At 44.7% G+C, this 72,089-nt stretch overlaps 2 protein-coding genes across 2 annotated transcripts; one reads left to right on the top strand and one right to left on the bottom strand.

The window, feature by feature from the left end:
• The first annotated feature begins 36,033 nt into the window (after positions 1-36,033).
• On the top strand, positions 36,034-37,008 carry LOC141050068 (olfactory receptor 2A12-like). Its single transcript, XM_073546898.1, has one exon. The coding sequence runs from the start codon at positions 36,061-36,063 to the stop codon at positions 37,006-37,008; it is 948 nt and encodes a 315-aa protein (XP_073402999.1). The 5' UTR covers positions 36,034-36,060.
• Positions 37,009-56,922: 19,914 nt separating this feature from the next.
• LOC141050065 (olfactory receptor 5AP2-like) lies at positions 56,923-61,831 on the bottom strand. Its single transcript, XM_073546897.1, has 2 exons — positions 61,807-61,831; positions 56,923-57,869 (listed from the first exon to the last, which is right to left on the bottom strand). The coding sequence occupies exons 1-2, from the start codon at positions 61,829-61,831 to the stop codon at positions 56,923-56,925; spliced, it is 972 nt and encodes a 323-aa protein (XP_073402998.1).
• Between the last annotated feature and the right edge of the window lie 10,258 nt (positions 61,832-72,089).

Raw genomic sequence — 72,089 nt, 5'->3', positions numbered from 1 at the left:
TATAAAAGCCACCGCAGCCACCATTTCTGGTCACTCTGCTGTGAATTCAGTTAGGGACAGGCTGCTGTAGAAGACTGTGAGGGACAGTTAGAAATAGCGATTCCACCAAACATCTAGTGCTTTACCCAGGCTACATAAACCACCACTGTAGCGTTCTTTGCCCTAGCAGCAGTGTTCACAGCTGTCTGCAAGGGCTGTGTGAGTGCAGCTCACGCTGTGGAGTGGGTCCTGCAGCCACGTCAGGCTGTAGGCCACCCAGTGTGATCACTGCTGCCTCATACATCTTTTATTTTTTGAGCTGCATTTTTTAAATAATTTCAATCTAGTGTGCTTCCATCCGTATCCATATACGTTGGTTGCAAACACTAGTAGTAGACAGCGGAGCCTTTCTGCAGCCTTTCAGTGCTAGTGTCCACTTTGCTGCACTGTTCACGGCTGTCTGAGAGGTCTCTGACTGTGTGTGAGTGCAGCTCACGCTGAGTAGTGTGTCCTGCAGCTACGTCTGGCTGTAGGACGCTCAGCGTGCGTCACTGCCTCACACATTTTTATTTGAGTGCAGCTCATTTTTTCTTCTATTAGTGTGCATCCGTCCGTCTCCATCTACGGTGGTTGCAAACACTATATAGGAGTACACAGCGGAGCCTTTCTGCAGCCTGTCAGTGCCAGTGCCCACTTAGCTGCACTGTTGACGGCTGTCTGAGAGGTCTCTGACTGTGTGTGAGTGCAGCTCACGCTGAGTAGAGTGTCCTGCAGCTACGTCTGGTTGTAGGACGCTCAACGTGCGTCACTGCCTCACACATATTTGTCTTTGAGTGCAGCTCATTTTTTCTTCTCCTATTAGTGTGCATCCATCCGTATCCATCAACATTGGTTGGTTGCAAACACTATATAGGAGTAGATAGAGGAGCCTTTTTTTCTGGCTTGTGCCCTGCCGGCGCAGCCAGATTAGTATTACCCAATTTTTTGGGAGCCTCATCTTTTGCATTGTAGGTTACCTGCCTGCATTGTAATAGCTCCAAAAAGTTGGTGATACTATCAGTTTCAATTCTTTGTTCTCATACTTTGAGTTTGTTTCAAACAAAGAAACCACATAAAAAGTTCACCAAACACTACATTTTGAACTTGTGTAGGCCACATCAGCTCCTATTAAAGTCTAGTCCACACACACACACTTCATAAAATTAGTGTTTCTTGTACCTGTAACCAGCTGTTCAGGAATAAGCACACTAAGGCCCCCCTTTGTACTTTTTTGCCTATCTTAAGCAGTCTTGCAAGATGAAGAAGGCAGGGAGTAAGGCGCGGGGGCGTGGGCGTGGGCGTGGAGTTTCAGCAGGGAGAGGACGTGGGGATTCTGCAGGGAGAGGACGTGGGGATTCTACAGGTAGAGGACGTGGGGATTCTGGGCCTGCTGCGGGCACCAGTGGATCAGCATCCCCCAGTTTTAGCAGGCAACAGTCCTTTATGCGCAGCTTTGTAGGACCTCAACGTACCCCACTGCTGCGGGAGGAACAAATTGAAGCCGTTGTCGGATGGATGGCAGCTAACGCATCGACTTCAATTACTTCCGCATCCTCTCAGGGTCAGAGCACCGAAGAGCAACCATCTGTCTCTTCACCACCTGCCAAAGTGCCCAGGCAGTCAGAGAGACATGGACAGGAGCCATCACAGTCTCTACTTCTGTTCTCGGAATCTGTTGGCTTGGAAAGAGGGGGCCAGCCAAGCAGCATTCCTGAATGTGAAGAAGAGGGAGTATGCAGTGATGCGCAACTTCTTTGTCCCTCTGAATCTGAAGAGGCGAGTGGGCCAGTGCCTATGGTCAGCACACCTCAGTACGCATCAGATGATGACGAGACTCAGTTGCCACTTTCTGGTGCGTACGGTGCTGGCGAGACAACCCCGGAGAAGCAGCTGTTTGAAGAGGGGAGGGAAGATGATGAGGTCCTTGACCCATCATGGCGTGAGCAACAGGAAGGTGGTGGTAGCAGCTCTGAGGAAGAGATTCCCCTACCGGCCAAAACAGGAGGCAGAGGGAGGGGGAAGACTTGGTTGCCTGTACCCTCCACTTCGGCACCCGTTAGGAGCATTCCTCCTTCCAAAGGCAAACCGGGCGCTCACAAGAGTTGCAGTGCGTGGTCCTTTTTTGACACAGTTGCAGATGACATTTGCTTTGTTAAATGCAAGCTGTGTCATCAGAGAGTCAAAAGAGGGAGAAATGTCAGCAACCTCAATACCACAAATATGTGGAAACATGTGCGCACCAAGCACGAGTTGGAGTTGCAGAGACACCCTGAAGACGTAGGCCAACGTACAGCACCACCTACCACCTCTTCAGTTCGTGTTGGGCCCTCTTCCTCCAGCTCACACACTGCTGGTTCGGCTTCCTCACAGGATCGCCAAGGAAGAACCTCTGCCACTGTTGTCCGGAGACCCTGTCAGATTCCACCCATAACAGCACGTTCCCATCCATCACAGCCATCGGTAGCACAGGCATGGGATAAAAGGCGCCCTTACTCGGCAAACCATCCCCGAGCACAGTCTCTGAATGCTGGCATTGCCAAACTTCTGGCAGTTGAAATGCTGTCATTCCGGCTGGTGGACACTGACACCTTCCGGGACTTAATGGCATTGGCAGTCCCCCAATACAACGTGCCCAGCCGCTTTTATTTCAGCAGGCGAGCCATCCCTGCCCTGCAGAAACATGTTGAGGGCAAAATAAAACATGCGCTACTAAACGCCGTTAGTAGCAAGGTCCACCTGACCACCGATGCGTGGACCAGTAACCATGGACAGGGACGATACCTTTCCCTCACTGCCCACTGGGTCAATGTTGTGGAGCCGGGTACGGATCTGGAGAGTGGCGCTGTACGTGTTCTTCCAACGCCACGGATTGCAGGACTCCAGTCTGTACACATAGACTCCTCCTCCTACTCAAGTTCCTCAGAAACAGCAGAGCAGGAGCCTGTTACGACCGATATGAGCACAGCCGTGGCCAAACGTCAACAGGCTGTACTCAAATTAATTTCTTTGGGGAATCGAAGCCACACTGCGCAGGAGCTCTGGAATGCTATCAAGCTGGAGAGCGATGTGTGGTTTGGGCCAGCGAATCTCCAGCCGGGCTTGGTAGTGTGTGACAATGGCCGAAATCTGGTGGCAGCTCTTGGCCTAGGCAACCTCACACACATCCCATGTCTGGCACATGTTCTTAACTTGGTCGTGCAGAGCTTTCTGAGGGACTATCCGGATCTTGATGCACTGTTACACAAGGTCCGCATAGAGTGCGCTCACTTGCGACGTTCCAGCACGGCAAGATCGCGCCTCGCTGCTCTGCAGCGACGATTTGGCCTTCCGGAACATCGCATCATATGTGACCTACCCACCCGGTGGAATTCAACGTTACATATGTTGGAGCGGTTGTGTGAGCAGCAGGCAGCAGTCATGGAGTACCAGCTGCATCAGGCGCAAACAAGTCGCACTGTGCGCCGTTCACACTTCAGCACCATTGAGTGGGCCTCTATGAAGGACATCTGCCTCGTTTTGCGTGCCTTCGATGAATCCACGCGGATGGCGAGTGCAGATGATGCACTAGTCAGCATGACTGTCCCCCTTATCTGCCTGCTTCAACAAACACTGCAAGCACTAAGGGATGAGGTTTCAGAAGAGGTGGAGGATGAGGAGTCCCAAATGCCATCTGCTTCTGGACAGTCTGCGCTACGTGTTTCCTCACAAAGGCCTAGGCAGGGGACACTTTGTGAGGAGGATGAGGAGGAGTCAATGGAGGAGGAAGACATCTCTCCAGAGGAGGGAGGTACACAAACCTCTACTCAGTATGTACAGCGAGGGTGGGGTGATGCAGAGCAGGTCGAGGTCACGCCTCAAACAGGGGACAGCGGTTCTTTGGCAGTTCGGAGTCTGCAGCACATGGTTGATTTCATGCTGCAGTGCCTGAGAAACGACCGCCGCATCGCCCACATTCTCGTCTCGGCTGATTATTGGGTGTACACCCTCCTAGATCCTCGCTACCGGGACAGCGTACAAAGGCTCATACCAACGTTGAACCGGGAGCGTAAAATGCGGGAGTACGAAGAGTCACTGGTGCAGTCCATAATGTTTTCCATTCCACCCGACAGCATTGTTGCTAGTGCTTTACAAAGCAGCTCTGTGCGTCGAGGCAGTGGAGGAAACTCTGCACAAAGAGGGAGCAGAGGCAGTGCCGCAGCACAAGGCAAGACCACTATGGCCCAAATGTGGCAAAGTTTTGTGTGTCCACCACAATTGTCTACACCATCAGCGACGCCTCGAGTCAGCAGGAGGCAACGCTTCCGTCAGATGGTGTCAGACTACATGTCTTGCCCTGTCGCTGTACTCCCAGATGGCTCTTCCCCCTTCAAGTTTTGGGTCTCTAAGCTGGATACATGGCCAGAGCTTAGCCAGTATGCATTGGAGGTGCTGGCTTGCCCTGCTGCCAGTGTATTATCGGAACGTGTCTTTAGTGCCGCAGGTGGTGTACTAACAGACCGTCGCACGCGACTATCTTCCGATAATGTTGACCGGCTGACTTTTCTGAAAATGAACAAGGCCTGGATCTCCAAAGACTTTGCCATTCCTCTTACAGACTAAATTAGTGGTTGGCAACTGTATCCAGGTCTGCTGGTGTGTTCATTTTTCTACCACCTGAACTATAATCCCTGTGCTTCAACACAGCCAGTTGTCGCTCAGATGTGTCGTCTGCACAGAGAAACAAACTAGCTCCTGTGTTACTGGGGTTCAGTAATGCCAGCTGATCCCCTGCTGTGTGGACGGCAGAGTCACCAGCTCCATCAACATTCAAACCACTACTGATTTTTAACCGTGCCCAACTTAGGTCTCTGGCTCCACTGTCTCTACTATTTCCCCTGACCTCCAACCCCGCCATCTACATCTCTGAAGTGGCGTCAGCACAATCTACACTTGTTCCTGTGTTCCTGTGGCTCAGTCCCATCAGTTTATCCCCTGATGTGTGTCCGGCAAGGTCTCCTGCTCTGTCCACATTCCCATAACCAGTAGTGGGAATGAGGACAGAGCTGGCGAACTTGCCGGACAAACATCAGGGGATCAACTGATGGGACTGAGCACCAGTAACACAGGAACAAGTGTAGATTGTGCTGACGCCACTTCAGAGATGTAGCTGGCGGGGTTGGAGGCCAGGGTAAATAGTAGAGACAGTGGAGCCAGAGGCCTAAGTGGAGCATGGTTAGAATCAGTAGTAGTCCACAACCTCCATAAAAACCGATGCCCATTGGCCTCTGCATGCGGCATGCGTAATCCTGGGCTCCAACAGCGTCAGTTGGTGTTCAGAAGTGTCGTCTCCACAGAGCCAAACACATTCGTTCAAGTGTTAGTGGGGTTCAGCACTGTCAGCTGTTCCCCTGCTGTGGAGATGGCAAGTCTCCTGCTGCCTTCACCTGCCAAAATCCAGTAGGCCCCAGCCTGCTCCTCGCCTAATCCTGGGCTCCAACAGCGTCAGTTGGTGTTCAGAAGTGTCGTCTCCACAGAGCCAAACACATTCGTTCAAGTGTTAGTGGGGTTCAGCACTGCCAGCTGTTCCCCTGCTGTGGAGATGGCAGTCTCTCCTGCTGTCTCCGCATTACAAAGACAGTAGGCCTCTGCCTACACCCTCCTATTTCCTGGGCTTCAACACAGCCAGTTGTAGCTCGGAAGTGCCGTCGACACGGAAAGAGACACTTGCTCCCGTGTCTCAGTGGGGTTCAGTAACGTCAGCTGATCCCCTGCTGTGTGGATGGCAGTCTCTCCTGCTGTCACCTCATTCAAAATACAGTAGGCCTCTGCCTACACCCTCCTATTTCCTGGGCTTCAACACAGCCAGTTGTAGTTCGGAAGTGCCGTCCACACGGAAAGAGACACTTGCTCCCGTGTCTCAGTGGGGTTCAGTAACGTCAGCTGATCCCCTGCTTTGTGGATGGCAGTCTCTCCTGCTGTCACCTCATTCAAAATACAGTAGGCCTCTGCCTACACCCTCCTATTTCCTGGGCTTCAACACAGCCAGTTGTAGTTCGGAAGTGCCGTCCACACGGAAAGAGACACTTGCTCCCGTGTCTCAGTGGGGTTCAGTAACTTCAGCTGATCCCCTGCTTTGTGGATGGCAGTCTCTCCTGCTGTCACCTCATTCAAAATACAGTAGGCCTCTGCCTACACCCTCCTATTTCCTGGGCTTCAACACAGCCAGTTGTAGTTCGGAAGTGCCGTCCACACGGAAAGAGACACTTGCTCCCGTGTCTCAGTGGGGTTCAGTAACTTCAGCTGATCCCCTGCTTTGTGGATGGCAGTCTCTCCTGCTGTCACCTCATTCAAAATACAGTAGGCCTCTGCCTACACCCTCCTATTTCCTGGGCTTCAACACAGCCAGTTGTAGTTCGGAAGTGCCGTCCACACGGAAAGAGACACTTGCTCCCGTGTCTCAGTGGGGTTCAGTAACGTCAGCTGATCCCCTGCTGTGTAGTTGGCAAAGTCTCCTGCTGCCTACACAGTCATACCACTACTGATTTTTAACCGTGCTCCAATTAGGCCTGTGGCTCCACTGTCTCTCGTATTTCCCCTGTCCTCCAACCCCGCCAGTTACAGCTCCGAAGTGGCGTCTGCACAATCCACACTTGTTCCTGTGTTACAGGTGTTCAGTCCGGTCAGTTAATCCCCTGATGTGTGTCCGGCAATGTCGCCTGCTCTGTCCACATTCCCATTATGGGAATGTGGACAGAGCAGGCGACATTGCCGGACACACATCAGGGGATTAACTGACCGGACTGAACACCTGTAACACAGGAACAAGTGTGGATTGTGCAGACGCCACTTCGGAGCTGTAACTGGCGGGGTTGGAGGACAGGGGAAATACGAAAATCAGTGAAGCCACAGGCCTAAGTGGAGCTTGGTTCAAATTAGTAGTCTACAACCGATCTTAAAATTTCTTCAATGCAGCCTCAGCCTGCTCCGTGCTTGTCCCTGGGCTTCAACACAGCCAGTTGTTGCTCGGAAGTGCCGTCTTCACAGAGTAAAACACTAGCTCCTGTGTTTGTGGGGTTCAGTAACGTCAGCTGTTCCCCTGCTGTTTTGATGGCAATCTGTCCTGCTGCCTCCCAATTGACAGCACATCAGGCCTCAGCCTGCTAAGTGCTTGTCCTGGGCTCCAACATCGCCAGTTGCTGCTCATAACTGACTTTGGCACGGGTACTCCCTCCTGCCCAGCTTGGTTCCAGCCCTGCCTGCTGTTTCCGGGAAGTGTCAATGTCAGTTTGCCACCCCAAGTTGCCATGTCGTGTTGCGGTTGGGTTAGCCGAGGCTAGGGTGCCAGCAGTTTAGGTGCTTCCTATGTGGACTGCGGGTTCTGGTAAGAAAGGCTTGTTCCATAGTGCCAGTAGGACAAGCACCCCCTGTAGGACTGTGTGATTCGGTAACTGCGGCCAGCTTGCGGCATGCCAACTTTGCTTTTCAGGGGTAACTTCTGATACCCCTCCGTGTTCCAGCACCATCAGCTGGTTCTCGTCAGAGCCTTTGGCCTAGGTGCCTCCATCTCGGTATCCGAGTTCCGGCAACGTCTGCTGGTCCTTGGTAGTGCTTTGTAGCACAGGTACCTCCTGCTTAGTAACCGGGTTCCAGCACCGTCAGCTGGTCCTTGGTTGTGCCATTGGCTCTTATTCCTTCTGCTGCCCCTCCGGGTGCCAGCACTGTCAGCTGGTCCTCGCTATTTCCATTTGCTCTTGCAGCTTATGCTACCCCTCCGGGTTCCAGCACCGTCAGCTGGTTCTCGTCAGAGCCTTTGGCCTAGGTGCCTCCATCTCGGTATCCGAGTTCCGGCAACGTCTGCTGGTCCTTGGTAGTGCTTTGTAGCACAGGTACCTCCTGCTTAGTAACCGGGTTCCAGCACCGTCAGCTGGTCCTTGGTTGTGCCATTGGCTCTTATTCCTTCTGCTCCCCCTCCGGGTGCCAGCACTGTCAGCTGGTCCTCGCTATTTCCATTTGCTCTTGCAGCTTATGCTACCCCTCCGGGTTCCAGCACCGTCAGCTGGTTCTCGTCAGAGCCTTTGGCCTAGGTGCCTCCATCTCGGTATCCGAGTTCCGGCAATGTCTGCTGGTCCTTGGTAGTGCTTTGTAGCACAGGTACCTCCTGCTTAGTAACCGGGTTCCAGCACCGTCAGCTGGTCCTCGGTAGTGCCATTGGCTCTTGTTCCTTCTGCTGCCCCTCCCGGTGCCAGTACCGTCAGCTGGTTCAAGAGGACAAAGAACAGGAAGACAACCACCAAGATGCAGAACAACAAGAGAGAGAAGACCAAGAAGCATAAAAAAAACAAAGCAGAAGAACATTAAGCATAAGACTAATACTCTGAGCAAATGATATTATCTTATTTATAAGCAGAAGAAGACTAAGCAGTGTATGGGGGTGAGTCCGTTCCTCCTCGTGGTGCCCCTGGAAAAGGCCTGCTACTGCAGGCCAAACTGAACGCGGACAAATCCTGTTGTAAATCTTTTGTGACAGGCAGAACGGAAGGTGTAAACTTCTAACTTTTCCAGATAACAACTACAGGAATGCCTGACACAAACAAGAATATGATGAAGAAGAATAGGAAGAAGATGAAGAAGTTGAATATGTAGAATAATAATTGTTGAATAAGAAGAATATGAAGAATGTAAGAAAAGGAAGAAGAAGAAGAAGAATGTAAAAAAAGGAAGTAGAAGAATTTAAAAAAGGAAGAAGAAGAAGAATGTAAAAAAAGGAATAAGAAGAAGAATGTAAAAAAAGGAAGAAGAAGAAGAATGTAAAAAAAGGAAGTAGAAGAATGTATAAAAAGGAGGAAGAAGAAGAAGAAGAATGTAAAAAAAGGAATAAGAATAAGAAGAAGGTAAAAAAAAGGAAGAAGAATAAGAAAGAAGAAGAAAGAAGAAGAAGACATACATGTCTGGCAAAATATAAATGAGGCTAACATAGTCAATATCTTTGTAACTCCTAACATCTTTAAAAAAAAAGTTTAATTCCTGCTATTCCATTTGATTGGGCTAAACCTCTATGGCTTTAATGTCTCCTCCACCTCCCACAATACATTCTACATTATTCTTAGTTGTTTTTCTTCATGTAGAATTAACCTACAAGGAAAGAAAGGTTTTTTTTTAATTCCGATATTTTGGCCCCATTGACTTGCATTGGTTCCCGGTATCGGAATCGGCGATACCGATACTTTTTTTTAAGATCGGCCGATCCATTCCGATCCGATATTTTCAAGTATCGGCTGGTATCGCTCAACTCTACTCTTCAGACATGACCACTAGAATGCCAGGATAAACGTTCTGTGATGCTACAGCCAGTAAATTTTTTTGCACAAACCTCCTTGTAATAGCCAAAAGTATGCAAGCTTGTGACTTTGCTAGTGGAAAAGGTGCAAAGTCTTCAGGAGAGAATAGCTACACTGAAGATCATCAAGGAAAATGAGTATTGACTTGACAGAGCAGAAGAATCTCTTCAGAATATTGCAAGGGAAGAACTTTTCAGTGTTCCTGCAGAGGCTAATGACAGAGAATAAATAACTATTTAGAATGTTCAATGAGAAGCACCTTTCAATGTATTTGCAGAAGAAGAGAATTGGAACCATGTGATCCAAAAAATCAGGAAGATGAAGAGTCAGTCAGCACCCATACCACTGAAGAACCGCTACCAGGCTGCTGGACAGTTATAAAAATGTACACTAAAATGGTGCATTGCCCACAAAGAACACTCAAGTAAGAAATCAGTAGCCTCTTTAAGGGAGAAAAAGAAGCAATGTAGTGAAGAAGAAAAGGAAAGTGGTGGTCATGGAGGATTCCCTACTGAGAGGAACAGAAGCTGCCTCCTTCTGCTGTCCAGACATTACTTCACTAGAAGTGTGCTGTCTTCCAGGTGCCCAAATAAAAGATGTGCCTGATAGGGTGTCAACACTCTTCAGTGCTACAGTCGACCACCCAAACCTACTAATACACGTAGGAACAAATGACACAGTGTAACGCCGGTGTGTTTGTACTTTGCTTTTCCGGCGTTACTCTGCATGTCTGCATTAACTGTTATGATTAGTGTTGAGCATTCCGATACCGCAAGTATCGGGTATCGGCCGATACTTGCTGTATCGGAATTCCGATACCGAATTCCGATATTTTTTCAATATCGGAAGTCGGCATCGGAATCGGAAGTTCAAAGTTGATTGACAGCCGAAATGACGTCATCATGATGCGCGGTGTGTGCGCATCATGATGCGCCGTCATTTCGGGCCTTCCGGGGGTCTCTGCCGGCCTGTGTGGACTGCCCGGGGTCTGTACCGGCCTGCCGGGGGGGCTGTGCCGGCCTGCCGGTGGTCTGTGCACCCTGTGGGGGTCTGTACCGGCCTGCCGGGGGGCTGTGCCGGCCTGCCGGGGGGCTGTGCTGATGTCCGGGGGTCTGTGCAAGCATTGTCAGATGGGACTATAAGTCCCATCTGGCGATGCCTGCTACCATGACAGTGATTGACACATTAGCCAATGATGGGACAGTAGTAGTCCCATCATCCGGCTAATGTGCTAAATGTTAAAAAAAAAAAATACTACATACATACTACATACATACTACATGCATGCTACATACATACTACATGCTACATACATACTACATATATACTACATGCATGCTACATACATACTACATGCTACATACATACTACATACATACTACATGCATGCTACATACATACTGCATGCTACATACATACTACATGCATGCTACATGCATGCTACATACATACTGCATGCTACATACATACTACATACATACTGCATACATAGAATCATAGAATCATAGAATCATAGAATCGTAGAGTTGGAAGGGACCTCCTGGGCCATCTGGTCCAACCCCCTGCTCAAAGCAGGATTCGCTAAATCATCCCAGTCAGATGTCTGTCCAGCCACTGTTTGAAGACTTCCATTGAAGGAGAACTCACCACTTCTCGTGGCAGCCTGTTCCACTCATTGATCACTCTAACTGTCAAAAAGTTTTTTCTAATATCTAATCTGTGTCTCCTCCCATTCAGTTTAATCCCATTGCTTCTAGTCTTTCCTTGTGCAAATGAGAATAAAGTTGATCCTTCTACAATGTGACAGCCCTTTAGATATTTGTAGACAGCTATTAAGTCTCCTCTCAGTCTTCTCTTTTGCAAACTAAACATTCCCAAATCCTGCAACCTTTCCTCATAAGACAGGGTTTGCAGACCGGTCACCATTCTGGTCGCTCTTTTCTGAACTTGCTCCAGTTTGTTGATGTCTTTTTTAAAATGTGGTGCCCAAAACTGGACACAATATTCCAGATGAGGTCTGACCAAAGAGGAGTAGAGGGAAATAATGACTTCACGTGATCTAGACTGTATGCTTCTGTTAATATATCCTAGAATTGCATTTGCCTTTTTTGCTGCTGCATCACACTGTTGACTCATATTCAGTCTGTGATCTATTAGTATACCCAAGTCTTTTTCACATGTGCTGTCACTTAGCCCTATTCCTCCCATTCTATATATGCTTTTTTCATTTTTATTGCCCAGATGTAGTACTTTGCATTTCTCCCTGTTAAAAACCATTCTGTTAGTTGCTGCCCACTTCTCCAGTTTATTTAAATCTTTTTGAATCCTCTCTCTCTCTTCTCTAGTATTAGCTATCCCTCCTAGCTTTGTGTCATCAGCAAATTTAATCAATTTACCCTCAATTCCTTCATCTAAATCATTGATAAAGATGTTGAACAATACAGGGCCCAGGACAGAGCCCTGTGGTACCCCACTTGAGACATTCTTCCAACTGGATGTGCAGCCATTTACGACCACTCTTTGGGTCCGATCACTAAGCCAGTTATGAATCCACCTAACAGTTGCCTTGTCCATTCCATACTTAGTCATTTTTTCAATAAGAATTGTATGAGAGACTTTGTCAAATGCTTTGCTGAAGTCAAGATATACTATATCTACAGCATTTCCTTGATCCACCCAATCAGTGATACCGTCATAGAAGGAAATTAAGTTAGTCTGACATGACTTATTAGTTACAAACCCATGCTGACTCTGTTTAATCACTTCATTCTTATCCAGGTATTGACATACATGTTGTTTAATAATTTGTTCAAAGATCTTTCCTGGTATAGAAGTCAGACTCACCGGCCTATAGTTGCCTGGGTCCACCTTCTTCCCCTTTTTGAAGATAGGAACAACATTTGCTCTTCTCCAGTCTTCTGGCACTTCTCCTGTTCTCCAAGAATTTTCAAAGATTATGGAGAGGGGTTCAAAAATTTCTTCTGCTATCTCCTTCAGTACTCTGGGGTGTAATTCATCTGGACCTGGAGACTTGAATTCATTTAGGTTAGCTAAGTGTTTCCTCACTATCTTTCTGTTTATAGATATCCTGGATTCTTCTATTCCCTTAATAGGACAGTGAATAACAGTTGATGTTACATTTCCTTTCTGAGAGAAAACAGATGCAAAATAGGAATTTAAAAGTTCAGCCTTCTCAACATCCTGTCTTACCATTTCATCATTTTCATCCTGTAAAAATCCTATAGCATCTTTTACTTTTCTTTTACTTTTGACATATCCCCAAAATCCTTTATTATTGCTTTTGACATCTCTTGCAAGCCTCAATTCATTTTCAGCTTTAGATAATCTGATTTGTGCCCTGCAGGTTCTGCAGACAGCATTATATTCTTCTTTAGATATGCCTCCCTCTTTCCATTTTATAAACATTTTTTTCTTCCTTTTTAGCATGTGCTTAAGTTCTGTGTTCATCCATCCTGGTTTCCTTAAATGCTTCCTATTCTTCCCTCTTTTCGGAATTGTTAACAACTGTGCTTTGAGAATTTCATTTTTCAAGATTTCCCATCCCTCCTGGACATTTTTGTCTTTTAGGATATCCAGCCATTGGATCCCTCCAATTCTCTTTCTGAATCCCTTAAATTCTGCCTTTCTGAAATCTAACCTTGACGTCTGAGTCTTCACAGGTCTTCCGCCTCTAGTTATCCAAAATTCTAAAATAGCATGGTCGCTACCTCCTAGGGTCCCAGCCACTTTTACCTCCTCAACAATTTCCTCCCTGTTTATAAGGATTAGATCCAAGGTAGCAGTTCCCCTTGTTTTCTCCCTTACCTTTTGGAAGATAAAGTTGTCAGCAAGAGAGGATAAGAATTTCCTTGACCTGTTAGTTTTGCCTGAGAGAGATTCCCAACAAATGTCTGGATAGTTGAAATCTCCCATGATAACTATGTCATATTTTTTGGAGAACTTGGCCATTTGATGCATAAAGAGTTCATCCATATCTTCAGCTTGCACAGGCGGCCTGTAGTAAATGCCTGCAATGGTGTCCTTTCCATTGTTATGTCCTTGTATTCTTACCCAAACAGTTTCCACAGAACTCCCAGTCTCTGAAGCTTCAATCTCTGTGCAGATATACTTGTTTCTAACATACAATGCGACACCCCCTCCTCGTTTATCAAGTCTGTTTCTTGCAAATAAGTTGTATCCTTCTAGTCTTGTATTCCAAACATACCACATATATACTACATACATACTACATATATACTACATACATACTACATGCATGCTACATACATACAACATACATACTACATACATACTACATGCATGCTACATACATAACACATATATACTACATGCATGCTACATACATACTGCATGCTACATGCATGCTACATACATACTACATACATACTACATGCTACATACATACCACATATGTACTACATACATACTACATACAATACATTCATACAATACATACATAGACATACAGTACATATAACATAGAGTAACATACTTACCAATACTTGTCACATTGTTCCCCGAAGCCATTGTCTTTTACGGAATAAATATTAACATAACAAACCACAAAAATACTCACCCACGATCCGAAGCAGTCCATGAGTGTGTCCCACGACGATCTTGGGTAGAAAACTACAGCATCAGCTGATGCTGCCGTTCTCTACGGGCTGCAGTCATCATCATCAGCCCCAGGTGTTTGACAATCAGGCTCACTACCTTTCTTCACCAGAAGAGGGAGTTCCTCGGGCCTCAGTAGTGAAGGGGAAAATTAAATCACAACTGTACCTCCCCCTTGAGGAAGGGTCACCGAACCCTCAACCACACCACCAGGGCGATCAGGGTGAGCCCGATGAAAGGCACGCACCAATCTTTTGGCATGAATTTCAGAGGCAGAGACCCAGGAATTATCCTCCTGACCATAACCCTTCCACTTAACCAAATACTGGAGTCTCCGTCTAGCCAGACGGGAATCCAGTACTTTCTCTACCTCATATTCCATGTTACCTTCAACCAATACAGGGTCTGGAGGTGCAACCCCCGGAACAATGGGTTCAACAAACCTCTTCAACAAAGATTTATGGAACACATTATGGATTTTAAATGTGACAGGAAGAGCCAAACGAAAAGAGACCGGATTAATAATCTCCAAAATCTTGTAAGGTCCAATAAATCTAGGCTTAAACTTAGGAGAAGCCACCTTCATAGCAATATTTTTTGATGATAACCACACCATATCACCAACCTTAAACTGGGGACCAATGGTCCTATGTCGGTTGCAAAACCGCTGGGCCTTTTCCTGGGAGAGAGACAACTTATCCACCACTTGGTCCCAGATCTGGTGCATTCTCTCCACCACAGTGTCAACACCTGGGCAGGCAGAGGGCTCCACCTGCCCTGAAGAAAATCGAGGATGAAACCCAAAGTTACAAAAAAAAGGTGACATCAAAGTGGCAGAACTAGCTCTATTATTTAAAGCAAATTCGGCCAAGGGCAAAAATGAAACCCAATCATCCTGATCAGCAGAAATAAAACATCTCAAATATGACTCCAAGGTCTGGTTTGTTCTCTCTGTCTGCCCATTGGTCTGAGGGTGAAAAGCAGAGGAGAAGGACAACTGAATTCCCAGCTTGGAACAGAAAGTTCTCCAAAATCTAGACACAAACTGGACTCCTCTGTCAGATACAATGTTCTCAGGAATCCCGTGCAAGCGAACCACCTGTTGCAAAAACAGGGGCACCAACTCAGAGGAAGACGGCAACTTAGGGAGTGGTACAAGATGAACCATCTTAGAGAACCTATCACAAATCACCCAAATAACAGTCATCCTTTGAGAGACAGGCATATCAGAGATGAAATAAATTGAAATATGGGCCCATGGCCTCTTCGGGACAGGCAAAGGCATCAACAACCTACTAGAACGAGAACACGATTTAGACCGGGAGCACGTCCCGCAGGACTGCACAAAATTCCTGACATCACGAGACAAGGAGAGCCACCAAAACGACCGACTCACCAGATCTCTAAAACCAAAAATACCTGGATGACCAGCCAAAGCAGAGCAATGAACTTCAGACATCACTCTCTTCATCCACTGGTCAGGAACACATAACTTTCCACTGGGACAACGCTCAGGTTAATGCTTAATGCGAATAAGATTATACGCCCCCCTGAGGTCAAGCTTGGTAAACCAGCAAGCACCTTTAACTCTGGAGAATAGATCAGAAATAAGGGGTAACGGATACTGATATTTAACAGTAATTTTGTTGAGAGCACGATAATCAATACAAGGTCTTAATGATCCATCCTTTTTGGCCACAAAAAAAACCCGGCACCTAAGGGTGACGAGGATGGTCTAATATGACCCTTCTCCAACGCCTCCTTAATATAGGATCGCATTGCCTTGTGCTCGGGTACAGATAAATTGAAGAGCCGACCCTTGGGAAATTTACACCCCGGGCTCAGTTCAATTGCACAGTCATAACTCCTATGAGGAGGCAGAGACGCAGACTCATTCTCACTATATACATCATAAAAGTCCGCCAAATAATCAGGAACATCATGCGACTGAGGAGAGGTGGAAAACACCGGAGCCTCACTAAAGGCACACCGACAACCCCAACTCACCACAGACACAGATTTCCAATCCAAAACTGGATTATGAATTTGTAACCAGGGAAACCCCAGAACAATAGTATCATGCAGATTATGTAACACCAAAAACCTGCAATTTTCTTGATGGTCTGGGGCGACCCGCATTACCACCTGGGTCCAAAACTGAGGTTTATTTTTAGCCAAAGGAGTAGCATCAATCCCCCTCAAAGGGATAGGCATCTGCAGAGGTGTCATCGGAAATCCACAACGTTTAGCAAAATCCAAGTCCATTAGGTTTAGAGCTGCTCCCGAATCCACAAAAGCCTTGGCGGAAAATGTGGACAGGGAGCAGATCAGAGTAATAGCCAGAAGAAACTTAGGTTGAACACCACCAACAGAAAACGTGTGTGCAAAGCGTTTCTCTCGTTTAGGACAGACAGAAATAATATGTGAGGCATCTCCACAGAAAAAACACAACTTATTATGCCTTCTGAACTCCTGACGCTGCTCTCTGGAAAAAACTCTATCACATTGCATAGGTTCAGACATCTGTTCAACAGGTGGCAACACCTCTCGTGCAGCTCTGCGTTCACGCAAACGCCGAACAACCTGAATGGCTAAAGACATAGAATCGTCAAGACCAGAGGGAACAGGAAATCCCATCATAGTATCTTTTACGGCTTCTGACAACCCCTTCCGAAAGAGAGCAGCCAAGGCATTATCATTCCAGGTAGTAAGTACTGCCCACTTTCGGAATTTTTGACAGTACAATTCTGCAGAATCACAACCCTGGCTCAATGCCAGCAGGGTCTTTTCAGCCTGATCAATGGCATTAGGTTCGTCATACAACAACCCCAAGGCCTGAAAAAATGCGTTCACATTAGTCAGAATAGGATCATCTGGTTTCAAAGAAAACGCCCAATCCTGGGGATCGCCACGCAGCAAAGAGATGACAATTTTAACCTGCTGCGCGGAGCTCCCTGACGAGTTAGGCTTCAAGGCAAAAAATAATTTACAATTATTTTTGAAATTCAAAAATTTAGACCGATCCCCAAAAAATGCATCAGGTGTAGGAATCTTTAGTTCAGCAGCATGTGAATGAGCAAAGTAGGCGGAAATTCCCCGCACTTCCGCAGTGAGCTGCTCCACACGATCAGACAATTGCTTTATCTCCATTGAGAGAAAAAAAAAATTCCCCCTACGGCCTCAGAGATATAGAGGAAAAAATATACACACCCTTTTTTTTTTTTTTTTTTATACAATTCTTTCCTGCAATTGAGTACCCTAGGATCTGCGGTATGGCGGGTGATTCTGTTATGATTGAGTCACCGTAGGAGGCAAAAATAGAAATGCTAGCTAAGTCCAGAAAACCAGAGAAGTTGGCAGCTATCGGATTGCAGACCCCTGAACCTATCAACACAACTAGCAGTAGCCGTGGGGGGCTCCTACGATGCCCTAGGCCCCTCGATCACAGCCGGAGGACTACATAGCCTAAAGACAGAAAGGGAAATCTAAACTGCCCCAGAGCAGACCCCAAAGCAAAAGGCAGCCCCCCACATATAATGACGGTGAAGCAAGAAGAAAGAACAAAACACAGACAGAAAGAAAGACTGAGCAAAGATGGGGCCCAAGCTAGCTTAGATAGGAAAGGACAGGAAGGTTGCTGTCTGCAATCCGTGAAAAAACCCTATGAAAATAAGAGCCAACAAGCTGACAGTAAAAAAGGCCCTGAAGACGCTAGGCTTCAAAAAAGGCTATGTCAGTACTCAGGAATATTCTGAAGACAGAGCAACAGGCAAAAGGAGATTCAGCTCACCCCAGCAGGGAATGGCAGAATCCAGAAAAGCAAGGAAAACAAAACACTAATGCAAAAAGGCAAAGCAGAAATCTTAGCTTTAGATGAGCAGGAATCAGACTGGTTTCCTAGAAGTCCACAGAGAAATCACCCGCAGGCCAGAAGGGCGTCGGCAGCCTTATATCCAGTCATTAACTCCACTCAGCCAGTCATCATCATCAGCCCCAGGTGTTTGACAATCAGGCTCACTACCTTTCTTCACCAGAAGAGGGAGTTCCTCGGGCCTCAGTAGTGAAGGGGAAAATGAACTCACAACAATTAACCCTTTGCTCCTCTCCTCCTAATTAGCAGGGATACTGTTGTCTGTTACCGCTGGTGCGGTCCCTGGCTGCTGCTGTGGAAAGCTATCCATGGGTATAGGCCCTCTGCATTATGTATGGCTTACCACGTGTGTTCAGGCTTGCAGCTCACCAGGTGTCCTCTGCAATGTTGATTTCTGTTTGGCCTTGCTTAGGGTGTGCGCGGCCACACCTCCCCTGCTTTTATGAGGATTGGGTGTGTGCTACAATTGCTGCTCCAGCTTATCGATGTGAGACAGCTGATATATAAAATTTCCCTGCCCTGTGGGGCATTGTCAGAGCTTCACATTGAGTTCCTGAACCTAGCCACGTGAGAATGTGTGTTCAGTTCCTGCTCTGATTGTGATCAGTTCTGGGAGAGCTGTTGCTCTTTGTCCCCGGGTGAACTGTGCTTTGCCGCCAGCCAGGAGGCAGAATATCCTGGCCCTCGTTCCTGTCCGCCCTCCCAGAAGGCAGAATATCCTGGCCCTTGTCCCTGTCCGCCTTCTCAGGAGGCAGAATATCCTGTCCCTTGTCCGCCCTCCCAGGAGGCAGAATATCCTGGTCCCTGTGTTTGTGTGTGGAGTCTTGCCTTGCACCTGTGTCTTGTTTCCTGAATCCTGGATTTGTTCCTGCACCTGACCCTGTCTGAATTGTGTCTTGTTTCTTCGCCTGCTCTGGGGGCAGTAATACCCAGATCACCCTTCCTGGAGGCTGCATATCCAGGCCTGTCTATGTTGTGTCTTGTTCCCTGAATTCTGGACCTGCTCCTTTACCTGACCCTCTCTGAACTGTGTCCTCTGTGGGATGCTCCTGTGGTCCTTCCATGTCTTGAACCCTGTGCCCAGTGACTGTGACTCTTTGCTACTTGACTCGCTGTGATTTAACCTGGGTTCATCTTGGAAGTAGGAGTCCGGTGTGTCCACTGAGTTTCTACTACTCTGTGCTCAGCTGGGGATTCGGTGCAATTCCCTGCCAGTTCCAGTCCAACCCAGCAGGGTTTGCATCAGACCGCTGGGGTTCCTTTCTAGGTCGCGGCCAGATGACCGGAACCTGATGACCGTGGCATCTCGTCTGGAGCCTGATGACCGCGGCCTGATGTCCGGTGTCTGACGACCTATTCCGGATGTGCTGTGCCTGATGTCCTCTGCCAGATGTCCGGATCCTATGTTTCCCTGCCCGATGTCGGAGCCTGCTGATCGCTGCCAGTGGTCTGAAGCCTGATGACTGCTGCCTGATGTCCTGAGCTGATGTCCGCAGCCTGATGTCCGGAGCCTGTCGATCGCTGCTAGATGTCCGGAGTCCGATGCCAGTGTGCTGATGCTCTATCTGAGATCTGAGTCCTGATGTGCTTCCTGTGTCCTGATTTCCAGTCCATGTTCCTGATTTCCTGCTTGGTGTCCCTGATTTCCTGCCTGGTGTTCCTGGTGTCCTGATGTCCGTGTTCCTGATGCCCTGCCTGTGTCCCGATGTTCTGACAATTCCCTGAGGCCGACCCTGTGATGACGTCCTTCTGGGATCGGTGTCTGATGTTCTCCTGCTGAGCCAGTGCTATGCCTGAGGCCTGAGAGAGAGGTTGTCCTGTTATGCTCATTCCAGATGACCCTGGACTGCATCAACCCGTGATGACCCCTGCAATCGACTGAAGTCTGTTTGAGGTCGGTGTCTGATGTTCTCCTGCTGAGCCTGTGCTACGCCTGAGGAAGAGGGCGCCCTAGTATGCCCATGCCAGACAACCCTGGACTGCATCAACCAGTGATGTCCTCCTTCCTTCGTTTGTTATCCTGAGACGTTCACCCTTCCCTGACATGGGGAATCGGGAGCCTGGCATTATGTTCTGTTTATGTACTATGTTTTGACTTAGAGTAAACTTTATGTCTATACGTGAAGTTGTGCGGTGTCATGACATTCTGCCTCCTCGTCCACATGCTCAACTGCCACAGACCCAGGTTGCTACTCTTCCCTAGTCCGGGTAGGTCCGGGCCCCCCCTCGGCGGTCTCCCATTTTCCTTCAGCCGCAGAGGAGCCTGCTCAGCAGACTCGTCGATCCAGGCGCTCTGCTCAGACTGACTTTGGCGCTCGTTTTCCTGACCGCATGGCCAACTTCACGCTGTGGTCGGGTTTCGGTTGGCCCGACTTTGGTATAAGTCAGCGACTTATGAATCTAGCCGACCTGTTTTGCTCCACTCTAGTTTAAAGGGTTAAACGTTGACCAGTGATTTCTCATATTTACAACAAAATTTACAGAACCATTTTTTTAGGGACCACCTCACATTTGAAGTCACTTTGAGGGGTCTATATGGCAGAAAATACCCAAAAGTGACACCATTCTAAAAACTGCACCCCTCAAGCTACTCAAAACTACATTCAAGAAGTTTATTAACCCTTCAGGTGTTTCACAGGAACTAAAGCAACGTGGAAAGAAAAAATGGACATTTTAATTTTTCCAACAAAAATTTTCTTTTAGCATCAATTTTTTCATTTTCACATAGGCAACAGGATGAAATGGATACTAAAATTTGTTGGGCAATTTCTCCTGAGTACACCAATACCTCATATGTGGTCATAAACCACTGTTTGGGCACACGGCAGGGTCCGGAAGGGAAGGAGTGCCACGTGACTTTTTGAATGGAAAATATGCTGGAATATTTAGCAGTTGCCATGTCGCGTTTGGAAAGTCCCTGTGTGCCTAAATATTAGAGCTCCCCCACAAGTGACCCCATTTTGGAAACTAGATCCCCCAAGGAACTTATCTAGATGCATAATGATCACTTTGAACCCCCAGGCGCTTCACAAATTGATCCGTAAAAAAAAATACTTTTTTTTTCAAAAAAAAATTTCTTTTAGCCTCAGTTTTTTCATTTTCACATGGGCAACAGGATAAAATGGATCCTAAAATTTGTTGAGCAATTTCTCCTGAGTACACCGATATCTCATATGTGGTCATAAACCACTGTTTGGGCGCACGGCAAGGTCCAGAAGGGAAGGAGTGCCATTTGACTTTTTGAATGGAAAATTAGCTCCAATAGTTATCGGACACCATGTCGCGTTTGGTGAGCCTCTGTGTGCCTAAACAGTGAAAACCCCCCACAAGTGACACCATTTTGGAAACTGGACCCCTTTTGGAACTTAGCTAGATGTGTAGTGAGCACTTTGAACCCCAAGTGCTTCACAAAAGTTTATAACACGGAGAAGTGAAAATAAAAAATAATTTTTTCCTCAAAAATGATTTTTTAGCACGCTATTTTTTATTTTCACATGGCTAACAGGAGAAATTGGACCACAAAAGTTGTTGTCCAGTTTTTCCTGAGTATGCTGGTACCCCATATGTGGGGGGAACCTGTCACGGGGGCTTAGTTCAACTAAGGCTGAAATACCCGGGGCCCCTGTGGTGTCCCTTTACTAGGAGAAACCCTGTCTGACCCTCAACCCAGGGTTTTTGCTGAAGGTGCAAATGCCTGAGCCTCCGACCTTTCCTTATCTCCTGCTCAGCCCTGCACTTAACCCTCCACCCTCCACCCAGTGAGAAGTCACCACCAAAGCTCCCACACAAATAATGACAGACAGGGAGAACTTAAACTGCACTGCGCCGCACACACACAGGAATAAACAGTAATGTGAACAGGGCACAACTAAACACAAATATGGGAAGGAGAAAGGATAACGACGGATCATACGACACCAGATATGAATCTCTCTCTCTTGAACACCTCCACTCCAGACCGGAACCACTTGGTATGAAACACAAGCTATAATCGGCGACGCCCATAGGCCAGCATGACTATTTAAAGACTGTGGGCGTGACTAACCATCCAACCTGGTCTCCAGCAGGATTAACCCCCGAGAGCCTGAAGATCAGGCCGGCGCCACTGAGGCTATAGTGGCTGGAGGTGGAACTACCTCTGCCTGCCGGATGCTGTGGTGTGAACAGCGTCCGACATGACAGTACCCCGTCTTCTACGAGGGACCCCAGGGCCCTCAAGACTCATAGGACCCGGCTTGTCCGGATGACGACGGTGAAAAGAACTGACCAGCCGATCCGCATGTATGTCTGAGGCTGGAACCCAAGACCTCTCCTCTGGACCATACCCCCGCCAGTACACCAAATACTGAAGAGTACGGCGTACTACTCGAGAGTCCACTACCTTGGCGACCTCGAACTCTAACTCGCCATCCACCATGACTGGAGGTGGCATCGGCGTTGTGTCCACAGAGCCTACCACCTTTTTCAATAAAGCCCTGTGAAACACGTTGTGTATCTTGTACACTGCGGGAAGTTCCAACCGATAAGCCACTGGGTTAATGATGGCAGAAATCCTAAAAGGCCCAATAAACCTTGGACCCAGTTTTAAAGAAGGGATTTTGAGTTTTATGTTCTTCGTAGCTAACCACACCCATTCACCCACACACAGGTCCGGACCTGGCACGCGTCTACTGTCAGCCACCCGTTTGTACCTGGCACTCATGCTCAACAAACGCTGTTTCACCCGCCTCCAGACTGATGACAATTGGGCTCCTAGCTGATCCTCCTCCGGGACACCCCCGGAGTCACCCTGACGTAAGGTACAAAACTGAGGATGTTGACCGTACACACAAAAGAATGGAGACTCTCCTGATGACTCTTGGCGGTGATTATTTAATGCGAATTCGGCCAGAGGAAGGAAAGTAGACCACTCCTCCTGGTTGTCGGACACAAAGCATCGTAAATACTGTTCTAGATTTTGGTTCATGCGCTCAGTTTGTCCATTAGACTGTGGATGAAACGCCGATGAATGTGACAACTTGATCCCCAACCTTGAGCAAAAAGCTTTCCAAAACCTCGCCACAAATTGCGTACCCCTATCAGATACTATGTCAGACGGTACTCCGTGGAGTCTGACCACCTCCTTCACAAATACCTGAGCCAACGTCTTAGCATTGGGCAAAGAGGACAACGCCACAAAATGCGCCATCTTTGAAAAACGGTCAACCACCACCAGGATGACCGTGTTCCCTGCCGAGGCTGGCAAGTCAGTGATAAAATCCATGGAGATTTCTGTCCATGGCCTATTGGGTACCCCCAGAGGCTGTAGCGTGCCAGCAGGACGGGTTCGGGGTGACTTAGCCCTAGCGCACGTGATGCAAGCTGCCACGTACGAGACCACGTCCTGCCGGATTTTGGGCCACCAGAAACGACACGATACCAGCTCTAAGGTGCCCTTCACCCCTGGGTGACCAGCCAGTACCGAATCGTGGTGTTCCTTCAACACCTTAGGCCGAAGATGCAGGGGTACAAATGATTTGTTGGTGGGAAGTCCTGGTGGTACCTCCTCTTGGGCCTCGGCAATCTCCGCCTCTACCTCAGTCGTGAGAGCCGAGACCACTACCCCTTTCTGGAGGATGGGTACCGGCTCTTCCCGAGGTTCTCCCCCCGGAAAACACCTAGACAAAGCATCCGCCTTGGTGTTTTTAGCCCCGGGACGGTACGTCACAAGAAAATTGAAACGAGTAAAAAACAATGCCCAGCGAGCCTGCCTAGGAGACAGACGCTTGGCCGACTCCAGGTAGAGCAGATTCTTATGGTCGGTGATAACTGTGACCTGGTGAGCCGCCCCCTCCAAGAAGTGTCGCCATTCCTCAAAAGCCAGTTTGATGGCCAACAACTCCCTGTTGCCGATATCATAATTCCGTTCGGCCGGCGACAACTTCTTGGAGAAGTAGGCGCATGGATGCATCTCGCTCAAGGACGAGCCTTGAGACAGTACTGCCCCCACTCCCACCTCCGACGCATCAACCTCTACCACAAAAGGTTTAGACACGTCTGGTTGCACCAGAATGGGGGCTGAAGCAAAACTATTCTTCAGACGCTCAAATGCACGTATAGCCACCTCAGGCCAGTTCGCCAGATCGGCACCCTTTTTTGTCATGTCCGTGAGCGGTTTGGCGACAGTCGAAAAGTGTTTTATAAATTTCCTATAATAATTCGCAAACCCAAGGAACCGCTGGAGTGCTTTCAGACTCTCCGGCCTCTCCCATTGCAACACCGCTTGCACCTTAGCGGTGTCCATTTTAAAACCAGCTGCGGACACAATATATCCCAAAAAGGGCAACTCCTGGACAAAAAATAAACATTTTTCCAGCTTAGCATAGAGCTGGTTCTCCCGGAGCAACTGTAACACCTGCCTAACATGCTGCAAATGAGTGTCCCGATCGCTAGAATAAATGAGGATATCATCCAGGTATACAATCACAAATCTCCCCAGGACATGAGCAAAGACATCATTAATAAAATGTTGGAAAACGGCAGGCGCGGTGGTCAACCCAAACGGCATAACCAGACACTCAAAATGACCCTCAGGAGTGTTAAACGCCGTCTTCCACTCATCCCCCTGACGGACCCTTATGAGGTTATACGCCCCCCTGAGGTCCAGCTTGGAAAACCATTTTGCCCCCGCTACCTGGTTGAACAAATCCGGGATCAACGGCATTGGGTAGGGATCACGGATAGTAATCTGGTTTAACTCTCGGAAATCCAGACACGGGCGTAACCCCCCATCTTTCTTCTTAATGAAGAAAAACCCCGCGGCTACAGGCGAGGACGAAGGCCGGATGTGACCTTTGCTCAGACTCTCCGCGATGTAGTCTTTCAGAGCTTGTCTCTCAGGACCAGAAATATTAAACATCCTGGCCTTAGGTAATTTGGCCCCGGGTTTTAACCTAATAGCACAGTCATAGGCTCTATGTGGAGGCAGTTCTGAGCAACCCTTCTCAGAGAAAACATCCGCGAAATCCTGCAAAGCCTCCGGCAGGCTGGGCGTCACGGCGGACACACATGTGGCCAAGCAATTGTCTTGGCAGAAACCACTCCATTGTACTATGTCCTGAGTTTTCCAATCAATTAACGGGTTGTGCCTGGACAGCCATGGAAAACCCAGGACCATTTGAGCTGGGAGATTACGGAGGACCCTACATGTAACCGACTCAGAATGTAGGACCCCAATGTGGAGTTTCACCTCTGCCACAAACTCAGTAATCTCCCCTTGAGGGAGGGGAACAGCATTAATGGTCACCACCTGTATGGGGTGAGGAAGTTTTTCAATCTTAAACCCGGCGGTGTGTGCAAACTCCTCATCTATGAGATTGGTGGCGGAACCGCTATCCACAAACACTGATATAGGTAGCTCTCTGCCGGCGACAATAACCTTGGCAGGGAGCATACATTGAGATACCATCATGGAGGATATGCATACGCTCAGTTGGGTCTCCTCCATACCCTCTGAGCTTAACAGTTTTCCGCCGGTGTGACCCTCTTAGGTAGTACCGGGCAAACGTTAACATAATGACCACCTTTACCACAGTAGAAACATGCTCCGGACTTCCGGACTCCCGGAGCGCGAGGCTGAACCTGTGCCACGCCAGCAATCTGCATAGGTTCAGGGGACTCATCTACTTCAACCACACCTGCACCTCTGTTTTCCCCCAGAGGTAGCGTCTCCTGTGCCCCCTGACGAAAACGGCGATCAATACGTATCACCAAACTCATGGCAGACTCCAATGATGCCGGAGTCTCATACATCAGGAGGGCTTGTTTCACCCTCCCTGATACCCCATGAATAAACTGGCTCCGCAGTGCTGGGTCATTCCACTGTGTGTCTACAGCCCAGCGGCGAAATTCCGAACAATAGTCTTCTGCCAAGCGCTCCCCCTGGCGGAGGGCGCGGATTTTAGATTCCGCTAGAGCCAGTCGGTCAGGGTCATCGTAAATGAGCCCGAGGGCAGAAAAAACATTATCGACCGAATGAAATGTAGCAGAGTCAGGTGGTAAGGAAAATGCCCATGCTTGGGGGTCACCACTCAGTAATGACAACACCAGCCCTACTCGCTGGGCCTCATTACCTGAGGATATTGGCCGCATGCGGAAGTATAATTTGCAGGCCTCCCGAAATACGACAAATTTGCTGCGATCGCCTGAAAATCGTTCTGGCAGCGGAAACTTCGGCTCTGCACCGATACCTGCAGATGCCGTTTGCACCTTTGCTACTACCAGGCCCTGCTGCTGAACTGCCCCATTCAACTCGGAGACCTGTATGGACAGCGCCGCCAACTGGCGGGTTATGGAATCTAATGGATCCATGGACTCCTGAAAAAATGTGGGCCGATTATAATGTCACGGGGGCTTAGTTCAACTAAGGCTGAAATACCCGGGGCCCCTGTGGTGTCCCTTTACTAGGGGAAACCCTGTCTGACCCTCAACCCAGGGTTTTTGCTGAAGGTGCAAATGCCTGAGCCTCCGACCTTTCCTTATCTCCTGCTCAGCCCTGCACTTAACCCTCCACCCAGTGAGAAGTCACCACCAAAGCTCCCACACAAATAATGACAGACAGGGAGAACTTAAACTGCACTGCGCCGCACACACACAGGAATAAACAGTAATGTGAACAGGGCACAACTAAACACAAATATGGGAAGGAGAAAGGATAACGACGGATCATACGACACCAGATATGAATCTCTCTCTCTTGAACACCTCCACTCCAGACCGGAACCACTTGGTATGAAACACAAGCTATAATCGGCAACGCCCATAGGCCAGCATGACTATTTAAAGACCGTGGGCGTGACTAACCATCCAACCTGGTCTCCAGCAGGATTAACCCCCGAGAGCCTGAAGATCAGGCCAGCGCCACTGAGGCTATAGTGGCTGGAGGTGGAACTACCTCTGCCTGCCGGATGCTGTGGTGTGAACAGCATCCGACATGACAGAACCACTGTTTGGGCTGACGGCAGGGCTCAGAAGGGAAGGAGCGCCATTTGACTTTTTGAAATGAAAATTACCTTTAATCGTTAACGGACACCATGTTGTGTTTGGAGAGCCCCTGTGTGCCTAAACACTGGAGCTCCCCCACAAATGACCCCATTTTGGAAACTAGACCCCCTAAGGAACTTATCTAGATGAATAGTGGGCACTTTGAACCCCCAAGTGCTTCACAAAGGTTTATAACGCAGAGCCGTGAAAATGAAAAATATTTCTTTTTCCTCAAAAAATTTTTAGTGCACATTTTTTTATTTTCACAAGGGTACCAGGAGAAATTGGACCGCAAAAGTTCTTGTCCAGTTAGTCCTGAGTACGCTGGTACATGTGTGGGGAGAACCACTGCTTGGGCACACGTCGGGGCACGGAAGGGAAGTAGTGACAATTTAATTTGCTGACTTTGATGGAATGGTCTGCGTGTATCATGTTACATTTGCTGAGCCCCTGATGTACCTAAACTGTGGAACCCCCCACAAGTGACCCCATTTTGGAAACTAGACCCCCCATGAAATTTATCTAGATGTGTGGTGAGCATCTTGAACCCCCAAGTGCTTCACAGAAGTTTATAACGCAGAGCCGTGAAAATAAAATCATTTTTTCCCCCCCAAAAAATGAATTTTTAGCCAGCAATTTTTTTTTCACAAGGGTAACAGGATAAATTGGACCCCAAATGTTGTTGTCCAGTTTGTCCTGAGTACGCTGGTACCCAATATGTGGGGGGAACCACTATTTGGGCACACGTCGGGGCTCGGAAGGGAAGTAGTGATATTATGAAATGCTGACTTTGATGGAATGGTCTGCGGGCGTCATGTTACATTTGCAGAGCCCCTGATATACCTGAACTGTGAAACCCCCCCACAAGTGACCCCATTTTGGAAACTAGACCACCCAAGGAACTAATCTAGATGTGTGGTGAGCACTTTGAACTCCCAAGTGCTTCACAGAAGTTTATAACGCAGAGACGTGAAAATAAAAAAATAATTTTCTTTCAACAAAGATAATTTTTTATCCCCCAATTTTTTATTTTCCCAAGGGTAACAGGAGAAATTAGACACCCAAAGTTGTTGTTCAATTTGTCCTGAGTACGCTGATACCCCATATGTTGGGGTAAACCACTGTCTGGGCACGTCGGGGCTTGGAAGGGAGCACCGTTTGACTCTTTGAAAGCAAAATTGGCTGGAATCAATTGTTGCACCATGTCGCGTTTGGAGACCCCCTGATGTGCCTAAACAGTGGAAACGCCTCAATTCTAACTCCAACTCTAACCCCAACACACCCCTAACCACAGACCAAACCCCAACACATCCCTAACCCTAATCCCAACCCTAACCATAACCCTTACCCCAACACACCCCTAACCATAATCTCAACCCTAACCACAAGCCTAACCCTAATCCCAACCTTAACCCCAACACATCCCTAACTCTAATCTTAACCCTAATTCCAACCCTAAACGTAATTCTAACCCTAACCCTAATTCCAACCCTAACCCTAATTCCACTCTAACCCTAATTCCAACCCTATCCCTAATACCACCATAACTCTAATACCAACCCTAATCCTAACCCTATTTCCAACCCTAACCCTTTTTCCAACCCTAACTGTTGTGAGCTCATCTATTCATTCACCTTTTGTGTCCGAGGATCTCCCTCTTCTGGTGAAGGAAGGTAGTGAGGCTGATTTGGATGAAAGAAACCAATCACCTGATCAGGTGGACTGTGAATGGGTATCAGGAATTTCAGACTGGATATAAGGCATCCGACGCCCTTCTGAGTTGCTGGTGATTTCTCTGCTGGATTCTTGGAGATCAGTCTGATTTCTGCTCCCAAAGATAAGTTTTGCTCTGCTATTGAACTTATTAGTTTTGGTTTTGTTTACCTTGTTTTTTGAGTTCAGCCATCCCCAGCTTTTCTGTCCTGTCCTTTTTAGTTAACTTGGGCCCCATCGTTTGCTCAACCTATCTTTCTATCTGTTTTAGTGTTTTCATCTTGTTTCACAGTCATTATATGTTGGGGGCTGCCTTTGCTTTGGGGTCTGCTCTGGGGCTGTCAGTTTTTCCCTTTTCTCTCTTTAGGCTTATTTAGCGCTCCGGCTGTGACGAGGTGTCTATGATCACCGTAGGAACACTCCAGGGCTACTATTAGTTGTGTGTTAAGACTAGGGGTCTGCAATCCGCTAGTTTCCAACCTATCTGGTTTTCTGGGCTGATCTTGTGTTTTGTTTTTTTTTTCCTCCTCGGTGACTCAATCATAACAGAATCACCAGCCATACCGCAGATTCTAGGGTACTCAAAAGCAGGAAGGAATTGTTAAAAAAAAAAAAAGTGTCAGAATTTTTTTTTTAAAAATGTATATTCTTTCCTCTTTTTCTCTGAGGCCGTAGGAGGAATTTTTTTTTACTGATGGAGTTTAAGCAATTGTCTGATCGTGTGGAGCAGCGTGCTGCTGAAGTGCCACGAATTTCCGCCTATCTTGCTCATTCACACGCTGCTGAACCAAAAATCCCCACTCCTGATGTATTTTTTGGGGATCCGTCTAAATTTTTGAATTTTAAGAATAATTGTAAATTATTTCTTGCCTTGAAGCCTAAGTCATCGGGGAGCTCTGCGCAGCAGGATAAAATTATGATCTCCTTGCTGCGCGGCGATCCACAAGATTGGGCATTTGCTTTAGTGCCAGATGATCCTATTCTAACTAATGTGGATGCATTTTTTCAGGCCTTGGGGTTGTTGTAAGATGAACCTAATGTGATTGATCAAGCTGAAAAGACCCTTTTGGCATTGAGCCAGGGTCAAGATTCTGCAGAACTGTACTGTCAAAAATTCCGAAAGTGGGCGGTCCTCACCACTTGGAATAATGGTGCCTTGGCAGCTCTCTTTCGGAAGGGTTTGTCAGAAATCACAAAGGAAACTATGGTGGGATTTCCTGTTCCCTCTAGTCTTGACGATTCTATGTCATTAGCCATTCAGGTTGATCGGCGTTTACGTGAACGTAAAATTACACGGGAAATGCCGCCACCTGTTGAACAAATATCTAAACCTATGCAATGTGATAGAGTTTTGTCTAGGGCACAACGTCAGGAGTTCAGAAGGAGTAATAAGCTGTGTTTTTTCTGTGGAGATGCCTCTCATATTATTTCTGTCTGCCCTAAACGAGAGAAACGTTTGGAACACACATTTGCTGTAGGTGGGGAACAACCTAAGTTTCTTCTGGCAATTACTCTGATCTGCTCCCTGTCCACATTTTCCGCTAAAGCCTTTGTGGATTCAGGAGTGGCCTTGAACCTAATGGATTTGGATTTTGCTAAACATTGTGGTTTCCCTATGACACCTCTACGCACGCCTATTCCTTTGAGGGGTATTGATGCTACTCCTTTGGCGAAGAATAAACCTCAGTTTTGGACCCAGGTGGTAATGCGGGTCGCCCCAGACCATCAAGAAAATTGCAGATTTTAGGTGTTGCATAATTTGCATGATACCATCGTTCTGGGGTTCCCCTGGTCGCAAATCCATAATCCAGTTTTGGATTGGAAATCTGTGTCTGTGGTGAGTTGGGGTTGTCGGTGTGCTCTTAGTGACACTCCTGTTTTCTCCACCTCTCCCCAGTCGCATGAGGTTCCTGACTATTTGGCTGATTTTTATGATGTGTTTAGTAAGAGTAAGTCTGCGTCTTTGCCTCCTCATAGGAGTTATGACTGTGCAATTGAGCTGAGTCCGGGGTGCAAATTTCCCAAGGGTCGACTTTTTAATTTATCTATACCCGAACATGAGGCTATGCATTCTTATATTAAGGAGTCGTTGCAGAAGGGTCATATTAGACCATCCTCTTCACCCTTCGGTGCTGGGTTTTTTTTTGTAGCCAAGAAGGATGGTTCATTAAGGCCCTGTATTGACTATCGCTCCCATAACAAAATTACTGTTAAATATCAGTATCCGTTACCCCTGATTTCTGACCTATTTTCTAGAGTTGAAGGTGCTTGCTGGTTTACCAAGCTTGACCTCAGGGGGGGCGTATAATCTTATTCGCATTAAGCATGGGGATGAATGGAAGACAGTGTTTAATACCCCGGAGGGACATTTTGAGTACCTGGTGATGCCTTTTGGGCTCACTAACGCCTCTTCTGTCTTCCAGTGCTTCATGAATGATATTTTCCGGGACTTTGTGGATAAGTTTCTGATCATCTATTTGGATGATATTTTGATCTTTTCCAGGGATTGGGACTCTTATGTGGAACATGTTCGGACTGTGTTCCGGATTTTGAGGGAAAACTCCCTGTATGTTAAGGGATCGAAATGTCTTTGTGATGTACAGAGGATTTCATTTTTGGGATTTATTTGGTCTCCGTCAACTATTGAAATGGACCCGGCCAAGGTACAGGCCATTTATGATTGGGCTCAGCCCTCTTCTTTGAAGGCTCTCCAGAAGTTTTTGGGTTTTGCTAATTTTTATCGTAAGTTTATAGCCAATTTTTCTGTTATTGCCAAACCATTGACTGATTTGACTAAGAAGGGCGCTGATTTGCTGAATTGGTCTCCAGAGGCTGTTTCTTCTTTTCAGGAGCTGAAGCGGAGGTTCACTTCTTCTCCGGTTTTGCGACAACCCGATGTCTCACTTCCATTTCAGGTGGAGGTGGATGCTTCAGAGACTGGTGCAGGAGCTGTTTTGTCCCAAAAAGATCCTGTAACATCTAAAATGAACCCCTGTGCCTTCTTTTCCCAAAAGTTCTCTCCTTCGGAACGCAACTATGATTTGGGGAATCGAGAACTGTTGGCCATGAAGTGGGCATTTGAGGAGTGGAGACATTGGTTGGAGGGAGCTAGACATCAAGTTGTGGTCCTCACTGACCACAAGAATTTGATCTACCTTGAGTCGGCTAAACGCTTGAACCCGAGACAGGCCAGGTGGGCCTTGTTTTTCACACGTTTTGATTTTGTGGTCTCCTTTCTTCCAGGCACTAAGAACGTTAAGGCAGATGCCCTCTCTAGGAGTTTTTTGGCTGATTCTCCTATTGTGACCAAGCCTGCTACCATCTTAGGTGAGGGGGTGGTTCTTTCTGCCATCTCGCCCGAAAGAGACGTGCTCTGGAGAAGTTTTAGGAGGATAAGCCTGAGCGTTGTCCCAGTGGTAGGTTGTATGTTCCTGACCAGTGGAGAAGGAAAGTGATGTCTGAGGTTCATTGCTCCGCATTGGCTGGTCATCTAGGTATTTTTGGTACTAGAGATTTGGTGAGTCGGTCTTTTTGGTGGCCTGCCTTGTCTCGTGATGTTAGAAATTTTGTGCAGTCCTGTGGGACTTGCTCCCGATCTAAGCCTTGTTCTCGTTCTAGTGGGTTGTTGATGCCTTTGCCGGTGCCCAGGAGGCCATGGACCCATATTTCAATGGATTTTATTTCTGATCTGCCTGTCTCTCAGAGGATGACTGTTATCTGGATGATTTTTGATAGATTCTCTAAGATGGTCCATCTTGTACCACTCCCTAAGTTGCCATCTTCCTCAGAGTTGGTGCCCTTGTTTTTGCAACAGGTGGTTCGCTTGCACGGGATTCCTGAGAACAATGTATCGGACAGAGGAGTTCAGTTTGTCTCTAGATTCTGGAGGACCTTTTGTTCCAAGTTGGGAATTCAGTTGTCCTTCTCTTCTATGTTTCACCCTCAGACCAATGGGCAGACGGAGAGAACAAACCAGACTTTGGAGGCTTATTTGAGATGTTTTATATCTGCTGATCAGGATGATTGGGTCTCATTTTTACCCTTGGCCGAATTTGCTTTAAATAATAGAGCTAGTTCTGCCACTTTGATGTCACCCTTTTTCTGTAACTTTGGGTTTCATCCGCGATTTTCTTCAGGGCAGGTGGAGTCTTCTGCCTGTCCAGGTGTTGACACTGTGGCGGAAAGAATGCAGCAGATGTTGGACTAAGTGGTGGATAAGTTGTCTCTTTCCCAGGAAAAGGCCCAGCGGTTTTCTAACCGGCATAGGACCATTGGTCCCCGGTTTAAGTTGGGTGATAAGGTCTGGTTGTCATCAAAGAATATCTCTATGAAAGTGGCTTCTCCAAAGTTTAAACCTAGATTTATTGGACCTTACAAGATTTTGGAGATTATTAATCCGGTCTCTTTTCGGTTGGCTCTTCCTGTCGCATTTAAGATTCATAATGTGTTTCATAAGTCCTTGTTGAAGAGGTTTGTTGAACCAGTGGTTCCTATGGCGGCACCCCCTGACCATGCATTGGTTGAAGGTAACATGGAATATGAGGTAGAGAAGATACTGGATTCCCGTCTGGCTAGACGGAGACTTCAGTATTTGGCTAAGTGGAAGGGTTATGGTCAGGAGGATAATTCCTGGGTCTCTGCCTCTGATATTCATGCCAAAAGATTGGTGCATGCTTTTCATCGGGCTCATCCTGATCGGCCTGGTGGCTTGGATGAGGGTTTGGTGACCCCTCCTCAAGGGGGAGGTACTGTTGTGAGCTCATCTGTTCATTCACCTTTTGTGTCCGAGGATCTCCCTCTTCTGGTGAAGGAAGGTAGTGAGGCTGATTTGGATGAAAGAAGCCAATCACCTGATCAGGTGGACTGTGAATGGGTATCAGGAATTTCAGACTGGATATAAGACATCCGATGCCCTTCTGAGTTGCTGGTGATTTCTCTGCTGGATTCTTGGAGACCAGTCTGATTCCTGCTCCCAAATATAAGTTTTGCTCTGCTATTGAACTTATTAGTTTTGTTTACCTTGTTTTTTGAGTTCAGCCATCCCTGGCTGGGGGTGTGCTGGATTCTTATTCCTTGATCAGTGTTCTCTTTTGCTCTGCTTTCAGAATATTCTGAGTGCTGATATAGGGTTTGAAGTCTAGTGACTTCAGGGTCCTTTTTGCTTATCAGCTGCGTTGGTAATGTTTTTAGCAGGGTTTTCTCGGATTGCAGACAGCAGCTTTTCTGTCCTGTCCTTTTTAGTTAGCTCGGGCCCCATCGTTTGCTCAACCTATCTTTCTGTGTTAGTGTTTTCATCTTGTTTCACCATCATTATATGTTGGGGGCTGCCTTTGCTTTGGGGTCTGCTCTGGGGCAGTCAGTTTTTCCCTTTTCTCTCTTTAGACTTATTTAGCGCTCCGGCTGTGACGAGGTGTCTAGGACCACCATGGGAACACTCCTCGGCTACTGTTAGTTGTGTGTTAAGACTAGGGGTCTGCAATCTGCTAGTTTCCAACCTCTCTGATTTTCTGGGCTGAGCTTGTGTTTTGTTTTTTTTCCTTCTCGGTGACTCAATCATAACACCTAACCCTAATTCTAACCCTAACCCTATTTCCAACCCTAACCCTAATGGAAGAATAAAAATAAAAATAATTTCTTTATTTTATTATTTGTTCCTGCCTATGGGGGTGATAAAGGGGGGGTTATTTACTTTTCATTCTATTTTTGATCACTGTGAGAGTTGATCACAGTGATCAAAATGAATGAATGGAATCTGCAGCCGGCGGGCGCACTGCACATGCGCCTGCCATTTTCAAATATGGTGGCGCCCATGGTCCAGGACCATGGGACACCGGGAGCGATAGCAGCACTCGGTAGGTACCGGGGGGTGGGAGGGGAGGTAATCGGAAGGCGTGGGGAGCAGAGGGAATGCGGGGGGGAGCAGATGATGACAGCGACGGCACATTGCCGCTGTCATTCAGTGGCTGGGGGCAGATTGCCCCATTAACCAGTGGGGGGATTGGATCGGTGTCACCAGCCATATCCGATGCTACTGCGGCATCTGCCATGGCTGGATTGTAATATTTAATCATTTTTCATTGATGAAATATTACTATCACTCTGATTGGCTGTTTCACTTTTAACAGCCATTCAGAGCGATCGTAGGCACGTGGGGGCGAAGCCACACCCCCTGTGGTGAAATACAAAGCGCCCTGTATCTGCGGGTCGGATGACCTTTCAGTGACCCCGGTCACCTGACCCGCAGGGGGGCTTTAAAGTCATGACGCCACATAGGCGTCACTGGTCAGATTGGTACCAGTTTTCATGAAGTCTATGAGGCATCATTGGTCGTGAAGGGCATAAGTCTCAAATCTTTGATGATAATGGCTTTCTCCTCTTCAAATACACTTAAGCCATCTGGAACAGGAATGTTTCATCCATACCTCTGTTTCTCTAGACACTAAGTGCCATTAACACGTTTATTTGTTTTCTTGATCAGGATTATTCCAGACTCTGATTGCGATGCATGGTCCCACCGGTACGGCCAACTGAAAAATGAGTCGCAATGCTTCCTCCAATTTCATAACATGAAACAATCACAGAATTAGCTCCCATGAGTTCTTCTACCTGGCACCTTGCCTTCATTTTATATATAAATGTCATGGCTAATGCTTCATCTTCACACATATGGTGACCACTCTACACTGCTTACACTGCAGTCTAACGTTACCATCCATCCCCCCAGAGAACTGAGAGCCTCGAGAAGAAATATTAATCTCAATATGAAAAAGGAAATATCTGAAGTAAATAACATTAGTATAAAAATATACAGGAAAAATCCTTGAGAAATTATGGTTACAATTATAGAATATGCCCGTGCTTGTATAGGAGAAATAGGCATAGATTCCTTAAGTTGGGCTAAGTTCCCAAGAAGAGTATTTGGTGATTTTTTTGCGTTGCAGTTTTTCTGTACCAGTTATCAAACTAAGGTTAGTGTAGTCCCTTGGTGGTATGTCATGATTTAAATTAATTTTTTCTGCAGATTTTCTTCATCTAATTAAAATCTAACAGTGAAATCTGCAAGTAAAATCTATATCTTCTCCATAAGAAATTGACCTGCTGTGGATTTCTAAACTGCACCACAGATCAGTGTCCACAATGTAAAAAAAAAGCAAACTGGACATGAGATTTTTATGTATCCCATACACTTTGCTGGAACTCTGTAACACACTGCATTTTTTGTGCAAAAAAAATGTACAAAGGAAAAAGCGCATAATATCCTCAGTTTGGGAGCCTAGCCTTAGCAGGAAGATAGTTTTAATTGATTTTTTCATGTAAATGTGTTTGCCGATCTTTAGGGTTTTGATTGTTAATTACATATTTCCACATTTTCTTAGAAACATATTGAGGTCACTTTAAGTCTTCTTTGTTACAAAAAAAGGTTATTTAGTTTTTATTTTCATAGGATGTTTAATTTCTTACTTGATCTACAAACAGGAGAACAACATGACGATGGTCACAGAGTTCTTACTCTTAGGATTTCAAGTCCGTCAAGTCTTAAGACATTTACTGTTCTGTTTGTTCATTGTGGTTTATTGCCTAACCTTATTTGGAAATCTCCTGATCATCACCCTGGTGTCCACCAGCAAGAACCTCCACACTCCAATGTACTTCTTCATCTCACAACTCTCCATCAGTGACATTTTTTTGACCATAGATATTGTTCCCAAGATGCTCGATGTTCTATTGAATAATGGTGCAACCATTGCTTTTAACAATTGCATCTTTCAGCTTTATGTTTTTTGTGCCTCAGAAACATTTGAATGTCTTCTTCTGACAGTGATGTCTTATGATAGATATGTGGCCATCTGTAACCCCCTCCGTTACACCTCTATAATGACAAATTGCCATTGTGTGATAATGGCCACCACTTGCTGGTTGTTTGGATTTTCCATCGTTTTGGTTTACATCATAACAACAGCAGAACTCAACTTTTGTGGCCAGAATATCATTGACCATTTATTTTGTGACCTTCTTCCTATGATAGAACTTGCCTGTTCTGAAACCTTTATTGTTGACCGGGAGATTGTTTTTATAGGATTTCCAGCTATAGTAATCCCAGCCACAATCATTGTAGTATCTTATACCTATATAGTGTTAGCGGTCCTAAGAATCCCATCGAGTACCGGTAGACAGAAAGCCTTCTCCACCTGTAGCTCCCACCTCACTGTGGTCTCCATATTCTACTGGACCATATTCAGTGTTTATGTTGTCCCAACTAAAGGTCTGACAATCACGGTTACTAAAATAATATCCTTGCTGTACACTGTGTTTACTCCTTTGGTCAACCCCATTATATACAGTCTGAGAAATGAAGACATAAAAAAAGCCATACATGGAGCATTTCATCAGCATGTGACCTGGAATCTCATTCTTCGTAGTTTATGCAGATAATCAACAAAAGAAGAAAAAACAGAAAACATTGTGTAACCCCAAATCATTTTAATAGAAGACTGGGGCCATATTTCTCTTTTACTTGGTTTTTAGTCTTTTTACACAAGAAGCTACAGAGTGATTCAGGAGATACCTTAAATAAGTTAAATGCCATTGGTTTTTTAACTGCTCGATCTCAAGCTTTGGCAACTTGATGGCTGAAAGCTTTGTAGGAAAATCAATCTTTTGCAAGCCTATAGAGGTCCACCAGGGTTTCTCCACCGTTATCTTGATTATGTCAAGCCATCGTGTTGCTGGTCTTCCTCTTCGCCTCTTTCCTTCTATTCTTCAGACCACAATGTCCTTCTCCAGTGATTGCTTTGTTTGTATGATGTGTCCAAATTTGGCAAATCGTAGACTGATGATTAGTGATGGGCGAGCACTAAAATGCTCGAGTGCTCACTGTTCAGATCGATCAAATTGGAATTCTCGGGTACTCGGACAGAACATCGAGGCCAATGTAAGTCTATAGGAGACACGAGTATTTTTACCGTAATCCCCCCGGGGGTCCTTCTAGGCTCTAAAAACATCAGAAAATGATGGAAACACTGCTCAAATGACATGGGGACATCATGTGGATCACCCCTGGAAGAATTCCTGACTCCTAGTTCACAGTTTTAAACAATTTTTTCAGAATTTCATGCCATTTTTACCGGTGCACCAAAAAGCATACCAAAAGGAAACCAAAACGGATATTGCTGGGAAATATGTTAAGGTAAATCCTTTGCAGGTTAATGACTTGTATATAAGGCAAAATAATTAACCCCAGACCAAAATGTTCCTCCACCACTTGGGCTATGTTCAGACACAGCATTTTTGAAGCGTTTTTCAACTTTAACTTTGCTTTCAACCACTACAAATGCATTCACTGGGAAATGTCATTGTAACATTTACCAACCCATGGCCATGTGGTGAGTGACACATAAGCAGACACATCTTGTTTCATTTATGAAGGAGGGACTCTTAAAGTCACAGAGCCAATTTTTACAGGGGCATCAGGCTGCATTAATCTGCTTAAAGGGCCATTATTAACCAGTGGGTCTCCTAAACTGCTTTTGCAGTGAGTGGATGGTCTGTCAAGAATTACAATGCACCACAATACTCCTTTCACGAGATGTCCAGAATGGCCTCCATAAAAAATGTTGCATTGATTGCAAGGCCTGCCCTGCTACCAAGTCATATGCACCCCAGTAAGCCTTTGAATCCGTATACTGGATGGGCCCAGGAAAACCCACTTCACAGACTTCAGTTGGTGCTGCCATACAGTTTCCTTAAGCCTTGAATGCAAGAGCTGCCTTGACCCAAAATTTCACACACCACAATCTCCCTTGGACAAAACATGGGTGAGGGCCTCCCCAAAAAAAATGTCCCATTACAAAGGAGCGAGACCCCTAGACTCATAATGCCTATATACGCTGTGCATGGACAGAAAAAAATTCCTCAGGGGGGGGTACATTTTTTAAAAGTCTGATATGGGCATCATAGACAGCCTTGCCAAAAATTGGACTGCCTGTAGCAGCACAGAACACGTTAACCCTGGTCCTCTAGTGGTGGAGAATGTGGAGACATTGATGAAGGCCTCAGTAAAAACTAGGCCCAATGTAAAGGATCGGTTCTCCTACACTTGTAATGCCCATACATGCAGTGCATGGCCTGACAAACATTTCCCCATGGGGGGTACATTTTTTAAAAGTATACTATGGTCATCTTAGACGCCCTTGCCAAAAATTGGTCTGCCTTTGTCACACACCACATGGCCAGCTAAGGTGGTTATGTTACAATGACATTTCCCAGTGAAGGCATTTGTATTGGTTGAAAGCAATGCTAAAGTTGAAAATCGCATCAACAACGCTACGTGTGAACATTGCCAAAATGGTGGAGGTACGTTTTTTTGGGGGGGTTCTTTATTTTGCTTTACATACAAATTACTACCCTGGAAAGGAAGTTTATTAACATATTTCACTGGAAAATCCATTTTGGATACGTTTTTGCATGTTTCAATGTGCACCTGTAAAAGTGGCTTAAGGCTCTGACAACATTGCTTAAAGCTGTGAACTAGGAGTCAGAAATGCTTCCAGGGATGATCCCCATGATGTCCCCGTGTCATTTGAGTAGTGTTTCCATCAATTTCAGACGCTTCTAGACCTTAAAAGGACCCCCGGGGGGGATCGTGGTAAAAATGCTCAGATTTCCTTAGACTTACATTGGGCTTGTTGTTCTGTACGAGTACCCGAGTATTCCAATATGCTCAACCCGAGCAACGAGCACCCGAGTATTTTCATGCTTGCCCATCACTACAGAACACCAGAACTACAGTATATACTGAACATCAAAAGTACAAAGGATGAAATAAAACAGCGTAATCAGACATTGCAGAGGTAAAAGAGATCAATGTTTGTACAGTAACTCGGCAATTCCTCCAAATGGACCTGTAATTTTCTGTCTCACAAAATTAATTAGAAAATGATCAAAAAGTCATAAACTTTACTCCAAAATTGCTCCAAATGCAGTTCAGTATGCAGAAATAAATAAAAATTTTGCAAAGCTCTGAATAATGAAAAATGACAGTTGTGGTTCTTAGAATCTGACTGCCAGAAAAAAAATATACTTTTAAAAGTGATGTTTTTGCGCAATGCTAATCAAATGTAAAAAATATGTATATTAATAGTGCATTATCCTAATCATATTCTCCTTTTCTATAGAACTTTATCTTTATTTATCCCGCCCGGTGAACACTAAGTATTAAGGACCTGCCAGATGCTGAATGACACCTGCACACATTCCCTGATGAGATAAAATCTTAACCGTCACGTCTCCGGTAGAAGTGTGAGCCCACCACCAAATATTAGAACTCTATTATCATCCAGCTCTGATATAACGTATCTGGATGAGTTCTCAGGATCTGCTGTTAGCACCTGCACTCTACGCACCGGTTACACCATGTGTCCACGCTATCATGTTCCGCCATAACGTTGCTTCTATGGATTTGCTAATCCCCAGATGTAGAGGGTAACAAAGGGAACCATCATATCCGTTACACCTGCCATCATCCTGGCTCCGGGGTCACAGGTCTATCAGGATTTAGGATGAGGAGAGGATCAGCGTTGTAGGGTCATGTTAGGATAATATACCGTACACACAAGTCTTAGCAGTCGTGTTTTTTAGTCTCTGTGAGCCCTACTTTTGGTCAGACAGGTAATAAACATGATTGACATGCTACGTGCCCTTCCACAGTTCTAGGTCTGCTTGGTTGTTCACAATTTCACCCACTGGCTTTCCTTATATATCCAATGTTGGGTCTTATATGACAGCAGAAACGTTGACTCTCCTATATTGGTCATCTAAGCTTGTTACATCTCCCTCTGGCTTCTACCATTGTTCAATAAAGACTAAACCGGTGTGTTGTATAAATGGCAGACAGACGACCATCCACCATCCCCGTGTGCCTGGGAGTCTATGGGACATTGGGGTGGCCATTTGGACAGCTACAGTCTCACCATCTACCCCTAAAACTTGTTAATGAGATTTCCTCTGCTGTAAAGCAAATAGATGAACTTTCTTTTTTCTCCCCTAATAAACAGTAAAATAAAATACTTCTGTGGCTATTTTTGCTTATTTTTCCCATTTAAACATTTCAGATCATCCAACCAATTTTACAATAAGATAAAGACAACACAAGTAAACACGGAGTGGAAGGTTTATATGTTTATTCCATTTCAGAAATATATAGAATTAATTAAGATCTGTAAGGCCTCTTTCACACTTTAGTTTTTTGCATCAGTCAAAATCCGCCAAAAGGACGGATGGCGGATCCGTTTTAGTACTGATGACAACGGATGCCACCCGTCCGTTTTTTTGACGGATCCGACAAATGAAGAATTTTAAAGGAATCACAGCCTGGAAAAGGAGAGAGAGAGAGAGGGAGAATTTTTTTTTTGTCCGGCACACAGAAAGAATTTCGGGTTAAATCAGTGCCTGGAGGATCCGCCAGAAAAAAAACGTTGCAAGCTCTGTTTTCAAATCTTTGATTATGGTGACGGACAGCAACTTTTGGCGGATCCTCACAAAAAAAACGGATGCAACGGACGGCAATCCGTCACAATCCACCAATAATGGAAGTCAATGGGTGGAAAAAAACAGATCCTCAAAAGAAAATTGCGGATCCGTTTTTTCAAAACCTGGCGGATTGTGACTGATTGTAAAAAACTGAAGTGTGAAAGAGGCCTATCACCAACATGGAAAAGCTCTGTCCCCTCCAAACCTATTACCTGCTTGTGCCACTCTTAGCGGGAATAATCAGACATTTGCTGTACCTTGTGGTGAGTTTTATATGGCTGTGGAAGAATTTAGGACAGTCTTCTCATATCAGGTTTTATCACAATGTCTCAGACCTTGGACTCCACAACCTTCATTTTCTTTCCTTTGAGCCTTTCGGAGGTGAACTTTCTTTCATGTTGTGGGGATGATTTTCTTCTGTAGAACCTGGATAACTTGTAGAGATAAACGGATCTGACGATATTCAAATTTGCACAATTATGCAGATTTTACCAGGAAATTTTATAAGTAGCAAATTTATTCTCTGTGAATTGAAAGTCTGTTATTATTCTTAGGGGTCAGTAGATGTAGAAAAAATATAATAGTTCATAGCTCCCCTTTATTGGTCACTGCCCCCATACAGCATTCGGCACATCTTAACATTGACTTTGTGCATGCTCAGACTTATCCTGGGAAGTCCTGCACATGCACAAAGACATTCTGGACCTAGAAACACACTCTAGGCTGGGACATCACACAAAGGATATGAATTATACAATTATACAATATGCACTCTAGGATGGTAGTCCAGGCCTACTTTGAATATGCAGAGCTCAATAGTGATTAAACACTCTAAGGCCTCTTTCACACATCCGTCTGTCACCATCAGTCAAAATCCGCCGTTTTGCAAAAAAACGGATTCGCCATTTTTCTTGGCGGATCTTTTTTTTTCCCCATTGATTTGCATTATCGGCGGATCTCTCTCCTCCCCAGGCACGGGTTCCTTTAAATTTCTGCCTTCCCCGGATCCGTCAAAGAAACGGTCCGGTAGCACACGTTGCTTTCAAAACAGTTGCGGATCCGTGTCCCGCACATTTTCGCGGATTGCAACTGATGAAAAAAACGTATGTGGAAAACAGGCCTAAGGCCGAGGTCGGACTTGCGAGTGTGATGTGAGAAACTCACATGAGTTTCTCACATCAACACCGGGCACTGTCGCCGGCACTTGGACCGGAGCGCAGCCACACACTCTGGTCCTGAGTGCCGGCGGCAGTGCCTGGTGTTGATGCAAGAGACTCACGTGAGATTCTCGCATTACACACACAAGTGTTAGCCCAGCCTAAGAAAGCTCCCAGTAATGTCCGTCATTAAAAAAAATCAAAAGTTACCCACCACACGCCATAATTCATAAACCAAAACTAAACAACACTGCCCAGTACCCTGTGAAAAATCTATATTCAAAAAATATATATTGGTACTGGGCAGTGTAGACTTTTTTTGGTCAATGAATTATAGCATGCGGTTAGTGCTGAGCAAATACATTAGGCACTATTCATTACTCGCATGAATAGAACGTATGACATTGACTAGATGCTCCAAACAATTTCAAAGTGAGATGTCCCCTACTGTATGACGCTAGTAACAGAAGAATTTTTTTGGGGGGCTTGTCAATAAGACCTGTATAACAGTGACTAGATGCTCCAAACTATTTCAAAGTGAGATGTGTTAGGCGTCAGGACTCTCCCGCTGTGCGGGATAGATCCCAAGCATTACCTGGTGCTGTGGTCTCCCATTTTGGTCCAGCCGCTGCAATTGCTGCTCAGCACAAATGTTGGTCCCAGTGTCTTGCTTGGGCTCTTGGTATACATTTGGTTACTGCTGGCTCTCCAGCCAAGTCTCAGTGATATGCAGGTGCAGCTTTGCACTCTGGAGTCTAAATCCAGAGATCACCTTACTGAGCATGTCCGTGATATGGCGTCATCTCATTTGTGGTCGAACGTTAGCTGCTCTGGTGAGGTGGCAGTTCCAGATTTGCCCACGGATGATGTCTCGGCCAACTGGGCATGAGTGTTTGGGGTGGAGCCTAGTGTATAAAAGGCTCTCAGCGGCACATGCGGGCGCACTAGTGTCATTTATGTTTGGTGTGTGTTGGTGGCTACTCTACCACTCTGTCTGCACATTTGCGTGTGTCTGTCTACACTCTGAGATTGTGCAAGTTGGCAGGCAGGTAGCACACTTATGCAGTTTTGTACCTATGGCTCAATGCCTGAGTCTCTAGTCTGCTGCATTTTTAAGGTGAAATGTACCGTACTGTATGATGTTAGTAATAGAAGAAATTATTTTGGTCCTGTCGATGAGGCCTGTATAACATTGACTAGATGCTTAAAGCAATTTCACACTGAGATCTTCCCTTCTGCATTCAGTTAGTAACATAAAATAAATGTCTGTTTTAGTGTGGATGAGTCCTGTATATTCTAGAAGATTGCCCGTGGCATTGGAATTCCCTTTTTCCTACAGTTGCAGCTGGTAAGGTGCAGGTTTGCTTGAGAAATATGACCGACATGTCATTACATGAACTGGTCAGGAAAAGGGCCATGGTGACTGTGAGAATGGGAACATACAACAGGATCAATAACAGGGTGGCTATGGGAAGTACAAGATCCAGGATCCAGCCTACAACTATTCCTCATTTACCCAACACCAATTACCTGAGAGCACTTGATGCTCGTCAGAAGATAGGTGCAACAGATGTGCGTCTCAAGCTAGGTGTAAAAGAATCCCGTGAGATATTGGATGCCAAAGGTGCACATACTTCCGAAGATAGGCGCAAAACAATTTCAGACTCAGATCTCGGCTGCTGAATCACGCTTGTAAGAAAAATAAAATACATTAATTTTATTGTGCAACAGCTCTGCAGACAGAAGAATTTCAATGCCACTAAATGAAAATGTTGGCTATAGCGGGCTGCATCATGGTTATCAACAGAAGAAGAAACATTATAATGTGCTTGAGGTCTGCAGACATCTTCATGTCACCGCCACAAAATGACAACGGGGGATACAGCAGGCTGTTATCACATTCAGCAACAGAAAATATTATAATTTTTTTTAACGGGCGTTAGGTCTGCAGACAGGTTCATATCACCACAGCACTAAATGATGAGGTGGGATACAGCAGGCTGTTTCACATTTAGCTAGTGAAAATAAATTAATTACAATGTTATACTTGCACTTGGAGCACTATAGAAGCCGTGCACACCACATTTGTAGGACGTGTGCCCCGATGGCTTTGTCTGTGGACCTCAGTAATGGCCAAAAAGAAAAGTGCTGAAAGTTAAATTTAACAGCTCCATGGGACACTATCCAGCTACACTCTCTGACTGACATACAACCGCCTAACTAACTAGCTAAAATCTTGATGCAAACAGTGGCAGCGTCAGGAGCAGCCTCTCTGCGCCGTATCAGTGCCAAAATGGCGCTAAAACAAGATGTCCGCTACTTATATGGAGAGGAACATGTGATTTCAGCAGCAAATCACACAAGCTCTTGTGTCAGAACATTTTGGTTGTTTCATGCACCATGATTGGCTAGCCCTAATGTGTACACATAAAGTTAGGAAAAAAATGACTGTTTACAAGAACGCCGAGCCGCTGAGCTCTGCAAACCCCCTCCCCTCATCAAACACATGCCAAGCGCTCATCATGGAAGTCTTCAAACAGAGGCTGGACAGACATCTGACTGGGACGATTTAGTGACTCCTGCTTTGAGCAGGGGGTTGGACCAGATGACCCAGGAGGTCCCTTCCAACTCTACCATTCTATGATTCTATGATCATACACCACCATTATCACTGCTAAAGTGCTGAAAATACTTTTCTAGCAACGCAAATACTTTCCCGCACTTTTTACCAAATGTTACCCATTTTTTTTTATTTAAAAAAATTTTGCTCGGGTTTCCGATCATGAATACGAATATGCCATATTCGTGCCGAATTTATGTTTGGCGATCGTTTTCTGAATAAATTTGCTAATAAATAGCAGAAAAACTGACTGAAACATCAAGAACGAGTCTTAACAGGTGCATACCAAAAAAAGACAAAAATTACGAAAACAGTTGCATTAAAGCATGTCAACATGAAATATATGAAATGTGAACAGCAAATTGGCTGGTGAATATTCGGAAAATTCATAAGAGACAATTAGCACCAAATTTGGCCAAATAATGTGAGCCCATCAACCATCATCAAGGTGGTCTCGTGAATCTGATGGGTCCTTGACCTCCCTGCCCAGTGTGAACAATTACCTAAGGCTGATATCTGAAAGTATGGATGAATATGAATATCTTTTTTGATAGAAACTATATTCATGGGTTGGCCAGTACCTGACGTAATTAGATGTAATTAAAATCACCACCTGGTGAAGGGCGAAGTGCTCAGTCAGAAAGTATAGCATGGGACCCATAGATAATCCATTGAAGAATAATGATAAAACTATTAATGTTTTAATATCATAGAATCCAAGAATCCTAGAATGGTAGAGTTGGAAGGGACCTCCTGGGCCATCTGGTCCAACCCCCTGCTCAATGCAGGATTCGCTAAATCATCCCAGACAGATGTCTGTCCAGCCTCTGTCTGAAGACCTCTCGTGGCAGCTTGTTCTACTCATTGATCACTCTAACTGTCAAAAAGTTTTTTCTAATATCTAAAATTTGTATCTTCTCCCTTTCAGTTTTATTCCATTATTTCTAGTGTTTCCTTGTGCAAATGAGAATAAAGCTGATCCCTCTACAGTGTAACGGCCCTTATCAAGTTATTAAAAACATAGGAAAAGACAGTGCTTTTTAAGAAAATAGCGTAAATCCTCCTGATGGTGCAGATCCCTTACTGCTATACACAATGCTCAGTGATTGCGCAACATAATACATTCTCCATCTATCACAATGGAACGCGATGCACAATAAATGCAGATTATCTGGATGGCCATGACACAAGCCGATAATAACCTGAACACCAGAACGACAGTATATACTGAAGATCAAAAATAAAGTACAAAAGGGTGAAACAGCACAATCAGACTTTCCTCAGACTTTGCAGAGGCCAAAAAAGAGATCAATGTTTGTAAATCCGCATCTCCTCAAAATGGATCTGTAATTTTCTGTCTCACACAATTTTATTAGAAAACGATTAAAAAATCATAAACTGTGCTGCACAATTGCTCCAACTGCAGTTCAGTATGCAAAAATAAAAAAATAAAACTTCTGCACAGCTCTGAATAATGAAGAATGACAGCGTTGTGGTTCTTAGAATCTGACTGCTAGAAATTTTTTTTTTTAAAAAGTGATGTTGTTGCGCAATGATAATCAAATGTAAAAAAAATCAATATTAATAGTGCATTATCCTAATCATATTCTCCTTTACTATAGAACTTTATTATTATTTATCCCGCCCGGTGAACACTAAGTATTAAGGACCTGCCAGCTGCTGAATGACACCTGCACACATTCCCTGGTGAGATACAATCTTAACCGTCACGTCTCCGGTAGAAGTGTGAGCCCACCACCACATATCAGAACTCTAGCATCATCCAGCTTTGATATAACGTATCTGGATGAGTTCTCAGGATCTGCTGTTAGCACCTGCACTCTACGCACCGGTTACACCATGTGTCCACGCTATCATGTTCCGCCATAACGTTGCTTCTATGGATTTGCTAATCCCCAGATGTAGAGGGTAACAAAGGGAACCATCATATCCGTTACACCTGCCATCATCCTGGCTCCGGGGTCACAGGTCTATCAGGATTTAGGATGAGGAGAGGATCAGCGTTGTAGGGTCATGTTAGGATAATATACCGTACACACAAGTCTTAGCAGTCGTGTTTTTAGCCTCTGTGATTCCTACTTTTGGTCCGACAGGTAATAGACATGATTGACATACTACGTGCCCTTCCACTGTTCTAGGTCTGCTTGGTTGTTCACAATTTCACCCTCTGGCTTTCCTCATATATCCAATGTTGGGTCTTATATGACAGCAGAAACGTTGACTCTCCTATATTGGTCATCTAAGCTTGTTACATCTCCCTCTGGCTTCTACCATTGTTCAATAAAGACTAAACCGGTGTGTTGTATAAATGGCAGACAGACGACCATCCACCATCCCCGTGTGCCTGGGAGTCTATGGGACATTGGGGTGGCCATTTGGACAGCTACAGTCTCACCATCTACGCCTAAAACTTGTTAAGGAGATTTCCTCTGCTGTAAAGCAAATAGATGAACTTTGTATTTTCTCCACTAATGATCAATAAAATAAAATATTTCTGTGGCTATTTCTGTTTATTTTTCACATTTAAATGTTTCAGATCATTCAACCAACATTACAGCAAGATATAGACAACACAAATTAAACACGGAATGGAATTTTTATATGTTTAGTCCATTTAAGAAATATAGAGAATTAATCAAAATCTATATCACCAACATGGAAAAGCTCTGTCCAAGCCAAACCTATCAGCTGCTTGTGCCGCTCTTAGCGGGAATAATCAGACATTTGCTGAACCTTGTGGTGAGTTTTCCATTGCTTTGAATGAACTTATGGTAGTCTTCTCTCATCAGGTTTTCTCACAATATCTCAGATCTTTTACATTTTCTTACCTTTGAGCCAGAGGTGAACTTTCTCGCATGTTGTGGGGATGATTTTCTTCTATAGAATCTGGATGACTTGCAGACATGAGCGGATCTGGATATATTCGAATTTGCACAATTATGCAGATTTTACCAGGAAATTTAGTACTATTATTATTATTTATTATTATAGCGCCACTTATTCCATGGCGCTTTACATGTGAAAAGGGGTATACATAATAAAAAGGTGTAAAGTAATCTTAAGCAGTACAAGTCACACTAAAGGATAAGAGAGGACCCTGCCCGCGAGGGCTCACAATCTACAAGAGATGGGTGAGGATACAGTAGGCGAGGGTAGAGCTGCTCCTACAGCAGTTTGGTCGATGGGTGGTTAATGCAGGATGTAGGCTTGTTGGAAGAGGTGGGTCTTCAGGTTCTTTCTGAAGGTTTCCATGGTAGGCAAGAGTCTGATACATTGTAGTGGAGAGTTCCAGATATGGGTGATGCACGAGAGAAATCTTGTAAGCAATTGTGGGAAGAGGAGATAAGAAGGGAGTAGAGAAGGAGATCTTGTGAGGATCGGAGGTTGTAGGTAAGTACTGTGAGATGAGGTCACATGTACGGAGGGCACAGGTTGTGGATGGCTTTGTATGCCATGGTTAGGGTTTTGAACTGGAGTCTTTGGGTAATGGGAAGCCAGTGCAGGGATTGACAGAGGGGAGAGGTCAGGGAATAGCGGGGACAGGTGGATTAGTCAAGCAGCAGAGTTTAGAATAGATTGCAGGGTGTCAGAGTATTAGAGGGCAGGCCACAGAGCAGGAGGTTGCAGTAGTCAAGGCTGGAGATGATGAGGGCATGAACTAGGGTTTTTGCAGATACTTGGTTGAGGAATGTACAGATTCTTGAAATGTTTTTGAGATGAAGTAGCAAATTTATTCTTTGTAAATTGAATGTCAGTTGTTATGCTCAGGGGTCCGGAGTTGTAGAGAAAATATAATAATTCATCGATCACTTTTGTTGCTCACTGCCCCTACAGTACTCGGCACATTTTAAAGGGAACCTGTCACACCTGTACATCATAACACACTGCGGGGTGGGATCTGGGGCCTCCGCAACACGCTGGTGCAATAGCCTGATGTTGGCTCTTGGGCAGTGTGCACTGCGCATGCCCGAGAACTCTTGTCACAGCGCAGGTGCCAGAATTCAAAACAGGAGGAGGCAGCGATGCATGGGGCATCATGATGGACGGGATGGTGGGCATTACCCAGATACAGGACAGAGGCAATGAGGCATGATGGACGGATGGTAGGCGGCTGGTACAGGGGGACACGACAATCCTATGGGACACATTACAGGTATGAGGAGCTATCTATAAAAGTCGATATTTCAGAGTTACTAGGGGTCAGAAACGGAAAAGCCACCTTCACAGAATGCACCCTTAGTGCTGCTGAAGGTGGCTCTTTTACTTAAAAACGCCCTGGGGGGGTGACAGGTTCCCTTTAATGTTGTCTTGTCTCAAATTTTTTTGTTAGGCCAGGACTGGACTGAATGACTTTTTGCATGCTCAGAGTCATCCTGGGAAGTCCTGTCCTAGAATGTGAGTCATACTGTTGCCGCACAGGTTGTGAAATTGCAACGTCACTATGACTGGACAGTGCACATGCACAAAGACATCCTGGACCTAGAAACACACTCTAGACTGGGACATCGCATGAACGATATGGATTTACAGTGATGCTCACAGCAACTATGTAACATGCACTCTAGGCTAGTAGTCATTACCTACAGTGAAATTGCAGGGCTCGATGGTGATTAACCACTCTAAGAAAGCTCCTAGTAATGTCTGTCAGTACAAAAGCAAAAACGAACAAACATGAATGTGCATGAACTATATGAAGTTACAGTGAAGCACACTGCAACTTTACGGCACGCACTCTAGGCTGTTACATCGAGATGCAACTATGTCCATGATGACCCATCCTAGTCTAGTTACAGCCAGAAGTCCTGGCCTATTGTGAACGTGCAGGGGTCGATGGTGATTAAACACTCTATGAAAGCTCCTATCAATATTCAACAGTGTGAAAGCAAAGAATACCCACCACCACACGTCATAATTCATGGACCAAAACCTGATGATGCTGCCCAGTACACTCTGAAGAACCTACAGTGGGTACGGAAAGTTTTCAGACCCCTTAAAATTTTTCACTCTTTTTTCATTGCAGCCATTTGGTAAATTAATAGTTCATTTTTTCTCATTATTTTTTTTTTAATTTTTTTCCTAATTAATGTACATTCTGCACTCCATCTTGACTAAAAAAACTGAAATGTAGACATTTTTGAAAATTTATTAGAAAAGAAAAACTGAAATATCACATGGTCATAAGTATTCCGACCCTTTGCTAAGACACTCATATTTAAGTCACAAGCTGTCCATTTCCTTGTGATCCTCCTTGAGATGATGGGAGCTTTAGTCCCATCAGCCAATACCAGTGACCAGAGGTAAACTTTATACCTCGATCATATCTGAGCGCTCACACTATCTTTGGACACCATCGGCTCTCGGACCGACAGGGATGATTTTACCGATGATCAGAAGCGATGTTTGTCGCACTGTCATGCACATGACAGCATTGTAAACACTGGATGTTCGGTCACCCCAGTGAATGGTTCCCAGGTTCAGTTTCGGGCGGGTACTGTTCTGATACACAAACCCAAACTTTTTGTAACTGTTTGGCTGAACCTGCTGGACCCGAACATCCAGGTGTCCGCCCATCTCTGCAAACCAGGTCTGTGTTGACCAGTGAAGGGAGTGGATGAACCTGTCCATCACCACCCACTCAACCATCTGTGCAGGAGTAGAAGTCTTTGGCTGCAACCATTGTTGGACTAGGTGCAACAAGTCAAACATTTGCGAGCGAGGGGGTTTGTTGCCAGGATACACCCAGAGGTGGACTCGCTGAGCTCTAATGGACATCGATATTCCCAGGCATGCCAAGATTTCAGTCTTTAATTTGGCATATTATTTGGCATCCTGGAGGGCGAAGTCATAATGTGCCTTTTGAGGTTTTCCTGACCAATATGGCACAGCACCTCCTCCCACTGCTTTGGCAGAAGTTTCTCATGATCACACACCCTTTCAAAAATAGTTAGAAAGGCTTCCACATCATTCCTAGGGGTCGTTTTTTTGCATGGTTCATCTTACCGTTTTCTGGACATATGAGTCATCACCTGGAGTTGGGGGGGAACCTCCGGCCTCCCACGAACTGCCTCTGCAAGGAGCTCCATTTGATGCCTTAGCGCCTCCTGCTGCTGCTGTTGTGTCAGTTTATTTGCTGCAGTTGACTAAAGATCTGATGCTGATGCTGTACCTGGACCAGATGTTTCACAAGCTCCTCCATGCTGCCAGACGTCTCGTGTTGGATTTTACCCAGGACACGCAGTTTTCCACTGCCGAAATGCGTGCTCCTGGAATGCTATCCATATTGAAAACACCATGTGTGGGGGGTTGACTCACTAAGCTGCTTCCCAAGGTAGACACAGGAACGCTTCTTGTGGTATATCACCTGCTTGGAATCCCTTCCTTGTAGTGCAATATAAAAGTAGAAAAAAAGAGACAGCACTCCAGTATTTATCAAAATGCAAAAATGACTTTAATAGCCCTGGTGACCTGGCGAGGTATTGGCTATAATGAGCCTTTCTTATATACAGTATTTAGTATATGAATTATCAGTGAAAGGTTTATATATATCTAGTCTTACAATTTTTTTTTATTTCTTATTGGAATGTGCACTTTGCTGATTCAAACAAAAGGCAGCAAAACCACAAAGGAAAAAATATGGAAACACAGAGTAAATGAGCATATGTGAAACCAGCCAGAACATGTATTAAATCTTAGCTGTATCACATAACTCCCTTTTACGTTGATGACTGCTTTAAACACTCTTGGGATTCTCTCAAGCAGCTTCATCAGGCCTTCACCTGTAATGGGTTCCAATAAACAAGTATGAATCAACAGAGTGGATTTGTGGAATCATCAGCCTTCAGATTCCGTTTGTGACCATTGTGTGTGTTTTACACAACTCCAAACAGTACTGAGCCCAATTCCACAACTGAATAAAAAATTAGCAACATACATTAAACTATGTATAGAAGAATGACCGTACAGCAATGGATGGACATAAAAAAAGCCTTTTCAAAGATAAAAATGACTTGACCCCTTGTGCCTCCTAACTGTTGTCATTGAAACTTCATCTACCTCACTCTCTGACTTTATCCCAATCATGGAAGAAGATTTTAATTGGCTCCTTACATCTTCTTGCCCTAAAACTGCAAAAGTTATCCTATGCCCTCACATCTCCTTCATTCCCTTTCCCTGGCAGTAACCAGTCACATATCAAATAAATATTTAGCCTCGCTATCATATGGTATCTTTCTTCATCCTTCTAACACACCAGTATATACCCATTACTTAAAAGAAATCCCTCCAGCAGGACTGTGCTGGTAGCTACAGACCTGTCTCTAATATGGCCTTCATCTCTAAACTTCTGGAAAGCTTGGTATACTCCCAACTAATCCGATATAGCTTAAATAATGCTCTTCTTGAGCCTTTACAATCCTGTGTCTGCTCTTTACAATTTACAGAAAAAGCCCACAATTTAGTCTGTAATGATCTACTGACAGCTACATCTGGTGGTCCTTGCTCCCTGCTGACTTTTCTCTGGAGCATTTGATGCTGTGGATCATCAACTCCTCCTTACTATGCTCCGCTCTAATGAGCTAAAGGATTCTGCTGTTTCTTGGTTTTCCTTTTAGCTCTTTGACGACTCCTTCACTGTATCTTTCGCTGACTCCTCTTCATCTTCTCTTTTCCCTTTTTTCAGAGTTACTCAGGGTTCAGTTCTAGGTCCACATTGACTTCTGACATCACCCCTGCAATACTGCAAAATACTGACTACTGCCTAGCTGCCGTCTCAGATATAATGTGCTCCCTATCTAAGACTGAAACTCTCAAAAACAGAATCCTTTGTGCTTCCTAACTCTATCAGCTGTCAGGCAGCTGCAATGCAGGATTGTGTGTGCTCCACCTGTTGGTAACAGAAGGAAGGAGGGATTGCAAACTCCCAGGTCAGACCTTCATGCAGCAGCCAAGTATACCACTAGGTGGCAGCAAAAACATCAAAAGCCGGGTCAGCAACAAGCAGTCAAACGAAGTACCAAATTCACACAAAGCACGTGGTCAGAAACAAGCCAATAGGTCAAAGCCAGACAGGTGAGTGGCACCGAGGGAAAACCGGAAGAATAATCAGAGACAAGCCAGGAGATCAGAAACTGGAGCAAGCTAGACAGTACCAAAACAGAGGACAGAAACTCCGGTCAGAGAACAAGCCGGGTCATACACACAACAGCAGGCATGCAAACAGAGAAACACGATTGCAAACAGAGTAACCAAGGTCAGCTGCTCTAGCCGAGGGACCGGAACTATCACTGATGCCATACCTAGGTCATATGGCAACTACTGTATATAGCCTCCCTAACACCAGAGAGATGCAGATACGATTAACCTCTGTCCGACCAGGATGGGATAAAGACAAAACCTCGTCCTGGATCATGACACTAGCCATCTCAAACTCAATTTTGCCATTTTGATGTGTGGTTCTACCGTTACACCCCTGCAGCGCAACTTCTGCCTTGGGGTTACATTTAACTCAGATAATTTCCTTCACTCCCCACATCTAATCATGTTCATGTCACCTACACCTCAAAACAACTCTCGAATTCGACCTTTTCTTTCATTTAACTCTGCAAAAACAATTACTGTTGCTTTTAATCACTCTCGTCTGGTCTACACAACTCTCTTCTAATTGGTCTCCCTCTTATTAAACTCTCCCCTCACCAACACATCCTGAGTGCAACAGCTAGGGTCATTTTACTCTGTCACTACAGAGTCCAATATACAGTTAAATGCTTCAGCTCACCAGAAACAGAAAATGACACAACCCTAAAAAGCAAAACTTACCAGGTAAGTACATGCACAAAAAGAAACTTGTGTTAACAGTGCAAGATAACATTTTGGACTCAGCATTGTAACTCTTGGGGGGCAGAAAAGGTGGCCACCTTGATTCCCCATCTCAGAGGGGTCCACCTCAGCAGCGCCACTTTTAACTGTATCAGACTCTGTGGTAGGGCAGGCAGATACTCTCTCCATTCACTGCCTCTCTTTGCTCTGTAGGCCACATGTTGCTTTAGGAATGTGTTTAGCTGATCAGCAAGGCATAACACTGGTGACTTCTCGTGCACCTGCAAAATACCCTCCCTGGCACCATGGCAGGCTTAAGACTGGCACAGTGACAAAGGCCCAACGATTCCATCTCTAGCAAAGGGATATCAGAAGATGGGGCGAGGGCAAGGACTGGACGGGTGGCAGTGAGTACCTGTGGGGCTGAGGAAGTGAGCGTTGAGGTAAGTTTAGCAATCTTTTCAGTTTTAACCTTCTGATAGCCCAATATCTTGCAGAAAAATATTTGCGGAAGAAAATTACAAAATTTTTAGAAATTTGGGTAGAATTCAATTTCACTTAAATGTTTCCCCTCATCTCTTCTAGCCACACAGACCTAGGATGCAAAAGCCTAAAGTGGCCACTGTTTTTTCTGCCCGCATATTTTTTTAGTGGCTGTCATAGTCCCAGCTGATCGGCTGCTCTAGACGCTCTGATATGCAGTCAGGTCTAGAAATTTTGGCCAGTGACTGAATCTTTGTGATTTCAGCTCTGCAGGCCACTTTTTTTTTAATTTAAAATGAAACAACTGAGATGGAATTCAAGTGTAGACGTTCAAGTTTAATTAAAGGGGATTGAGCAAAAATATCATGGGAAACATTTAACAATTGCGTGATGGGAACTCACATGACATTCTGCATATTCCGCATTGTACTAATGAATCACTGCAACATTTGAAGAGTCACGGGTACAAAAGTTACAAAAAAGAACAAAAGTTCCAAAATAAGAATAAAAAGAAACATCACAGTGCTTTACATATATTGTAATCTTCATTACGTCTTATTACATTACAATCCATATGTATCGATCCACACCGTTCCTTGATGTGAACATGCGCTGAAGACCTACAAGTCTCAAGCATAATGGATCATTGCCATGACACACCCTCGGAAGATCAACCGATTCTGCACATTCTTCGGTACTAGAGAAATAGGGTGCTCAGGAATAGATTTAAATAAGGGATACATAGTTCTCCCTATAAAAGAATCAGCAAGGACTAAAAAATTATATACACTATATAATCTGTTCTGCAAGAAATTTAATGTTTTACTCTTTATAAAATAGGATGAGTCTTGAATAGTCTTCTCCGTATACATCAGATAATAAAATGAACGATGTTCACATTTTACATTTTCTTCAGGAGAAAAGTTTTCTTTAACCAATCGTCTCTGGAGTCTGATAACATTCCCTCATCAATTCATCTTTCAAGTTCTTATATCTATGGAAGGGTGTAATGGGATGAAATTTAATTTTATCAGCGACGTCTGAGCCTCCTTCTGTTAGATGTCGATGTCTATATTTTGCAGTTTTAGTTTGCGCTGCCAGTGGACAATATTCAAAAGACTATTTTAATCTCTCCATCTTTTCTTTCATTTTTTGTCCTCCTATAATTTCTTTTCTACGATCCTGATTTATAGCTCTGTTAAATGCATTCATGATTGTATCATCCTATAACCTTTCACATGACCTACAGTATTTGCTAGCTCCAATGTTTCCAAGAAGAACCCGCATGGACTATTAATCATCCCAAGTCAGGAGAACTGGCCAAACTATAGAGATCATTTCACTTAATCATGATGGCAGCTGTTGAAATGTAACAAAGCATCTACCACTGTACGCATTCTAAAAGCACTCGTAATAATTTAATCCTGTGTTTCAAATCCGACATCTAAAGTAAGTATTATACCAGATAATTCCTAAGTTGTGCTATAAATTCCATATTTATATTATTACAACTGATTTATTTTATGAGTTCATTACAGGTTCATCAATACCGGATAAGGCTGTGTGCTCACGATGCAATTTTTAAGCGTTTTTGCCGTGATTTTTGGGGCGAAAACGCTGCAAAAACGTTTAAAAAACTCATACAGAACGCCCCCATGCATTCCTATGGCATTCCGCACATGCTGTGCTAATGCAGCGCTTTTTTCCACGGCAGAATCGCATCGTGGAAAAAAGCGCAGCATGCTCATTCTTTTTTGCAGAATCACAAGGAATTGCCGCGATTCCGCACCCATAGGAATGCATGAGAATCGCTTACTTCCCGCATGTGGCTATGCCCACCATGCGGGAAGTGAAGCGTCTCATGTGCGGTTGGTACCCACGGTGTGGAGGAGAGGAGACCGTCCTCCAGGCCCTGGGTACCATACCCCTGTAATGAAAAGAATAAAAAATAAAAAATCGGGGTATATTTACCTTCCGGCGTCACGCGCAGCCTTCCTGGGCCTCAGCGTTCCCAGTAATGCCTTGCGGCAAGGCCCTGTGATGACGTAGTCTCGCGTGACTCTAGCGGTGAGATCGCTATAGTATCGCGAGACCAACGTCATCACAGGTCTCGCAAGGCATCGCTGGGAACGCTGAGGCCCGGTATGGCTGCGCGGGACGTCGGAAGGTAAATATACACCGATTTTTTATTTTTTTTAGCTTTTTAACATTCTATCTTGTACTATTGATGCCGCATAGGCCGCCTCAATAGTAAAAAGCTGCTCACACTTGTCAAACACTATGTTTGGTGAGTGTGACCAACCTGTCAATCACTTTTCAAGTGATGCTTCAAATCGCTTGGAAAGTGCTTGAAGATTGCACGCGACAATAGCGTCAAAATCGTGAACATAATCGCGGTAAAATCGTGCTGAAAAAAACGCACAATTTCTGGGAAGGAGTCCGGTTTTTAGTGTCCGGATTAAAACGCAACGTGGGCACATAGCCTTATACTACCAACACGTCATCGATAAATTTACTCCAATACTATATAGATGATATTGACGGATTTTAGATGTTATAAAGGCATTCCTTGTTCTAAGCTGCGAAATTGCCAAAAATTATTTTCAAAAGTTGGAGCCATTGTCATACCAATATCAGTTCTGGTGCTCTCGGTTTCCTAGTGATCATTTTTAAATAGACTTCAAACTTCCTTACACAGTGATGGAGATTAATTAATTTTCTTTTTTAAAAATGTTTTATACACTTTGCTAACAGATTCCGAACTGATGATTTGATGGTCTTTTTCACATCTTGGTTCCTCAGACTATATATAAAGGGGTTCAGCATTGGTATCACTGCTGTGTAAAAAACAGAAGCAACCTTGTCTTGTATGGATAAGACACTGGAAGGAGAATGCAGGTAGGAGAAAAATATGGTTCCAAAGTACATAACAACGCATGTGAGATGTGATGAACAGGTACTGAAGGCTTTTTTCCTGCCCTCAGCTGATGGTATACGTAAAATTGAGCGTATGACTAAGTAGTATGACAGAATAATAGTCATCAATATACCCATGCCCATAGAGCTGACTATAAAGAAAGTGACTATGTCACAGGTAGATGTTTCAGAGTAAGACAATCTGAGGATTAGAGGAGCATCACAATAGAAGTGGTCGATTTGGTAGGAGCCATAGAATCGAAGACTGAAAGCACATCCGGTTTGTATAGAGGACTGTAAGATGCCAACAGAGATGGAAAGTAAAACAAGACATAGACATTTCTTCTTAGTCATTATGGAGACATAATAGAGAGGGTGGCAGATGGCAACATAGCGGTCATAAGACAAAGTGGAGAGAAGAAGGGCGTCTATGGAGGCCAGAGCGGCATAGAAGAAGAACTGGAGAGCGCAACCTTCAAAGGAGATGGTCTTCTCCAAAGACATAAGGTCTGAAAGCATCTTAGGAGTTATGGTAGATGAATAGAAGATGTCCACAAATGAAAGGTAACTGAGAAAGTAATACATTGGGTTCTGGAGGTTAGACGCGTTATAAAAAATAGCCACCAGGGCAAAGTTTGAGAATACAGTGACAAGATAGATGAAAACGAATAATATGAAGAGGGCAGTTTTTAGTCTGTCATCATCGGTCAGTCCAGATAATATAAACACGGCCACTTGTGTCTTATTAGCGTCATCTGTGGTGACATTAAAATTAAAGATATGTAATCTAAAACTAGAGGCCAGAACGTAATCTTAAGACACGACCATTACTACAACGGGAACACTTTACTTGAAATCCTAAATAAGATTTCTCAGGATTGCAATCAAAGAAAGTGTCTTGAATTATTTTTCATGGAGGACTCATTCAGTTTTAAATTTTCTCTTTTTTCCTCCATAACCCTTATCTTTTTTGTTTCCAAACTACTCGATGTTTATAAGATTCTGCCTTTGAGGTCAATGTGTTGACTCTCTTCACCTGATGACCCTGATAGATGCTTTAAAGAGAGCTGTCACCTCTTGATATGCTATGTCCCTGTAGATATAGCGGTAGTAGCAGAGGAATTTTACAGTCATATTAAAGTTTGGGCACCCCTATTAATGTTAACCTTTTTTCTTTATAACAATTTTGGTTTTTGCAACAGCTATTTCAGTTTCATATATCTAATAACTGATGGACTCAGTTATATTTCTGGATTCAAATGAGGTTTATTGTACTAACAGAAAATGTGCAATCTGCATTTAAACAAAATTTGACCGGTGCAAAAGTATGGGCACCTCAACATAAAAGTGACATTAATATTTCGTAGATCCTCCTTTTGCAAAAATAACAGCCTCTAGTCGCTTCCTGTAGCTATTAATGAGTTCCTGGATCCTGGATGAAGGTATTTGTGACCATTCCTCTTTACAAAACAATTCCAGTTCAGTTAAGTTTGATGGTCGCCGAGCATGGACAGCCCGCTTCAAATCATCCCACAGATGTTCAATGATATTCAGGTCTGGGGACTGGGATGGCCATTCCAGAACACTGTAATTGTTCCTCTGCATGAATGCCTGAGTAGATTTGGAGCGGTGTTTTGGATCATTATCTTGCTGAAATATCCATCCCCTGCGTAACTTCAACTTCGTCACTGATTCTTGCACATTATTGTCAAGAATCTGCTGATACTGAGTTGAATCCATGCGACCCTCAACTTTAACAAGATTCCCGGTGCCGGCATTGGCCACACAGCCCCAAAGCATGATGGAACCTCCACCAAATTTTACTGTGGGTAGCAAGTGATTTTCTTGGAATGCTGTGTTTTTTAGCCTCCATGCATAACGCCTTTTTGTATGACCAAACAACTCAATCTTTGTGTCAACAGTCCACAGGACCTTAATAATAATAATAATAAATTTTATTTTTATAGCGCCGACATATTCCGCAGCACTTTACATTTCAGAGGGGATTTGTACAGACAATAGACATTACAGCATAACAATAATCACATACAGTAGATTATAACAAATAACAAGAGGAGTGAGGGCCCTGCTCGCAAGCTTACAGTCTATGAGGAAAGAGGTAGACACGAAAGGTGGGTGGTAACAGTTGCTCTGATTGTATGGACCAGCCATAATGTTAAGTGTGTAACAGTACAGACACAGAGGGCTAATGGATGCATAAAGCATGTGGGAACATGATGCTGGGAACCTGGTTATGGTAAAACTTTTGGCTCTGCCACTCAGGGATAGGTTAGGTTAATGTGTTGAGGCGGTAGGCCAGTCTGAATAAATGCGTTTTCAGGACACGCTTAAAATTGTGGGGATTGGGGACTAATCGTATTGACCTGGGAAGTGCATTCCAAAGAATTGGCGCGGCACGTGTAAAGTCTTGGAGACGGGAGTGGGAGGTTCTGACTATTGAGGATACTAACCTCAGGTCATCAGCAGAACGGAGGGCGCGGGTAGGGTGGTAGACTGAAACAAGGGAGGAGATGTAGGGTGGTGCTGAGCCATGGAGGGCTTTGTGGGTGAGGGTAATAAGTTTATACTGAATTCTGGAGTGGATGGGTAGCCAGTGTAATGACTGGCACAAGGTAGAGGCATTGGTGTAACGATTGGTGAGGAATATGATCCTGGCTGCAGCATTCAAGACAGATTGGAGAGGGGAGAGTTTGGTAAGAGGGAGACCGATTAGAAGAGAGTTACATTAGTCGAGACGAGAATGAATAAGAGAAACAGTAAGAGTTTTTGCAGAGTCAAAAGTAAGAAAAGGTCGAATTCTAGAAATGTTTTTGAGGTGCAGATGACAAGAGCGAGCCAGTGATCGAATGTGGGGGGCAAAGGAAAGCTCGGAATCAAGTATGACCCCAAGACAGCGGGCCTGTTGCTGGGGAGTAATAGTGGAACCACAGACGGAAATGGCAATGTCGGGTGTAGGTACATTAGTAGCGGGAGGAAACATCAGGAGTTCAGTCTTTGACAAGTTCAGTTTCAGATATAGTGAGGACATGATATTAGACACAGCGTTTAGACAATCGCCGGTGTTTTCTAGAAAGGCTGGCGTGATGTCAGGAGAAGAAGCGTATAATTGGGTGTCATCAGCATAGAGATGGTACTGGAAACCAAATCTACTGATTGTTTGACCAATAGGGGCAGTGTACAAGGAGAAGAGGAGGGGGCCTAGAACCGATCCTTGAGGAACCCCAACAGTAAGGGGAAGGTGAGAGGAGGAGGAACCGGCAAAAGAAACACTAAAGGAGCGGTCGGAGAGATAGGAGGAGAACCAGGAGAGAACGGTGTCCTTGAGGCCAATGGAATGGAGCATAGTGACCTTCCAAAATGGACCTTCTTCCAAAATGTAACTGGCTTGTCCAAATGTGCTTTTGCATACCTCAGGCGACTCTGTTTGTGGCGTGCTTGCAGAAACGGCTTCTTTCGCATCACTCTCCCATACAGCTTCTCCTTGTGCAAAGTGCGCTGTATTGTTGACCGATGCACAGTGACACCATCTGCAGCAAGGTGATGCTGCCGGTCTTTGGAGGTGGTCTGTGGATTGTCCTTGACTGTTCTCACCATTCTTCTTCTCTGCCTTTCTGATATTTTTCTTGGCCTGCCACTTCTGGGCTTAACAAGAACTGTACCTGTGTTCTTCCATTTCCTTACTATGTTCCTCACAGTGGAAACTGACAGGTTAAATCTCTGAGACAACTTTTTGTATCCTTCCCCTGAAAAGCTATGTTGAATAATCTTTGTTTTCAGATCATTTGAGAGTTGTTTTGAGGAGCCCATGATGCCACTCTTCATAGGAGAATCAAATAGGAGAACTACTTGCAAGTGGCCACCTTAAATACCTTTTCTCATGATTTGATACACCTGGCTATGAAGTTCAAAGCTCAATGAGGTTACAAAACCAATTTAGTGCTTCAGGAAGTCAGTAAAAAGTAGTTAGGAGTGTTCAAATCAAGAAAATGATAAGGGTGCCCATACTTTTGCACCGGTCAAATTCTGTTTAAATGCAGATTGCACATTTTCTGTTAGTACAATAAACCTCATTTGAATCCAGAAATATAGCTGAGTCCATCAGTTATTAGATATATGAAACTGAAATAGCTGTTGCAAAAACCAAAATTGTTATAAAGAAAAAAGGTTAACATTAATAGGGGTGCCCAAACTTTAACATATGACTGTATCTGGCAGCAGCTACAAGTAAAAAAATATTTTTTTATTCTCCATTCAGTGAACTTGTGGGCAGTGCAGGAAGTCAGTACAGTTGCCGCTCACTGCGAAGTATCTGCATTGTGGTCACATCTCGGCACATTGACTGACAGTCTGCTTTGCACACATATGCTATCAGTATATAAATGCAGGTAAATAATTTTTCTGGAGAGGACAGATTCCCTATAAGATAACCACTAGACATGAGTTTACCTTAAATTTTAAAAAGTAACATTTTAAGCGGAATGTTGACATTGGGTTCCCCAAAAACCATTGTCCGGTTGAAACTGTAACTTCTGCATCGTTTACAGTAAGGCCAATACTCTTCAGCTTCTCCAATTGGATTGTAAAGCTCTATTAATATGAGCGGCTGTAAATGAAAAATGGAAAGGGACTTTTCAGGACAGATGTAATAAAATATGAAACTTACAGCCTTACCTTTATAATCTTGAGTGTTTTTCATTTATTCTTTCTTATCATACTCCCTATTTTATCTAACAAATTATATTCTGAACTTCAGAATCTGAACACATCATAAAGGTTATTACTTCACGCAATGTACAATAAAATGTACTTTTATTCCAGCCGAATAGAATTCATTTTTGTTAAATGAGTTTTCCAGGAGGCAAAAAATCTGAGTCAATATAAATCAATTTCGCAAACAACTGATATTTTTTTTTATGAGGCTTTCAAAAAAAAAAATTGTCTGTCTTGAAATTTTGGGACAAAATTAAAAAGATCTAGGGAATGGTTGAGAAAAATGAGACCCCAGTGCCTGCTCTCCTATCTGTATGGTCTGACTTATGTATACAAAGACATAAATCCTGAGCTCTTTATTGTCTTCTCATCTACCCCAAGAGGATGATCTTGTGCAGAGGTCCCAGTGCTGATTATTGTGGCACAGACATTAATTTATTAACCCTGCCTTCTTTCAGTGGATCTTTGTGTTAGTTGAAGTCAAATAATAATTCCATACAGAGCCCAAAGATTGGGTTTTTGACAAAGATTTTAACCCCAAATTTTCATTAACTACAGGTAATAAGAACGTGCAAAGCTGCTAGACAATGAAATAAATGTCTAGTGGATAAAATGTTTTGCTAAAAAGACCCCACAAAGTAACAAAATAAATTATACTCATCCAGAAGCATCAGTTACTGGTCCTGTTCAGTTATTTACTACAACTTCACTTCTTTGTGCTTCCTAGTTCTGCCCTCATTGCGCATGAAATGGTCATAAATGATCCCCTAGCCAATCACTTGTTAGACAACTATTGTCTAAGTGGTAGGGATGAGCGAGCACAAAAGTGTTTGGAAGCTCAATGTTAGGGCCAGCGGAATGCACCAAGTAATAAAAGATGGTATCAAGGTACGTTCACAGCCCGGGGTCTACTGTGCAGAGATGTTACCTGCTGCTCGGTAATGACGGACGCTGTATGGAAATATACTAACAGAACACAGGTGGGTTAGCTTCACCCGCTGCGTACAGAGGCAGACTCTGCTAATGCACAGAGCCGCGGAAATAAACGCCATAGCCTGTTAACGCTCACAGAACTCGGCAAAGTGAGCGCTAGTGAACAGTCACAGGACTCTGCCCTAAGGACACAGGGTTAGAGTCCCTGTAGACCACTAGCTCTTGGCGCCGCAACTGCGGAGCCAGCAAGAGGTTAACTGAAATATAGTGCACCGAGTGCGCACTGCACCGCTCTGACAGATGCCACTAACCACCCAGACTATGGATGAAAGCGCTTTACTGTGCAAGGCACCGCACTGGCGAATGCAGCTGCTTAATGCGGTACTGAGTTGCCCAGAGCTGAACAGCACCATATGGCGCTAAGTGAGGTGCTGTGACTAGGAAGCACAGTGGTGCAAGACCATGCCACTAGTAGATGCTGACTCTAAACCCTACAAACAAGCACAACCAGAGGGCGGGAGTCTTAATAAGTCCGTCACCAGTTTCAAGCATCCATCATCACACACACAACTAGCAAAAAGAGTATATACAAGAGTATATATCTTTTATAGCAGCGTCCTTCTGGGACCTTCCCCATGGACCAATTGTATTGTCAACTATTTAGCAATAAGGTTCGGATACGACTTTATAGAAGGCACCACTTGGAAATGACACAATTTTATTATACAATGATTAATTTAAATGACAAAACACCAAATTAATGGAATGGCAGATGTAACATTACCCTGTTTTGTTAATTAATTTCATGTGAATCATACAATTATTATGAATTATAGTACATAGAGAAATAAGCATCGATACATTACCAAGTAGTATTGCAACATCACTTCTCCACTGGAGGGACCACAGTGTCAACGAGAAGGAAATACTCTGGTCTTTTCATCACAGAAACCGTGCACCCACAATACCTTCTGGAAATGTCCCTACCTCACTGACACAGGGTCCACCTTTTTATACACAAAACTCCCACATTACATCTGTGCAGTATGTTTAGGCTGAATCATCAGAACTTGAAATTGCACAAGACTTCAAGGTCTGTTTGTTATAGCCTACTACATTCTTAGTTTGTTTGATTCGTTTGCCATTAGCTCGTCTCTTAGCAATAGCACAATACATCAGGGTTGTTTTGCTACTGATTATAACCCAGGCTATGTTTGCCTCTGGTCAACTTGTCAAAGTTGTCTATCACTGTTCAAAGTTCAACATATGTTGCTGGTTACAAAGTTAACTCTTCATGCTCATAGCATAATGCTCTAAGATGGTAGCATATGGACAGCATGACTTCCATAATCACCTATTCTGAAAACTTGATACCTATCGTAACCCAGGCACACACGCATACTTGTCTCATTTGTATCACAATCGGTCCTCGATTATTGATGTCATGCATGACCATTGCTTACATGAGACCATCCAAACATCTCGGTCTCTCTTGTCTTCGAGCATCATACTATTATTGAACACAAGACTTCCTTGTTCAAGCAGCATAAATATTCATTATCTATACAGTTGTTATTCCTATTGTCTTTGTAACTTTCCTAGCACATGTGTAAGAATACACCACACAGAATTAGTTGGAAAGCTCCTTCCCATCAACCACCCCCCAATTGGCAGGGTATAGTAAAGAGAAAGTATTTAGTCGAAGCAAATATCACTTGTGTGCAAATCAGGATAATGAATCTTTGAAACACAGAGCTTCAAAGACCACAGAATAATTCCTTGTCTTACGGTATTGACACAGAGCAAACGCTTTGTGGCTCAGTATCAAAGTTCAGCATTAATGATATTACACCATAGTATATTGCAATATAGTGTTTGGATTCAAACAACCATATTTCATATTTGCAGTACTTTCCACCCTTGGTCTACTGACCCCACTATATCAAAGCATATAAACAATATATTACAATATGTAGGCTATAATATATCCATATTTTTATTAGCATCACACCAATCGGGGAAGCAATAGGACCTGAGCATGTGTCCCCTGATCTTCAATGAGAGGTTGACCAAAGGGCATGTTCAGTAGCCCGAAAGAAGGACTTAGTCCCAGGAGCTGCTTGCTCTACTTGTGCAGGCTGCTATAGCTGACCCAGGGATGGCAGCAGCAACCAAACCAACATCACTAGTCTGAGCAAGATGCCAGGATTGACGTCTCTGCTGAGCAGCCTCCTCTGCGGCCGGGACTGAATGGGAGACCGCAGAAGGCACGACTCGGGATTCCTTCTGTGCAGAGGCAAGAACCAGACACCTGACACTCGTTGCTCGAATTAAGCAATTTTTTAACGCTCGGATGCTCATTTCGAGTAAAATGGGAGTCAAGGGAAATCCAAGCATTTTTCCAGCAGACCCTACAAGGAGGTCTTGGGCAGTGATAATGTTGAAATGGATGGAAAAGTGATGAATGGAAGAAGAACATCATGGGGAAGACAACCAAAAGCATCTCTGACTCCCAGATTGCTGCTGAGCACAAGGGTATCACACTTTTACTCCACTTTAAGGACTGACAATAAAACATTTAAAAATTAAGAGAAATTGGAGTTTGCAGAAAAAAATGTTAAGAAACATTTGTTCCTGCATAATGACTTGTATATAAGTCAAAATTTAAAAAGGATTGAAAAAAATAATTTAACTAACCCATAACTGAAATTTGTATTAAAAAATTGGAAATGTCATTGTACAAATGAAGCAAGAAGTGCCAAAAAGTATGAACTCAGAGATACCCAGACACACCCTGTGTTAGAAAGAAAGGAAGGTCTCATACACATTCTGTTAAAATTGTTATGTATTGGTACTCCATGACTCAAAGTCTATGCACCAAGTGCAAAACCTTCCAAAAATTACAAGCAGGCTCATGCATACACTCTTGAAGCACCATTTGTGGTGCCTCATTCAAATATTGTGATCAAAGTGTAGTTGTGGTACTCCTACGCTCATAGAAGCTCTGCACAAATTGCAAATCCTGCCAAAAAATACATTCAGCTCCATCAATGCACCCTTAAAAGCAATAATTGAAGTGGCTCATTCAAATATTAATGAAGTGTAGTTGTGGCACTGCTACACTAGAGATGAGAGACTATTTAATGTTCGGTTTGGATTACAGTCGCCAAATTTGAAACGTTTGCCTATTTATTTGGTGAGTATTTGTGAACACAGCAAAATGCCATGACATCCAATGGGAGGCAAAAACAAACTCATGCACATCACCATTAACCCTCCGTCAGGAACAATGGATCTGACAGGCGCAGCTCTTCTACTTTCATTTCTCCCTTCTCACCAGATTTTCAGGAAACCCCCTCCCTCTAGATAGTCTCCTGGCTCTAGCTGCTGTGTGAAACCTGATACCACAGTTGGTCGGCAGAGCTTCAGGAAGGAAGATATAGCTGTGCTGGCTTCTCAGGCTCATTGGTCCCGAACACATCACACTTTATAAGGTTGGTATGTAATGTTTTTAGTCATTACGATTGTTTATTTAGCTTGTTTTATGAATGGATAGAGAAAGGTTTGTGGATATTTCATGTAAATAAGGCAGATTTTCTTACAAATGAAAGTGTGCTTCTCAGGAGTTTTGAAATTTGTGTATATCAAAGATATTACTTTTATGTTGAGTAAATGGGTTTGTTTTGCACCTGATAATGTGTAGTCTCTTTTATTACATCCCTATGAAGGTCTCTGATCACTTTTAGATCACTGAAATTGAGAAAATTAGATATTCTAGGCATTTTGTTCCATAACGAGTTAGTGCGAATATTGTTCCTGACGGAGGGTTAAAAGGTCTCAAAAGCTGTCAAGACATATCAAATTAGGAGAAGACACCAGGAAAGTGGCCTCAATTCACCCAAAGCACAAATTGTAGCATGGCAACGCAAGAAATCAGCCAGGCATGAGGTATCGGGTTCGGGGACAGGATTTACAGCTTCAATTAAATGTCAAAGTAAGACGAGGTGGGTGACAGATCGGTGGAGGCTCGCTGTGCTGGGAGCCCTGATACCACATGCAACAGCTCACCCTGCTTTCATGCTCATTCACACTCAGGTGGCACAAATATCAGTTTCGTGGAGTGATATTGTAAAAAAAAAATTCTAAGGATAGTAACACGGGTAGTTGAATAAAAGGAAGTGGAGGCCTGACGGTCTCGGAGGCCTACTGCTACAGGCAACACACATGAAGGACACCAAACCAGGAGTGTTCACATTTACCAAAATGATTGGCAGACACCACTGAAGTGGCATCAATTTAACCACAGTACAAATAGTATAATGGAGAACGATATCTCTTTTACTACAACCAACCCAACAAATGGAGAGACACAATCAGGACTCACCACATTTGCAAAAATTAGTAGCAGACAACATCGAAGTGGCATCAACTTCACCACAGTATAAATAATATAATATGGACCAACAGGTCTTCCACTATACCCAACAGAGCAGATGGACACTCAACCAGGAATGTTCACATTTCCAAAAATTATTGGTGGACACCAACACAGTATCACCAATTTCACCACATTAGAAATAGTATAATATGGACTGACAGGTTTTCAACTACAGCCTACCCAGCAGATGACACCCAAGCAGGGCTTTTGACGTTTCCACAAATTTGTGCTAACATATGCAGCAGCAACAGCAGGCACAGAAGGATATCACAGACAGCAATTACGTGAGAACAATGCAGCACACTAAAAGCTTCAACATCCAGTAACAGAAATTGTCGGTTGTCTTTGAATAGGATGTGACGCTGTTGGTTCACTAGTGCTATCACACGCATTACCAGCTACCCCAAATACACCTTGCCTAATCCCCCTTCCACCACCACCTCGCTTTTTACCAGTCATGTTGCTCAGATAGTGTGATAGGAGCACAGTATTAGCAACAAAAAATAAGATTTATTTCTCTGCACCACCTCTGCACACAGCTGAATTTCAGGGGCATTAAATGAGAAGGTGAAATATGCCGTGCTGTATCATAAAATCATAGAATCATAGAATGGTAGAGTTGGAAGGGACATCCTGGGCCATCTGGTCCAACCCCCTCCTCAAAGCAGGATTCAAGAAATCATCCCAGTCAGATGTCTGCCCAGCCTCTGTTTGAAGACTTCTATTGAAGGAGAACTCACCACCTCTCTTTGCAGCCTGATCATTCTCACTGTTAAAAAGTTTTTTCTAATATCTAATCTGTGTCTCCTCCCATTCAGTTTCATCCCATTGCTTCTAGTCTTTCCTTGTGCAAATGACAATAAAGATGAGATATTTGTAGACAGCTATTAAGTCTCCTCTCATTCTTCTTTTTTGCAAGCTAAACATTCCCAAATCCTGCAACCTTTCCTCATAAGACAGGGTTTGCAGACCGGTCACCATTCTGGTCGCTCTTCTATGAACTTGCTCCAGTTTACTGATGTTTTCTTTTAAAATGTGGCGCCCAAATCTGGACACAGTATTCCAGATGAGGTCTGACCAAAGAGGAGTAGAGGGAAATAATGACTTCACGTGATCTAGACTGTATGCTTCTGTTAATACGTCCTAGAATTGTATTTGCCTTTTTTGCTGCTGCATCACACTTTTTCACAAGTGCTGTTGCTTAGCCCTATTCCTCCCATTCTGTATATGCTTTTTTCATTTTTATTGCCCAGATGTAGTACTTTGCATTTCTCCCTGTTAAAAACCATCCTGTTAGTTGCTGCCCACTGCTCCAGTTTATTTATATCTTTTTGAATCCTCTCTCTCTCTTCTCTAGTATTAGCTATCCCTCCTAGCTTTGTGTCATCAGTAGTGTTGAGCATTCCGATACCGCAAGTATCGGGTATCGGCCGATATTAGTGGTATCGGAATTCCGATACTGACTTTCGATACTTTTGTCATATCGGATTCCGGAATCGGAATCGGAAGTTCCCATCATGCTATGAGCCTGCTTGCTTTGATTAAGCCAATGGGAATCCTCCGAAGTGTGGGCACATCCTGTTAGGCATGTAGGCATGTTAACTATTGGCATGGCTGTGATTGGCTGCCGAAATTATGTCATGATGCACTATAAAAGCCACCGCAGCCGCCATTTCTGGTTCACTCTGCTGTGAATTCAGTTAGGGACAGGCTGCTGTAGAAGACTGTGAGGGACAGTTAGAAATAGCGATTCCACCAAACATCTAGTGCTTTACCCAGGCTACATAAACCACCACTGTAGCCTTCTTTGCCCTAGCAGCAGTGTTCACAGCTGTCTGCAAGGGCTGTGTGAGTGCAGCTCACGCTGTGGAGTGGGTCCTGCAGCCACGTCAGGCTGTAGGCCACCCAGTGTGATCACTGCTGCCTCATACATCTTTTAATTTTTGAGCTGCATTTTTTACATAATTTCAATCTAGTGTGCTTCCATCCATATCCATATACGTTGGTTGCAAACACTAGTAGTAGACAGCGGAGCCTTTCTGCAGCCTTTCAGTGCTAGTGTCCACTTTGCTGCACTGTTCACGGCTGTCTGAGAGGTCTCTGACTGTGTGTGAGTGCAGCTCATGCTGAGTAGTGTGTCCTGCAGCTACGTCTGGTTGTAGGACGCTCAGTGTGTCAGTGCCTCACACATTTTTCTTTTATTGCAGCTCATTTTTTCTTCTATTAGTGTGCATCCATCCGTCTCCATCTACGGTGGTTGCAAACACTATATAGGAGTACACAGCGGAGCCTTTCTGCAGCCTGTCAGTGCCAGTGCCCACTTAGCTGCACTGTTCACGGCTGTCTGAGAGGTCTCTGACTGTGTGTGAGTGCAGCTCACGCAGAGTAGAGTGTCCTGCAGCTACGTCTGGTTGTAGGACGCTCAACGTGCGTCACTGCCTCACACATATTTGTCTTTGAGTGCAGCTCAATTTTTCTTCTCCTATTAGGCCTCTTTCACACATCAGGTTTTCGCCGTCAGGCGCGATTCGGCGCTTTTGACAAAAACCGGATCCGGCGAAATGCAATGCCGGATCCGGTTTCCCCCCCATTGACTTGCATTAGAGCCGGATCGAGCCGGATGGCCATGCGTTTCATCCGATTTTCGCCGGATCCGGCAATGTGACGCGATCCGGCGTCTGGAAAAAACGGCTACTGTAACGTTTTTTGTCTCCGGCGAAAAAGCCGGACATGCCGCATCCGGCGTGTCTGGCTTTTTCATACAATGAAAGCCTATGAGCGCCGCAATGCGCCTGATCCGGCGATAGCCGGATCCGGTGGCCGGATCCGGTTTTTTTGGTCTGAGCATGCTCAGTAGCTCTGCCCACAAGACATATATAAAAGCAAGACAGTGTGACCCTCAGCCACACCCAACATGCCACCCAAGCCAAGAACCAGGAGCAGGAGAAGGCAGCAGACATCTGCAGCAGCAGCACCATCAGCACCACCCCAAATGGAGCAGCAGGCTGAACAACGGGAGGGGAGTCCAGCAGCAGATGAGAGACGGTAATTATCAAATCCCCCATTCCTCCAAACTAGGGCTATGGAATATCAAGATATTCATTGGCCCTTTGTTTCTCTTTATTCAACAGCCGCCCAATAGATGAAGCAGCAGCAGCAGCAATGGCAGCAGCAGGAACACCACCCACAGCCATGGAGTCTGGCCATGAGGAAGACAGCACATCTTCTTCTGGGAGCCCTCCCTCGCATCGTCAGCGTTTGACGGTAAGTTTTTATTTCCAAAATCCATCATCTCTGTAATATATGTCTATTCATTGCCTTTTATTTCAAAACAGGAATCACAAGCTGAAGAGGAGCTCCCAGAAGAAGAAGGAAGGGGTGGACAGACACCTGGAGTGGGCTCACAATTGGTAAGATTTTGGCATCAAACGCAGAAACACAACATCACACTACACACAACACATAGAAAACAATGTTCTGCAGACCACACACAGCAAACAAATGTCTACATCCAAAGACATAACATTTTTTGTTTTCTTCTCTAGTCTTCCCAATCTGGTGCTCGGCCAAGAGGTCCTCGCAGTGCCTCCCAGGGTCGTCGGCGACAGCAACGCGGCGGTCACCAGCGTGTAAGTATAAATATTTTTGCTTTGTTTTTTTGCACTTTTTATTTCATTTCATTTGTGGAGGCTAATTATGTTATTTTTGTCTTTTTCTTTAACAGCCTTCACAGCGTGCTCCCGACTCTGACGGTGAGGATGGAGGGATTGATGTGGACCGCCTCATCGATCTCGTCAGAGAAAGGGAGCCGCTCTGGAATATGGCTGACCGCCGCCACGCTGACCTTATCATTACCCGATGACTCAGGGAGGAAATCTGTTCGCTCCTTGTGGACCGCTGGGAGGACCTCGAAGCTCGGGCCCAGATTAAAGAGCGTAAGTATATACAGTACCGGTTGCTTGATTTAAACCAGTGTTTCCCGAACTCCAGTCCTCGTGGTCCCCACGGATCATGTGTTCAGGATTTCTATTTACTTTGGAAATCCTGAAAACATGACCCCTGGGGACCATGAAGACTGGAGTTTGGGAAACACTGATGTTGTATACTAACCACTTTGTCCTTTCTCGTTTCAGGGGAGAGAATTGTGAAGCGGTGGCGGTCTGTGAGGGATCGTTTCAAGAAGGAGTTCAATAAAGAGATGCGGGCCCCGAGTGGATCTGGAGGACGCAGGAGCAAGTACAAGTACGCACGAGCCCTGTCGTTCCTCCGGGAGACAATGCTCACCAGAAGGTAAATATTACACACCACATGTGACAAAAAAATGTTTAGATGTAACTTTTTTTTTTTCAGCCAGGGCCATACCATGTCACTATTTTAATTGTTTTTTTTTCTCTTTATTCCACAGCACGGTGAGCAGCACTCGGGAGCCTGCACGATTGGACCCTTCTGAGGCGATCCCTGAGGAGACCATCACCGAGGGACACTTCGACCGCCCCGGTACATCTGCACCTTCCCAGCCTTCCCACACATTCGACCCATCTGTCCCATCCACCAGCACAGGAGCATCGTGGCCGCCTACATTACATGAAGCTGCTGGTGAGGAGATCGCTTTCCCTTTACCCCACCCTTCTGCCCCTGCCACCTATAGTACACCTGCGGGTACTGGGCGGCAGCGGCAGAGGGGTCAGGAAAAGACTTATGCGCCAGAGTTCTTGCATCTGAATGCATCTTTCCAGAACTGTCTAAAAGTCTTGTCAGAGCAAATCTCCGCAGGCTTTCAGCAGATCAACTCCAGCATTCTGGAGGTGAAGACACTTCTGCAAACCATGCATTCAGAAGCAAGATCTTCGCCAAACCACACCTTTTTCAGGTC

Source organism: Dendrobates tinctorius, unplaced genomic scaffold (assembly GCF_039654945.1).
Source record: "Dendrobates tinctorius isolate UK_male_01 unplaced genomic scaffold, ASM3965494v1 ptg000151l, whole genome shotgun sequence".
Lineage (NCBI taxonomy): Eukaryota > Metazoa > Chordata > Amphibia > Anura > Dendrobatidae > Dendrobates > Dendrobates tinctorius.
The sequence above is the reverse complement of the archived record's forward strand: the minus strand, read 5'-3'. Positions and strand labels throughout refer to the sequence as shown.

Coding starts and splice junctions, on each gene's coding strand:
- LOC141050068 (XM_073546898.1), top strand. CDS start 36,061: ATGACGATGGTCACAGAGTTCTTACTCTTAGGATTTCAAGTCCGTCAA.
- LOC141050065 (XM_073546897.1), bottom strand. CDS start 61,831: ATGAAAAACACTCAAGATTATAAAG. Junction 57,870..61,806: donor AAACACTCAAGATTATAAAG/GTAAGGCTGTAA, acceptor ATGTCACCACAG/ATGACGCTAATAAGACACAA.